The following is a 71,582-nucleotide window of genomic DNA, read 5'->3' on the forward strand; positions in this document are numbered from 1 at the left end:
AGAGCCCGAGTGCCCTGGAGGGACTTTCCCTGCCGGATACACGATGGACAGATGGCAGACGTGGAGGATCATGTGCCTGGCGGGACTGTCGATCGAGGACGCTGAAGATATCTACCTATTCGGAACCATGATAACAGGGTTCTTGCTGATCGGAGCTGGCTTGGCCCTGGCTTATCAGAGAATTAAGAAAGCGGAACCGGCTGTTCAAACCCCCCCAAGGCTGCCCGCTGGGATTGAAACGATGGGACGAGGCGCGACTTCTCAGAATGGGCTCACTGAGTGCAGCATGGTTAAGACCTTGGAGAAGCTTATGGCTGCCATGAATACTCAGAATAAGACCTTTGAGCGTACATTGAATTACATCAAGGAGAAGTTCACTCAGATTAACACCTCTGAGCGAAAGTTGGATCACATCTTGGAGCAGCTCACTGCAGTCGTGAGGTCTCAGAATCTGCTCTTTGAGCACAAGAATGACAACATCACGGAGCGTAAGTTTGATAACATCATGGAGAAACTCACAGCTATTAACGGGAGATTGAGAGACCAGTGTCGGAGTGTTAAGGAACAGCTTTGAAATTCTCATGAGTTGTTGCAAAAGAAAAATCACCATCATAATGCGGCTACCCCTTCGGCGCCAGCTGTGGGCTCAAGGCTGGAGCCGAACAAAAACTCCCTGATAACGACTGTGTTTAGACTGTTCTTCCCATTCCATGCAAGGCCACCTGGGTTGGCTGGAAGACTGTTTACTTAGCCTGGCAGGGCGAAGGACACTGTCTCAGCTGAACTATGGACACGCACACACATACATATACACTGATAAGCACTCACTCATCCCCCCTCCACATGCACACGCACGAAACATGTACACTGATATGCCCTCACTATCACCCTCCCCACCCCGGATCCAACTCCTCCTCCCATGCTTACCTCCCATCCGATCTGGACACCGGATCAGTTGGAGGCGCAATCGAAGATTGCAGCGGTCCCAGATCAGCTGTACACACTGGAATGCTCTCCCATGTTGCTTGTCTGTGTTTATTGTGCTATGGTGTGTCAATATCTGTGCATTCCTGTATTATTATCCTTTTGTGTTACACATTTCAATGTTTTTTTTCCCCCTTGCTACCTAGCCTGACCTGTCTCCCCAATGTAATGTTTGTGTATTGTATGTACGGTTGGCAAGGTCTGTCATCTCTGTTTTGGGCAACTGCAACTGACATATAAAGGCTATCTCATCTCATCTAAGAGATGTTGGTGTACTATAACTGAAGTAATGTTGTTAAGTCCTTAAAGTCATATTCTTTTATTGTCATGACTCTATTTGAAGCTATTTTTATTTTTGTATGACACCTGATTTATATGGAATATGGCTGAAGTAAACTAAAGCCTAAAATACTTAGTCAGTCATTTGTTTAATAGTAATTTAACATTATATAATTCACATATAAAACTATGAATTGTAATTTTAAATGGTTTAAAAGCATGTAGAATAGCATATGTAGGCAAGTATATTTCTATTTTATTTATGTATTTATTTAAATTTATTTATCTGTTTTTATCAAGGCAATCATAATGAAGCGCTTCGTTTTATTTTGTAGATTCGAGCTGCTCTTTGTATTTTTGGCCACCAGATGTCACCAGACAGGACTGTGTTTTAAAGCTTCGGGTAATGAACCATTTTTAGATACGAGGTTGAATGCTTCAGAAAGCTTCATTTGGCCATCACTATCAGACAAGAAGTGGTGACTGTGAGTCACCACTTCTTGTCATTAAAAAGAATCCAGGTGTGAGGCTTCAATTACAAGAACGGGATGGTACAGCCAACTTTTATCCTATGGCAGGAAATCAGTAGTGACAGTCAGAGTGTAAGAGCAGCAAACTGATGCCAGACTGATGTTTACAACTGCGTCACCTTCACTACCCCTGTATGTAAAATCCATAATAATAATAATCCAGTGTGGAGTCTATGCCAGTCTATGCCAGTCTTACAAGATATAAAATTATTATCAATAAATAAACAGCCACTGAAACTAATATGAAGAAAAGTACTGTTTACTGTACACTACTATTCTTAGTGTATATATTGTATATCGTATATCTTATTCATCTGTTCCTCTGTCTCTCCTGCTGCTTTGAGCATGTACATGACAAAATAATTTCCCCTCGGGATAAATAAAGTTGTTCTTATTCTTATTTACTCAAAAATGAATTAAACAGATAATCACTTTTAATATTTAAATACCCTGTAAGATAAATCAGTTACAAAATATATATTCATAGAAAATAAATGTTTCCATAATATCTGAAAGTACAACTACATATGTGACTAAGTGATGGTGTCCCACTGATTAATGCCCCTCTACATCAGTGACTCGTGAAAGCTTTGCATTGCAAAGGTTAATAATAATAATAATAATAATACTAATAATAATAATAATAATAATAATAATAATAATAATAAAGAAATAAATAAAATGTATTTTTGAGGAAGTTCATTACAACTCATGTCTCAGCTACACTTCCTCTGATCCTCATCACAACTCTCTGTCCACACAAACAAAGAAATAAAAGAGTTTGTGTTGACACTTGTGTTTGATGCATTTCTGCAGCTCATTCATGATTCAGGCTGTGAAAGTTTGGGCGATTATCAACAGGTTTATCTACTTAATGTCAGCACGTCATTGCTCGTTGCATCTTTGCCATCTTTCTGTTTATGTCTGTAAAAACTACAAACTCTTTTAGAAACATGCTTTCTTTAAGTCAGTGTCAAAGGTGCGAAAACTGACTGCTACTAAATGAATATGGAGAGAGCCAGAACTTTATTTTTATTGGTCACCTGAAACCTAAATACGTAGTCAACAACTTTTATGTGCTCTAATAAGCAGCTTGTCATGTGAAAATCCTCCAGGCACCTTCTGTACAGAGTGTAGAAATAAGTGTCAAAATGATCCGGAAACTATATTCTATGGAACGCCAGGACTGCCATAATGAATTAATTAAATACACCATTAAATAATTAAATAAATGTGGCAATAATTAATTAAAATTGGAATTAATTAATTAAATAAATAGTTATGACACATGTAATTAATTAATTATTGACACATTTAATTAATTATTTATGTATTTCACATTTTAATTCATTATTGACACATTTAATTAATTATTGACACATTTAATTAATTATTTAATGATATATTTATTTATTTCATTTTGGCAGTCCTGGCGCCTGGCTCTCATCATGAAATAATTTTATCTGTCAGCCTCACCCATCAAACTCAGGGGGCGGGGTTAACGCTGCCCATGCAGCTTCTCTAACATTTGATTGGTTGCCGTGCAAAGTAAGTCAAAACAGGTTGATCCTAGATAATCGATTGCTTGTGTAGACTTGGGGCAGCCAGTTATCCCAGAATGCAGATCAAATCACAGGCAGCAATGGTGGTGGTGTAGTTTTAAAATACCCCGTTTTTCTGTCACCAGCTACACTTTTAACAGTGTTTTAGCCGCGAATGTCGCGACGTATGTCTGGTCAGGTTGTCAACATAGAACATGTTTGCAAAAGTGCTCAGATGTTTTCAGAGATTTCACTAGCTCTGCTAACAATTAGCATGCAGAGTGCACCGAGGGGGTTACGTTAACCGGTTTGTTTACATATTCCACTCTCCGTGTTCCACATGTTGCATTCGCAGATTCTCATTTTCACCGAATGATCGTCTCTTTCCACCTGGTCTTGTGTCTCTGTGCTTCTGTAACATAAAGAATGAGCTGACATTTTTCTCACGAAACCAGCGATCAGCTCAGCAGACCCTCAGTTTACCTGCATGCATCCTCCTCCTCATCTGTCAGCTGTTTAACACCTGCTGCTAATTCAAGAAACACGCCTACGTTACCTGGTGATAGTCACAGTTTAACTGGGCAGCCGGTACTCGATATAAAGCAATGTCAGCGCATTTTTCTGCACAAGATAAGTAAATATAGTGTTTTCCCCGAGCGCAGAGCTGCTGGAGCTCGTTTCCTTACAGAGCACTTTATAGGCGAACAGCTTTATCAGCGGCTGATGTCCAATCACCGGCACACAGCTTTGAAACCTCAGCTGAGTTTTAGCTCTCAGTGGTTAAACTGGACTTCATTCACTCAGGTTCTGTCTGTCGGGTCACGTTTACTTCGCTGTTTTATTTACAACTGAGCAAATCGGTTTGGCTGAGGTTAAAGTTACGTTTCATAACTGCATAGTTTCACAGACGTTTAATGGTTCACTGGCACATGTGTTAGACTGAACTATCATCTAAATATCATCTGTTTTTTAATAGTTATTCAACTGTATTCTAAGCACCAGCTGTCTGTTAGAATGTGATTTTTTTTTCTCTGTCTGTTGGCAGAGGTATAAAAATGCGCTTTCGTGGATTCATTTGGTGATTTATTAAATGTATAACTGTTATTCTAATCTGCTGCTGAGTCTCTTACACTTTTCTTGATGCTGTATATTTTCACGTCTCTGGAATAGTTGGCAGTTAGATAGTCAGCTGGGAAACTTTGTGTTAACTCATGGAGCTGAGGATATCGTGGATATGCTGACCTCGCTGCGTGGTGTACAGAGCGAGGTCAGCATGATTAATATTCACAATAAAAATATTAGCCGAACATCATGAAGTCTGTATGTGTTTCATAGTGTCGAACAACCTTTGTACAGTTAAAGCCAGCAGTTACTACATGACGGAAACACCAACGTTATCTCTTTTATGTGTTTATACACAGGTCACGCTGATTACTGAACAAAAACCCAAAGATCAGATGTTAAACAGATTTATTTGCTCTCTCTCCTCCTTAAACATGTTTTTAATGTTAGTTATAATTCAGAATTGGCGACTGAAACACGTAGGACACATAAGAACATCAGGAAATAAAACACCGATAAATATAACCTCAGTAAAAGAAGTCAGCGGGGGTTACTACAGCTGTGTACCGAGGCCTGCGCTTTGTCGGTGGGATTGCTTGCGAGGCGAGCGGGTCTATCCCACGCTTTGCCGTGAGACTGGGACGACATCTCCGAAATCATCGAAACACTTTTGCAAAGAGGCTGTATCTTGACAAACCGACCAGACACATGAAGATTAAACCACTACATTCTCGGCTAAAAAAATATTAAAACGGTATTTGGTAACACACAGACAGGGTTTTTCAAAGCTCAGTTCTGTTAGCTTCCACATGCCGGTTGTTGTGTGCTAGAAACAATGGCCACCAGGCCAAAGCAATGGTTTTGACTCGATCAGCGTTAACCCCGCCCCCTGAGTTTGATGGGTGAGGCTGACAGATAAAATTATTTCAAGATGAGAGCCAGGCGTCAGGACTGCCAAAATGAAATAAATAAATATATCATTAAATAATTAATTAAATGTGTCAATAATTAATTAAAATGTGAAATACATAAATAATTAATTAAATGTGTCAATAATTAATTAAATGTGTCAATAATTAATTAAAATGTGAAATACACAAATAATTAATTAAATGTGTCAATAATTAATTAAAATGTGAAATACATAAATAATTAATTAAATGTGTCAATAATTAATTAATTACATGTGTCATAACTATTTATTTAATTAATTAATTCCAATTTTAATTAATTATTGCCACATTTAATTAATTATTTAATGGTGTATTTAATTAATTCATTATGGCAGTCCTGGCGTTCCATAATATTCAGAGTCAGAGAGACAATTACTCAGCAAAAAATAAAAACCATGAAACAGTTTCACAGTTAAAGGGTTTTCATGTGGAGATCACATTCATTCCTGCATTCCTGCACCTCCTTAAACTCACCAGCTTTCAAGCTTTCAGTCCTTAATATTTAATATCATCTTTCTTTAAAGATTAGGCCTTTCCAGATTACACATAAATTATTGTTTTCTCAGATATTCCACTTTATATTATGTACTTTAAAATAGCAAATTTCCACAGAGCACAGAGAATTGATTTTTGTTACTTTGATTTAAAGCCAGTATCATGTCACGCCATCATCAAATAGAGGGCACTCTAACATAAATAGATGTGGATCTTTGTGATTTTTCTTTTTCAGCTCCAACAACAATTCTTTAATCTGCACCTCCTTCATGAGCCTCATTGTACTCTTACTGTTTTTAGACATACAAGCTGCAAAGTTCCTTCATCTAACTTTTCATCTTACATATGTAAGAGTGAATGGTCTGGAAAAAAGAAAATATCCAGTTAGCGTGAACATGCCTTGTTGATGTCAGACGACAGAGGAGAATTGCCAGAATGCAAAAGGGACTCAAATAACCAGAAGACCACACGAGTTTCACTAAGAACAAAAGACGGGAAATACATGTCCTGGTCTAATGAGTCTGTGATAATGATTACTGCTGTGACCTTCATTGTGACATGAACTAGAGTAAGGAACAGTGGTGAACCAGCAACTAATGCACGCAGGGAGTGAAGGGTGGTCTGTGTGGTTCCATCGAACGGAAAATTGACTGTGGCTCAAACAACCAAAAAGGTTGATGCTGGTTCTGAAAGAAAGGTGTCAAAATGCATGGTGTATTGCAGTTCATGTGAGGAGGAGGCTAACAAATTTGAGATGTTGACTTGGCCTTTAAATTCCTCAGATCTCAGCACACCTTCAGAAGTCCAATGGAGTCTATACCTCAGTGGGTCAGGGCTGTTTGTCAGTAATAACCAAGGAGTTGAGATGTTGGAACACTGCACATAGTGTATTATGTGTATGTGGGCTCCACCCTGTGAAACACTAGAGACAAAACCTGAGCACAATAAACAACCATTTTGGATCTGACCTTTATATACAGTACAACCAGAAAAATCACAAGGACATTTGTTTTGTTTTTTTAATTACAAATTAAAAGATATTGGACAAAAACTTAAACAAATAAACAGTAAAGACTAAAAGTACAAGTTGTATGGGTGCATGTATGCTTATTGTATGTTTGTTGATTATGCTGTTTTATAATCACGTTCCTTTAAATGTTAAAAAAACCACAAATAACTGCTACAGCAGCAAAAATTAAACACAACTCCTTAATGTTAATGTCAAATAACAACTTAAAAATGCAAAATACATATAGGGTATACACTGTCTTTTGAATGGGTTTTTTCCTGTGCAGCCAGTTGTATTTAGTTTCAGGCAGTAACACGTTAGTGCTCCAGTTCTGCCCTCGTGCAGATTGTAACACGACTACTGTTGGAAATGTTTCAACAACCTGACTTACAGTGAGCTCAAACTGCACCCGTCTCACAGTCTGCGAGTTGAAGTAAAACATTGTTACACACAATTTCTGTGCCATTAGGAAATTCTGCAGAAGTAAATCAACACTGCCTAAAATAGATTATTATGAAGGTGTAATTTTACATTACATATTTTGAAATATTAGGTAATTGTTATTTTGTTTCATTATGTATTTGTTTTAATTAAAATTTACCCTCCAAAAATAAAGATATAATTTTTTTAGAGAATTGATTGCTGATGTACAAAGCTCCAAAATATTGCATCTTCATAGTTTTTAGTGCAAACCACTTTTGCTTAAAAACAAAAAACACAACAACATCATCAACAACAAAATAAAGCAACAAAGAGCAATAGCAGATACACACCTGCACCACTTGATTGTTCTGTTTTTACATTGTTACCCCAGTAACAAGCCAAGCGTTCAGACCGTGACCTCTGAGTCAGCTACAGAGCCACGTCCCCTGAATGCTGCCCATCCTCTTCTGTTCCCATTTGGAAGACACAGGTAGTTTGTTATTATTACCTGTTATTACTCCCAAGCCTGGATAATAGGAGGAAGCATACAACACTTTCAAAGCTGCTGAGGACATGACTGAAGGTCACATATATATTAGGGATGCAACGATACACAAAATTCACGGTTCGGTTCGGTTCGATACTTTGGTGTCATGGTTCGATATTTTTTTGATACAAAAAAAAATGTTCATGCCTTTTTAATTTGTCATTTATTAAAATTATAAATATATATTTTAACTCAAAAGTACAGTTTTTAAATTTAATGTTGCTTAAACAACAAAGTAATAAAAAAATAAATCTATCTCATCGAGAAAACATTCATCTTTGGAAAAGAGAGTTTATTACAGAGAAATGGCTCTTTCCAAACTAAAAGCTATACTATACGCTTCTTCTGGGCTATACTCTCAGCAGCATATTAAACATATCAGGTCCCCATAAGGAGAATCATGTGCTAACAGCTGTCTAAATGACTCGGGTAAAGTTTGTAGCATGCGTGCTTGTTGTTTTTGTGTGCTTCCACTTGTCTTTGCACTAGGATGATGTCGGAGTAAATGTGCAGTCATATTCGTTGTGTTCCCACTAGTGCTGTCAGCGTAAATCTGGTTGAAATGACGTTAACGCCACAACACGGCAAATCTCCGTTAACGAGCTACCGCGGATCGCCCGTGCGTGGGGCTGGACGGCGTCAACACGTTAACGAGCTAACTGCGCTAACACACTAGCTCCCACCCATGTAATTGAGCATTGCGTGGCACATCCAACATACTGTTTTCCTTTAGTCCATGACGCGCTTACCTTCAGGGTCATATGTCACATGAAGACCAAAATAGTTCCAAACACCAGATCTTAATGAGGGTGGAGGATGTTCAATTTGCCATGTTGCAAGGAGAGCTTAACTTCTGTCTGCTAGCTTGTCCTGCACTCAGTGAATCTGTGTTCGACTACTCCGCCTAGGCTGCACTGTCGAGCGCAGATCCACTGAGCGCTCAACACAGACAGCATCGTCAGAAGCAAGGTTGATAAAATAAATTAAAAATTTTGTATTGTTCGATACATATGCGTACCGAACCGAAAGCACTGTATCGAACGGTTCAATATCGATACGAATATCGTTGCACCCGTTAAATATATATATATATGTATATATATATATATATATATATATATATATATATATATATATATATATATATTCAGTGTTGGGGAGTAACGGAATACATGTACCGCCGTTACGTATTTAAAATACAAAATATGAGTAACTGTATTCCATTACAGTTACCGTTTAAAAAGGTGGTATTCAGAATACAGTTACTTTGTTGAAATAAATGGATTACACTGCGGTACTTTCCATGTTTCATATTGTCGCGGGTCAGGACTGTTTGGGTTTTGTTTGACAGCTACGTTCTGTTGTTCCAGGCGGCAGCGTTACGGTTGCCATGGTTACAGGGCGACGCTCTCTCTCTCTCTCTCTGCGACTGTGTGTTTCCTGGGTGAGAGAGCGCCTTTTCGTTGTTGTTGTTGTGCTAAGCTAACAGGCAGAATGCTACAAGCATAGCTCTAAAGAATGTAGCATCATGGGCAGTGTAGTCCGTGTTGCAGGGAGAATGGACTGCCATACACGTTATGTGTCTGTGAGCGCGAGGAGGGAGAGAGAACAGGGGGAGTGGAAAGGTACGAGTTGTCATCGAGGAAAAACGGGAGCTGGAAGCATGTAAATATAATAATAACCACTTCAGCCAAGAAGAGTGCCTGACGAGCCCAGTTGTAAGTAAGCTATTAAGACTCGACTGTACACCGTGTTCGTGTTTTCCTCCGAAAACAATAAGTTCCGTTGGAGCAGTCTTTCAAAGCCTCTCTCTGTCTCTCGCAAGAAAAGTTGACCCACTCAACAAAGTAAAGCTATTTTTCGGCTATGAGCCGACAGGGACCCCGCCGTATTAGTCAGAGGTCCCTTTACTACAGTTCGGAGTCGCGGACCTTCAGTAATAGTAATAAATCACACAGCAATAGCACATTCACGTTGTTGTAAAAAGCATGATAATATATTAAGTAATCCAAAGTATTCAGAATACGTTACTGTCATTGAGTAACGTAACGGAATACGTTGCAGAATACATTTTGGGGCATGTATTCTGTATTCTGTAATGGAATACATTTTAAAAGTAACCTTCCCAACACTGTATATATTACACATCGAGCAAACAGATCACCAACAAGTTAGAGAAATAATATCTTTTACAGACATTCACAGACATTTATTTTACTGCAGAAAAAGAAACTTCTGCTATTTTATTTTTGAATTTTTTTTGCAAAGGTCTGCCACAAGACATTTTTGTTGGATGTATCAAAAACAAACAAATAATATGTTTGTAATAATAAACAACATTGCATGATGTAGATAGTGGCCATTTGATTCCCAATTATAAAGAACAGAGGTTTCCAAGAGCCACTGCAGGGGTGCGTGGTATGAAAAGAAAAAAAAAAAAAGAATGCTTGGACACTGCTAGCATAACTGACAGGTTATTGATGGGGCGTCTTATAAAGTTTGTATCTGTCTTGTGTGAAACTTGTATGAAAAGCATACAAGAGTGAAAACAGATATAAGATCCCTTAAATTATATAAATGAAATGCAACTAAACGTAAGTACTCCTGAAATTTTGGAGATAATTTGTAATACTTTTGGAGATATAATAAGCCACATGGAAAAAAAGATATATAATGATATATTTAACCCTTTAAGACCTACCATAGAATCAAGTCCGCCAGAGCTTACTTTATATTTTTACATGCTGTGGAGCCATTTTTTGGAGCATTTCAAGTTGCTATACATCAATACAACCATTATAGCCCAAATTTTAATAATATGTCTGCATTAAGTGCATAGTACTTACATAAATTGCAAAAAAGTGCAATAAACTACAAAAAAATTTAAAATTGTTTCTGTTTTTTTAACATATATTTCTAGTTAGAGAAATTTAAGAGGCTTATCCCTCAAAACTGTAAATACAAAAAAGTTGTACAAACTACAGTGGGGCAAAAAAGTATTTAGTCAGCCACCGATTATGCAAGTTCCCCCACTTAAAATGATGACAGAGGTCAGTAATTTGCACCAGAGGTACACTTCAACTGTGAGAGACAGAATATGAAAAAAAAAAAAAATCCATGAATCCACATGGTAGAATTTGTAAAGAATTTATTCGTAAATCAGGGTGGAAAATAAGTATTTGGTCAATAACAAAAATACAACTCAATACTTTGCAACATAACCTTTGTTGGCAATAACAGAGGTCAAACGTTTACTATAGGTCTTTACCAGGTTTGCACACACAGTAGCTGGTATTTTGGCCCATTCCTCCATGCAGATCTTCTCGAGAGCAGTGATGTTTTGGGGCTGTCGCCGAGCAACACGGACTTTCAACTCCCGCCACAGATTTTCTATGGGGTTGAGGTCTGGAGACTGGCTAGGCCACTCCAGGACTTTCAGATGCTTCTTACGGAGCCACTCCTTTGTTGCCCGGGCGGTGTGTTTTGGATCCTTGTCATGTTGGAAGACCCAGCCTCGTTTCATCTTCAAAGTTCTCACTGATGGAAGGAGGTTTTGGCTCAAAATCTCACAATACATGGCCCCATTCATTCTGTCCTTAACACGGATCAGTCGTCCTGTCCCCTTGGCAGAAAAACAGCCCCATAGCATGATGTTTCCACCCCCATGCTTCACAGTAGGTATGGTGTTCTTGGGATGCAACTCAGTATTCTTCGTCCTCCAAACACGATAGTTGAGTTTATACCAAAAAGTTCTACTTTGGTTTCATCTGACCACATGACATTCTCCCAATCCTCTGCTGTATCATCCATGTGCTCTCTGGCAAACTTCAGACGGGCCTGGACATGCACTGGCTTCAGCAGCGGAACACATCTGGCACTGCGGGATTTGATTCCCTGCCGTTGTAGTGTGTTACTGATGGTGACCTTTGTTACTTTGGTCCCAGCTCTCTGCAGGTCATTCACCAGGTCCCCCCGTGTGGTTCTGGGATCTTTGCTCACCGTTCTCATGATCATTTTGACCCCACGGGATGAGATCTTGCGTGGAGCCCCAGATCGTGGGAGATTATCAGTGGTCTTGTATGTCTTCCATTTTCTGATGATTGCTCCCACAGTTGATTTTTTCACTCTTCCCAGTCTGGTGCATGTCTACAATACTTTTCCTGGTGTCCTTCGAAAGCTCTTTGATCTTGGCGATGGCGGAGTTTGGAGTCTGACTGTTTGAGGCTGTGGACAGGTGTCTTTCATACAGATGATGAGTTCAAACAGGTGCCATTCATACAGGTAACGAGTGGGGGACAGAAAAGCTTCTTACAGAAGACGTTACAGGTCTGTGAGAGCCACAGATTTTCCTTGTTTGAGGTGACCAAATACTTATTTTCCACCCTGATTTACGGATAAATTCTTTAAAATCCTACCATGTGAATTCATGGATTTTTTTTTCACATTCTGTCTCTCACAGTTGAAGTGTACCTCTGGTGCAAATTACTGACCTCTGTCATCATTTTAAGTGGGGGAACTTGCATAATCGGTGGCTCTTTTGCCCCACTGTAGTTTCCCACCAAAGGAAATTTATTTTAAGTGTCTTCATAGTTTTATTTTTGAGATACACCAATTTTCATATACTGCAGGAAAAACAAAAAAATATATTATAGTGCAAATTTGCAAAATAACAGCATATGCATCAAAATAAAAATATTTCCAGCAGTGCAATATGAGTCCTAAGCATCCCAGAAACGACACAGAAAGTCATAAAGTCAAAGATAACTTTTAAAAACACAAGTATAGTCTCATGAGGCCACGATGGTAAAAAACTACATTTCCGCAAAATGGCGTCACTTCCGGTTTCGGACAGGTCATGCCGGACATGTGATAGTTCACGCTGATGGACGTAGGAAGTGTTATGAACAGCTGATCGGATCGGCAAAGCGTGTTTCTGGAATATTATGTTTTTGTTGCTGCAAGTGCTTTTTATGCAGTTTTTGCAAAGCTATATGTGGAAGGAAACTGTGACCGAGGACAAGCTGATGGCATAAGATGTAAGTACAACTCCTCCGCTTTCATATGCAAAAAGAATTATTGCGCTAGCTTACGTGGTTGCAGCGCTACTGGGATTTAAAAATAGTTATGCAAAATGGAGCGTGTCCGCTCCGACCGGCTTTAAAGGGATAATAGATATACATATGTAACGTGAGGGTTCACTAGATGGTTGGGAATCTCTCTGAATAATTAGGTACAGCAAGACGGAGACGGATAACTTTTTAGCAGCCTCTTTACTTTTTAGCACACTGCAACAATAACCCACACTTCCTGTGTGCCGCCCTCATGAGTACTTCACTGGCCTCTCAGAAGCCAGGAAATCTTATACTCAGATCAAAACAGGGAAAACAACCAGGTAGATATAACACATACTTATTACTGGTTTGAACATGCATGTCTAAACATTCAAACATGTAAACATGTAAATATCAAAACACGTAACCACCAAATACATAACTAGTTTTATAACCTTTGTAAACACCTCTTTGTATATCAAAGTAGATTTAAATTTACTTCTACACTTTACATTTTCCTCCCCCCCTCACATAAGAAACGTCCCCGTTTCCCTACAGAAAAGGAAGAAAAAAAAACCCCAACATGCTGCGAGCAAAGGGGACAACAATAAAACAACAGCAAAACCAAAAACAAGTTCAGTTCAAAACATAGTCCTTGAGGTATCTGGGAGGCACAACTTGACGTCTCACACATCGCCGTGAAACACCAGATACACGATGAGGAGTTGAAGGGACAATGTCTGATTGGTGTATCACCACATGGCCAGAGGGGGAAGTCGTTACAGTCTCAGACCGAGGAGAAGGGGACAAAGGAGAGTGGGAATGGGGTCTTGACTGGTTTAGAGGTGGTGGCTGACAAACCTGAGGGTCTGATGAGGTTGCAGGGCTGCGGCACTGAACATTCCAGCTCCCTTCAGCTGCAGATTTTGAAGCTGTGAAGGGCAATGCACCTGATAATGCAGTCAACTGTGGAATCTGGGGCTGTACAGGTATGTCACCAGCAGGTGAGTTGGTTCCACCTTTAGGAACAGGTGCTTTGTACGGCCTGAGACGATTGTAGTGAACGATTTGAGTCTTGTCTGATTGGTCCAGGAGGTAGCGAATCCTGTACGTGACACCAGGGTTTTCTCCATCTGTTCCAAGGCACTCCAATATCTCAAAGGGGCCCTTCCAATGTGGAGCAAGTTTCTGCTTTGCTGTAGTGGGGTCATTTAACCACACCAAGTCACCCGGAACATAAGGAGTGTGTTTGATGCCCCTATCGTACAATTGTTTCTGCTGGTTGTGGGCACAATCTCTGTTCCATGCAGCAGTGCTGAAGGCAGACTGAAGTCTCTGAGTCAACTGGGTGACGTAGTCAGCAGGAGAAACAGAAGTAGATGATGCTGACATGTTGGTAGGCAACAGCATATTAGCAGGCATCCGTGCCTCATGTCCATGTGTGAGAAAAAATGGCGTAAATCCCGTGGTAGAGTGAGGACTGGTGTTGTAAGCCAAAGCAACTTGATTGAGGCAGTCATCCCATTCGCCAGGCTGCTGAAGGAGTAACTTAGCTAACTGGTCAATAAGTGTTTGATTGAACCTCTCGACCATCCCATCGCATTGAGGGTGATATGGGCTGGTCCGTGTCTTCTGGATGCCTAGCAGCTGACACAGATGTTTCACCAGGTCAGATTCAAACTGACATCCTTGGTCTGTGTGTAGCATTTCAGGGACGCCGTGCTGACAGATGAAGTTGTCAAACAGGCATTTTGCAACTGTTGTGGCACGTTGGTCTGCGATAGCATAGAGATTGACATATTTCGAGAAATAGTCTTGAACAACGAGCACGTACCTGTTGCCACGACTCGTAATGGGGAGTTCAAGTATGTCAGCTGCCACCTTTTGAAATGGCTCCGCAGCAACAATTGTTTTCATTGGAGCTCTGTGATGAGGTGTGGGATTCCGTCTGGCATCACATGGGGTGCATTGTGTGCACCATATTCTGATGTCACGTGACATGAATGGCCAGTAATATAGCTGCTGAGCACGTTTCAGGACCTTATCTGCTGATAGGTGACCGGACACTGGGTTGCCATGCAGCAGCTGTAGGACAGTGTCTTTTAAAGATTCAGGAACAACCAACTGATGCAACACTGACTTTTGGGACGGGTTGAAAGCTTTACGACAGAGTAAGCCATTGTGAAAGGTAAGTCTAGAGTACTCGTGCCATAGCACTTTTTCCTGAGGTGGGCATTTTTTCATACGCCAGTAGGGTGGTTTCTGACCCTTAGCTTTCCAGCCAATGACTTCTGACAGTACAGGATCTTTTTGTTGTTCACTTTTGAGATCATCTTCAGGCAGCTCAAGCACAAATGTGGATGAAACAGATAGCGCTGCACACTGCAGTCGTGGATCAGGAAGGTCATTGCATGGAATGTGTTTTTGGTCAGTACTGCAGGGACTATGGTTGGGCGGGCCTGCAGGACCCACGCACCTCTCTTCAGGTTTCAAGGTAGCAGAAGCAGTGCAGACTGTGTCCTGCTCTACAGTTTCACCAGTGACAGGGCGACGTGACAGTGCGTCCGCATTGAGGTGGCGGTGGCCATCTTTATGAATCACAGTCCACTCAAAAGGATCAAGTTCAAGAGCCCAGCGAGCACGGCGACCAGTTCTATCACTGTCAATGGGTATTTTCCGAAGACCCAGGAGGGGCTTGTGATCCGTGACAATAACAAATGGCTGCTTATAGAGGTAGTGCCGAAAATGTCTAACTGCCCAAACAATGGCCCAGAGTTCTCGATCATAAGTCGACCACTTTCTTTCTGCCTTTGTAAGCGCATGGCTAGCATAGGCAATGACTTTCTCTTGCTGTCCCTGTTTTTGAGCTAGTACACTGCCAATAGCTGTGCTAGAAGCATCAGTATACAGAGAAAATGGCAATGTGAAGTCAGGGAATGAAACCACTGGAGGGTTTGAGAGGGCATGTTTCAGATACATGAATGCATCCTGGCACTGAGAAGTCCATTGAAAAGGTGCATGCTTCTCAGTGAGAGCATGTAGGGGGACACTGTGGTGCGCAAAGTTTTGAATAAACTTGCGATAATATGAACAAAGTCCAAGGAATGATCTTACTTCTGTCGCTGTTTGTGGAATAGGCCAGGCTTGCACACTGTTCACATTTCTGGGGTCAGGCTGGATGCCATGTTTTGATACAATGTGGCCCAAAAATTGTACCTGATCTTTGGCAAAACAGCATTTTGAGGGGTTTAGCTTCAAGCCACTTGCCCGAAATCTGCCGAAAATTTCTTCCAGATGCTGGAGATGTTCTGCGAAAGAGCGGCTGTAAATGAGGACATCATCCTAAGCAGGTTTTCCAGGGAAGGCCACGAAGTACCATCTCCATTAACCGCTGACATGTGGCTGGAGCGTTTGTGAGTCCCATGGGCATAACAGTGAAGTGGTAAAGTCCACTGCCGGTTGTGAAAGCAGTTTTCTCACGATCCTTCTCTTCCAGTTCAACCTGCCAATAGCCATGTTGAAGGTCCATTGTGGAGAACCAGGCAGAACCTGACAGCGCATCCAGTGCATCATCAACCCTTGGAAGAGGATGAGAGTCTTTGATTGTCACTGCATTGAGTTTCCTATAGTCGAGACAGAAACGCCACGTACCATTTTTCTTTCGCACCAGAACCACTGGGGCGGCCCATGGGCTGTAGCTTTCTTCGATGACACCTGCCTTTAAAAGGTTGTCAACTTGAGTCTGTATTTCAGCTCTCTGTTCAGGTGTCACTCTATAGGCTCTTTGTTTAATCGGTGTAGCATCACCTGTGTGAATATGATGCTTAATTATGCCTGTGTGACCTCTGTCCTCTGAGTGCTTACTGAAGATTCCTGAATACTTCTGGAGAAGTGATTTCAGGGACTGAACCTGGGAGTGTGACAAGTTTGTTTCATCTATTTCTACCGGCAGAGTCGAATCATACACAGGTGAAGTAGCACAACATGTCTGCTCCAGTGGAATGATATCAACAGATGAGCCTGAATGAAACTCACCAAGATGCTGTCCAGGGTACAGTTCGATTTCATCACTGGAGGGATTAAGCATTCGAACCACTGTAGTACCATTCTGAACTTCACTGAGAGTGTGAGCCACAACAATGTCACATGTTGGATTAGGGACCAAGAAACCACAGTAGTCTGTTGGAACAGGAGAAGCCGGTGTGGCTGCTGACACACAGGCTGTGATCAGAGTTTCGCTCATAGCTGGAATTTTGGTTGGTGCTAACACGGAAACATTACAGCAGGCAGCCACCTCATGTCCTTTGGGCAACAGGGGAATTTTCATGTCCCACAGTTGCAGCACTTTGTTTTTGAGGTCGAGAAGAGCATGGTGCCTCTGCAGAAAATCCCAACCTAGAATGACTGGCTGGTAAGCACCTCTGAGGACTTCAAAGTCCTGCTGCCATACCTGAGTCCCAAGCCTAATACCAACGGTTAACTTGCCTAAGATTTCCAGACGTTCTCCATTGACCGAACGAGCTGGCACAGAGGATGCTACCATAGGCCGTTTTTTCAAAGCTGGATGAGCGTTTCGAAAATCTTCACTCACAAGGGAGACAAAGGAACCAGAGTCAATTAGAGCACACACTTCAATGCCCTCGACAATAGCCAAGACGTTAGAGGAGACTGAGCCATCAGATTCTGAGGGGAACTGGGGGATGTGGTTTTGGGGCCCTGATACTGTAGCTGATGTTTGCCCCTCAACAGCAGCTAATGAAAGTTTCCCTGTGGGCCGGAGGTGAAATGTGCAGGCCTTTCCGGGGACTGGAAACGAACACCGGTCCTACTGTAGGACGCAGGATCTCTAGCTCTACGTGGAGCAGGACTGGGACTGCGTCGGTATCTGTTATTGTCAGGGTAATTGTACCTGGAATACTGGGGGGGCTGTTGGGAAGGGTATGTGCGTTGATCGTGTTTCTCACATTTGTCCCACTCATTGAACCTCTGGGGAACAGGGGAAGAAGGACGTTCACGGTGAGACTCTGGATCACGATGATAACGCCTCTCAGGCGAGCAATAGTCTCTGGAATGTTGTCTGGCATGATAAGGCGACGGGGACGCACTGCTGGTGCTGTACTGAACATTGGAAGAGGAGGATCTATCACGACTGGAGTCCAAACGTTGGGCAAGGTAACTCTGTTTCTCCCGTAACTGCTGTATTTCATGTTTCAGGCCGGTTACAGTAAGCGTGAGCTCCTCAACCGCTTGAAGAAGTTTAGCATCAGTCTAAACATTCAAACATGTAAACATGTAAATATCAAAACACGTAACCACCAAATACATAACTAGTTTTATAACCTTTGTAAACACCTCTTTGTATATCAAAGTAGATTTAAATTTACTTCTACACTTTACACATATATAATTCCATAATTTGTTCCCCCTGTCCAAATCATGAACAAACAGTATCCCATAGTTGTTTATGTTTTTAAACCCATTTTTCAAGAAGATTTTTCTTGTAAAACAAAGTAAATGTGTGTGTGTGTGTGTGTGTGTGTGTGTGTGTGTGTGTGTGTGTGTGTGTGTGTGTGTGTGTGTGTGTGTGTGTGTGAGTGTTTTTTTTTTAGAAGACCTGGAAACGGAGACATTGGTTACACATTGCTATCCTTACCATGCTGTCCTCTGGGGCCTCCGTGTTAGATTTGAGTGGGATTCCTCCAGTGTCTCCAGAGTCATAAAGCTGCAATTTCTCTCTCTTTTTTAGACAGAAAAATGCAAGGACTAGGACTGCAACAAAAAGCAGGCATATTCAAAATCAGAGCTCACAGAGTGCTTTTATGTGTGGTATACCTACACTATTGTATGCAGCATTGTTCACTTCCTAATATGCAATGAGCAAACTACAAGAGAACCCCCATCTAACCCTTACAACTTAATCACAGTGGGAGACTCACAAAGCAGTAGGAGGAGGACCACAGGACACAGTATAGTCATAATTCCCAGTAGTCCGAAGGACACAGACCTGCAGGAAAAGGTGAATCAGTCATTTTTCCAAGTGTCCAAAAAGCAACCACACCCCATCTTACCCTGAATCCATATGTAACAAGTGTCACCTGGCAGTTTGTTGCTCTCTGCCAGGTGATTGGCTGAAGAGCTGTGAAAAGGTAGTGGGTGTGTGCGGTGAAGTCAGTGCTCTTCTGTGGAAAAAAAACAGAGGCGATTAATTCGCTTGGGTGTGAGTGGGTATACCAAGCCTATTCAAATGGCGGCCCAGAAGCAACCTGCGAGTGGCCCTGCCTGTGGTCCTGGCAGAAACACAGAGAAAACGCAAAAAATTAGTTAATTTAAAAAAAAATTAAAAATTCCTACAGCGTAGTGTAGACTGTGAATGCAACACTCCTAGTAGCCTAGCAATATTTAACCCACAATGCACCGTGATGTAAACATATTAAACAATCATCGTAATATATGATGCGACAACAGCATGTCTTTCTCACTCCAAAAGCGCAAAATTGACAATGAAAACTGTCGGTTTAACCCTGCCTGGACTGACACTTATTCATTTTACCGAGTTGAATAATCTTACAACCGGAGTTGTACTACCATGGTGAGGGTCCTGTACAGCCCAAGAGAGAGCGGCAGCATCTTCCCTTCGTGTTTGCTTCTTGGCGAAGAAGAAAAGGCCTTTCACAGATTCTGAAACAATGAAATACTGCATGCTGGCCGTGGTGGATGCGGTGAAAAGTGATGAAAAAATTAAAGTAAGTGTGACATCTGCTATTAAAAACGTACCCCTGTAGGACAGTTCAAATATTTGTAGAGTTGAAGTTCTGGCATCAGACGAGTTTGAAATGCTGTTAGATGACCTGAAGAAAACTGATGTAATGTCTATAGCAGGGGATCACTGACAGAACTGATAATGCACAGTTGTGTGTATATGTCCGTTTTTTGGATGGGAAATTGCTCGACTTGCTACCGTTAGAGGGACACACAGCTGGCGAAATGATGTTTGAGAAGATTTAAGCTCTTTTTGAGGAAAATGGTCTGGATATGAAGCGTGCCTGTATACTTGTGACGGATGGGGCTCCATCCATGGCAGGAAAAGTGAGTGGTCAGCGAAATATTTATTTTAATTTGAAAGGGAATTATCAAAATGTTTTTTTGTTATTATTATTATTATTTCAAATGTGCAAAAAATAGTTTAGTTATAGCTCCCTTTTTTAAAAATGGACCTTTTGGTGTGCATTTGTGAGAGGTCACCAGATTTACAGGGGAATAGGAATAAAAAAAAATACTTGTTTTTCAATACAGTTGTGTGGGTTTGAAATTGATCATGATCTGCTGCTTACTGGCTTCAAAAAAAAATATCTGGCCCAGATAAATTCCTCGGTTTGAAAAATCTGGCCAAACTAACTTCGTAGTTGAATAGGCATGGGGTATACTGTTGGTAAGAGTCTTTTGCCATTTTGTTTGGATCATTTGTTATTGTAGGGGCCCATTTTTAATGTGTGTCGTTGGACTTTTTTAGTGTTTTAAAAGAAGAATTGAATTTAATAGAAGAAACGGCCCTAGATCGACTGCGTGCAGGGAAACTGATCAATATTGTAGGTATATTGATTGTTTTTTTTTAGCTTTGTGATTTTGAATGGTTTGAAGTCCCGTCTCTCTTGTTTATCGCCCAATTTGCACCAGAACGGGGAAACCGGCAGATGTCACGCTAAACAACAGCAGCAGGTTTAAGCTTGATCAGCTGTTGTTAGAATTCATTTAATATTAATTTCTAGTATCAGCTGATATTTGCTGGAGCCAACAGCTGTAAAAGCTGCTGGTCATGATATCAGTTTGGTGAGAGGGAAACATGAAGATGAAACCAGGAGATGTCCTTACTGAATCATCAGAGCTGAACAGGTAATGAAGAAACAGGTTTACCTTTTAGGTGACATGAATGAGTTGAAAGGAAGTTATGAACTGTTTCTGAGAGACAAATAACATCAGGATCCTTTTCTAAGTAGCTGACAGCTGGTAACTGTGCAGGGGTGGATCTAGCAAAGTTTTGCCAGGGGGCCAGGTAGGGCATTAACAGGGAGAGGGGGGCACAAAGAAATACGTTTCTTTCTTATTTTCATTTAAAATGTCTGGCTGTTATTAAATAATTGTCTGAATCTTACAACCAAAGTTTTTATCTGATGTAACATGTATAGAAATCCTGCATATATACCAACAAGACTGTACATCACTGTCACAACAGCGTTTGTTTTCATTCACAGGCTCTATTGCTTTTCCTATAATACCTGGTGGGCGGGTCTCTGGTCAAAATTCCCGGGCTGATCTTTTGTCCCAGTCCAGCCCTGACTGCATCCACTTTTTCAACATTGACATTCACAGGGATGGACTGCCACGTGGCACTGCTGCCATTCAGTGATGCTACATTTTGTGCAGTGATCTGAAGCTGGACATCGTTGGTCTTCTCATAATCTAATGGCTGGAAAAAAGAAAGACATTTTAAAGTTTATAAATATAAATCAGTTGTATATAGGCTGACTTTGCATTAGATGTGATCCATGCAAAATGCTTCCACCAACATCACTAAATGATAATAATGAATTGAATAATAAGCCAGTCTCACCTTTGAGATGTACAAAAGCCCTTCGTTTGTTTGGGGGTCAGTAACTATCCTGAAATTTCCATTTTCGTTTCCTTTAGTAATAACAAACTTTGACATCCAGTTTGATGTGTTTATCAAATCTTTATCTTGAACAGGAATTCGAAGTAAAAGTTTTTCACTTTCATCTTCTTGCACAGTAACATTATACTACAAGAAAAAAAGCAGAGGGGGTTAATTGCTGTTTAATTATGTCAGTAAAAAGTATTTTGGTGAAATAAGTAGAAAAAGGACGCCAAAATCAATCGATATGATTTCAGTTATTCAGCCAAATTACAAACTGACACTTCTTTCAAACACTTACAGTTGATTTCATGAAGGTTGGTGGATTGTCATTAATATCACTCAGAGCAATTGTTGCTGTCGATGTGGCAAACAGACCATTTGGTGCACCATTCATATCCTGGATTTTTACAGTCACCACATGGTTGTCTTTTAACTTTAAAAGAAATGTTAGAAAAGTATTATAATAAAAATATGTTGTAAAGCACTTGCATCATCGATTTCAATGATGCAAGTTTTCAATTACATAAAGTTCACAGGTATCAGTGATGCAGAGGCAGTGCTCACCTCTCTGTCTAGGGTGTTGGTTGTTGTTGTGATGACACCTGTTTCTGGATGAATGGTAAACATGTCTGATCCAGATACGAGTGTATATTTAATCTTCACATGGTCTGTGCCAATTTGGTCTCTGTCAGTTGCACTCACCACTCCCACCACAGTCCCTGTATTGTAACCCATAATCATTTAGAGCAACTGCACTGAAAGTCAAATACCACAGAATCAACTATTACTGTATGTTGTCTTTCTCACCTGCACTACAGTGCTCAGGAACTGTAAAGTGTAAAGGACCTACGAACTCTGGAGCATTGTCATTGACATCATCTACAAACACTCTCAGGGGTATTTTCTCATCTAGCTCCGCATTAGTATGCTTGTCAAAAACAATCATCAAAATCTATAGAGGGAAAACAAACAAACGTTTGACTAGTTTGATGCACACAAATATAGAAAGCAGAGTCAGGAACATAACAAGACTCCATATGTGAACTGTGCCAGTTCCAGGTTTGAATGAAAAAATAAATAAACAAACATGCTCAGTAGAGGATTGATTACGCTGCAACTATTTGAATGATTAATAAATCACTCCTTAAAGATGACTGTGGAACATTATTGGAACTCTTTACAAATCTTCTAAACCAGCGTCATCTTCACACTCACATTATATGCTGGGAACTCCTCACGATCCACTGCTTTGAGCAAGAACAGATCCCCCGTGTCTCTGTCTATACTGAACACTCCAGTTGGATACGTATCGACTCCCTCTCCTTCAATAAAGTACCAATAACGTCTGTCTGAGGAATATGGCCCCACCTACAGCAGAAACCAAATAAAATGATACATATTAAGGAAAAGAAAAAAAAAAAGGATTCTGTTATTCATAAAGTCTTTACAATCTGATGTGTATTGACAATAAACATTTGTATACCACAGTGATCATAAATGATAAAAATTAAACATTCAATTCACCCTGTCAATTAGTTTTGGATAGCTCCCTTCATAATTCTCCACTATCGTTTGCGACGGGAAAACACGAAAACATCTTCTAGAGCGGTTCAGGGAGCCTTGGCCTCGTCGCTATGACATTCCAACAAGTTTGGACATGTTAGAAAAAAGATGCACTGTTCCTTCTGACCTGTATAAACGACTCACAATATGCAGTTGCCTTACATGTCTTTTCGGCATTGTACTGCGGACAAGGTGAACTTCCATCTTTCTTTCGAGTCCACTATTGTCCCGAGCAGACACAGAAAATGTCCGTCCTCCTTCTCCCACTGAGACAGACGTTAAAGCTACGACTGCTCCGTTACTTTTTATTGTTAAACTCGGGTCCTTCACAGTTAACTGCACTGATTTTGCATCACAGCCGACGGTTTCAACTGAAAAGCGAGAAAGTGAAAGTTAAAAAGAGACATAAAACACAAAACATTCGGCTTACAACACTTTTTCAAACAGAAGGAATAACACAAATACACAGAGCGGCACCTTTTGCTACTTGGTATCCAGGTGGAATTATTTCAGGTACAATTACGTAGAGAGATCTCAGCAGAAAGCACGACTCCACACAGGACAGGATCTGGAGGTGAAAGTGAGTTTCAAACTGACTTGTCATGTTTAAATGTTTTAATACTTCTTGGCATGACAAAAGTGACAGAAAGTAAACATGTATCAATCATGTAGGAGTGCTACATGACCAAACTAGAAGCACTTACCAGCATTAGGTAGGTGGAGGAAATCAAAATGTTCCCCATCTTAGAAAAAAAAAAGAGACTGACTTTGTCCTGCGTCAAAGTGTTGGGAGTCTGGTTAGTGTAAGTGTGTTAACTCAAGAGCTTTGTCACTTGTCTATTGCTTCACTTCTCTATCAATGTAAAAAGGCAGGCGTTTCTCAGACAGCACACCCCACTATCGCATGAGTGCTGCTGTTTGACTGAGGATAAATAAAGTAGTTGTGGTAAACCAATCACATGACTACTTCAAGATGACAAAGCAAAAAGATGATATATAACAGTTTTTCAGTTGTGTTGATAGGCCACGTAAAACCAGAGTCATGATAAACAATATATACGTGGCATCTTTTCCTCACCTGTAATGTCTAAGGACAGCTCTAGCAAGCACTCTCAGCTTATGAGCATAAAAAAAAGAAACAAAACAAAGAACATCTGTGTTGGTGGAAAAATGTAAAATGTTGACCAATCAAAAAATGTTATGGCAACATGACATTTGGATGTTTAGAAATAGGGGGGAATTTAAGGAGTGATGGTGAGAGAGAGACAGAGAGAGAGAGAGAGACAGAGAGAGTTTGTGAGAGATTTAGCGTGTTTGGAGTGTGTATATGCGGTTGTTACAGTAAAAAATGTACCTTTTTCTAATCAGAGTTTGTTTTTTGTCTGACTTTAGATCAGTTGTGCTAATACAGTATGTCAAAATGAAAACATAACTGTAAATTCAGACATGTGAGGTTGTGCTGAAAAGAATGACATAAGTGAAACCTAAAATAGGACTAAACTAAACAAACTATGACGACAATGACAGGCCTCTGAGTGTTTGCTTTCAGCAGTTCAGGTTCATGCTCATGTCATGTTTAAAGTACTTCACGTTCAAGGTTTTTCATTCACCTGTTCAGGTTTCATCTTATGTCTCGTGTCATTGTCTCCATAGTTTGTTTAGTTCAGTCCCAGATTAGGTTTCACTTTTGTTTGGTCTCGCCTTGTTTTTCTGTTTTGTTTTTTCTTTTTTTTATCAGCCGTAATAAAGGCTCACTCTTTGTTTGATCATCAGTTTATTTCTTCTATGCTTGCTTTTGGGTCCGCTCCACAAACACACCGGCCATGACGGCCGTGACAATTTTGTTTTTTCTGGGACTTCTTTTATACCACTGTGGTTGTGAATCTTACTTCACAGCACAGGTAGTCTAAATCTCAAAAAGCAACAAGCAAGGTTAGAGAGTGCATTAAAGGTGAAAGTGAGTTTCAAACTGACTTGTCACCTTTAAATGTTTTAATGCTTCCTGGCATGACAAAAGTGACAGAAAGTAAACATGTATCAATCATGTAGGAGTGCTATAAAACCAAACTAGGAGCACTTACCAGCATTAGGTAGGTGGTGGAAATCAAAAGTTTCCCCATTATTGGAAAAAAAGATTGACTTTGTCCTGCGTCTGGGAGTCTGGTTAGTGTAAGTGTGTTAACTCAAGAGCTTTGTCTCTTGTCTATTGCTTTACTTCTCTATCAATGTAAAAACACAGGCGTTTCTCAGACAGCACACCCAAGTGGAATTTTAAACAAGCGAAATAGCTTCGGGCTGTGCTCGCTGGTGTCTGCTGAGAAACCTCCCTGAAAGTTGCAGATATTCAAGTGTTTTTTCCCCACCAGCAGGGGCAACATGTCTATTTTACTGCAAGACATTAAACCGCGACTAAATGCTTTACTATTTCCCCATGTAGCATTATTTATATAAATCTGTGCATATGGAGTATAAACAATATTCTTATAACACTACAGCATGCTGCAGGTACACGTATTTGAAGAAATACTGGTCTGTCTGCTTTTTTTGTTAAGACTTGTCTGCAGTAATGAATTAGTCATTGCTCATCAGGACTAATACAGTTTCCTAATACAACACATCTACCAGGATTCACAGTTGTGGCCAACCAGCAAACCAACACTAGTATCAACACTAAGATTTTGCTTAAACCCCACCAAAAACTAACCTTAGACCGAACCAGTTGTCACAAACAATTTTTCTTGTTGCCACCTGGAAAAAGTAAAAGAAAGTCAATAATGATAAGACTATCTATGCACTTCCTAGGAAAATGTTTTAAATAAGTCAGTGTTTTATAGCTTTTCTCATTACCAATAAAGCCAGCATTTACAAAAAACCCCCCCAAAAAACTAATCTGTATGTTGTTAGGTGGGACATAAGCTGTGCTTGTTACTTGTGATACCACATATAACAACCCATTGTATAGGTGGCTGTGAAAAATATGCATATAGGCAAGGTAAGTTTATTTGTATAGCACAATTCAACAACAAGGTGATTCAAAGTGTTTTACAGAGACATTAAAAACAAAAACAAATAAAAAGCATGATTTAAAATTGATTAAAACAAGCAAACAAACAAACAAACTAATTAACAAACAAACAAAACAGTATATAAAATCAAAAATCAGAACAATAGATAAAATCAGTAGTTAAAATGTTAGTTTTGAAATTTAAGCTTAAATGTGTGGAATTGGTGTTTTATTCAAATGCAGCTGAGAACAGGTGAGGGCACAAAACATCAGGCCTGACATTAGAAAGTGATCATGGCTGCCATGACTGGATATAAATGTTGATAATATAGCACCAGGATATCAGACGATGGCAGACCTTCCACATGATCGCATCTCACCAGGTGAACCTATATTCTCTCAGGTTGGAGTAGATTGTTTCGGACCTTTTTAGGTTAAGTGTGGAAGGTGTGAAGTAAAGAGGTATGGAATTATCTTTACATTTGTGGCAGTGAGAGGTGTGCATTTAGAGGTGTTGTCATCTTTGAGCACAGAGTCCTTTATTAATGCTCTCCGACGATTTGTATCAAGGAGGGGTCAGGTATCGGATAATGGTACAAACTCTGTGGGTGGTGAACATGAGTTGAAAGAGGCAGTGGAAGGATGGAATCAGGCTCAGATTCATGAGATGCTGCTGCAAAAAGGCATAAAGTGGATTTTTAATCCTCCTGCTTTTTCCCATCATGGCGGGGTTTGGGAACGTCTCATAAGGTCTGTCAGGAAGGTGTTAAATTCCATTTTGAAAGTGCAGAATTTGGACGAAGAAGGCTTCGTTCTTTGGGGCGATCGTGGCTCAAAGAGTTGGGAGTTCGTCTTGTAATCGGAAGGTTGCCGGTTTGAGCCTGGGCTCGGACAGTCTCGGTCGTTGTGTCCTTGGGTAAGACATTTCACCTACCGCCTACTGGTGATGGCCAGAGGGGCCGATGGCGCGATATGGCAGCCTCGCTTCGGTCAGTCTGCACCAGGGCAGCTGTGGCTACAACTGTAGCTTGCCTCCACCAGTGTGTGAATGTGAGACTGAATGAATAGTGGAATTGTACAGCACTTGAGGGCCCCGAAAAGCGCTATATAAATGCAATTCATTATTATTATTATTTGTGAGGCAGAGGCTATTGTACATGGCTACAGTACATGTCTGACCTGTTCTGGAAGCGCTGAGTGAAGGAGTACCTGCCCCAGCTTCAAGAGTGTCAGAAGTAGCAGAAAATTGAACTAAACTTCATTCCTGGGGATGTGGTTATCGTGGTCGATGATTCTGCGCCTCGTAACTCTTGGGTGATTGGAAGGGTTGTGGAGGCAATTTCTGACGGTAAAGGACTTTTACGTCAGATTCGTATTAAAGCAAAGACTGGTTGTTTGGACAGGGCGATCACTAAAGTGTGTCTTCTACAGGAAGCAGAACAGTCATGAAGATTTTCAAATGTCTATTTGTATTAATGTGTATTTGTTTATTTTGAATTAAAATTGTATCCTTGAATGTTTGATAAAGGATTGATCGTGTTTATCAATATGTCTCCTACATGGTAAGTATGATGTAATTATTGCTCTAAAATAATTAGGGGCTGGTATGTAGGAGCCATATGAGTTGTTCCTTTTTTGGTTAAGTGGGTTGGTTTAAATGCACTGACTGTATTGGTGCATGGGTGTGGGGCATGACTCATGGTTGCGTTAGGTGATAAATGTGGTTGCACTCACTTGTTCACCGCCCCTGTTGTTGATGAGCAGAAAGGTGTGGTGAGGATGAGGGGAAACCTTTTGTTGAGCGCAACTTGATGTTAATTGATGACTTGATGCACTAAGTTATGCCATAGGCCAATGTTGTAGTTTGGCATAGTGATTGATATAATTCTTTGTGAGTTGCAATTATTTTGTTTGTGCAGTCTGTGCATTTGTTTAATGGTTTGATGCCATGTGCTGACTTGTATAGTGGACAGTACCATGTGGAATAAAAGGTACAAAAAGTACAGAAGTGTATTTCATGTGTTTATTGTTGCACTTCATCTGTGTCCTCATGTTTAGCCTGCCGCGGCCGTTGGTTGGAGGAGCTGCAATAAGCATGTTTTCAGTCTCTTGCCACATTAACACAGTAACACCATTTTTTTTTTAAAAAGCTTGTACTTCATTAAACTCATTAATCAATAACTATGGATTAAACTGTAGAACTGAAAAAATGTAAGAGAAGAACTTCAGATCCTGAGTGTGAGGAAAGAGAAGAATCAGCTTTATTTCAGTTTTGAGAAATAAACCTTATAGTTGAGTTTGTAATGGTTCTTTTCTCTTTGTGATTACAGGAGCTGTCCTCAGATTCACACCTCGGCACCAAACAGTGACAGTAGACAGATCATCCAACATGTTCAAATGTTAATTGCAAAATTAACTGATGAAAACAGTGCAAAGGTTAAATTACCACATGTGCTGCCAGTGAAAGCTGCAGCTGTTTTATTGATAAAGTTAAAGACAAAAAGTCAAAGAGATTAATCACCCCTGTAACTGTGTCACTATATATCTGTCATGAACTAGCTGTGTGCAGGGAGATGAGGACCCAAATGCAAAACTCACAGAGACAAAAGCTGAACTCAAAATCTCTGCTTTATTGCAGGCTTCGCAAAGAAACTGAACTAAACTGGGAAAGCTAAACTGAGGACCGAGAAAACACAGAGAAAGGTTCAGGGAAGAGACATTGACGACAAAACCTTGAACTGAGGGAGACGTGGGCTGTGTCCGAATTCAGGGGAAGGATGTTTAAAATGCCATATTTGGATGCAATGACGTCAAAGCGACGCGGCGAAGGCTGTCCGAATTCAAAGAGCACTCAAAATGTTGCGACAAATGCGTCCTACTTTGCCCTGAATTCTAAGGAAAAATCTGGTAGTACAAAAGTTAAATTGTTATAGCGGTTGTGTTGTTAAGCTTTGGGCATCTGCATAGACATGTTTCTTTTATTTAAAATAACCGTAAACCAGCTTGTTTCGCGGGTCCTGCGATTTTTCATGTATTGCCGCTTACATACAAATAATTTAGATTTTGTGGAATTGGTGATATGTTGTGGGGAACAAAGACCAAATGGCTTAATTTATTAAAACTGTCATGGTCCTGGGTCATTTTGACCCAGCGTTTTGTGTTTCCTTGAAGTTCATTTTTGTGCCTTGTGTTTATTCTGATTTTGTATTAGTTTAGGGTTGAACCTAAAGTTTGGTGTATATTCAGCCCTACCTGTGTCTGTCCTCGGTGCTCTGTTCATGTCCCCGTGTTGTGTTATAAATCAGTCTGTGTGTTCCTGCTTTACTTTGAAGGCTCGTGTTCTGGATTTCCTGTTCTATTCTGAAGGTCTGTGTCTGTTGTCATTGTGTTCAGCTTGTGTCCTCCAGTCATCATGTGTATTCAGATCAGCTGCTCTTCCCTCCTGTGTGCGATTACCCAATTACCTTGTGTGTGTATATATAGTGGGTATCGGTCTGTGAGTACGGTCCTATTAACCTTCATGCTATACAGCAGCGGTCCCCAACCTTTTTTGCGCCACAGACCGGTTTATGTCAGACACGGAGCGGCCTTTAAGGTATCGTGGATGAATACAACCACATAAAATGATCCGACCAAGACAAAAACTGTGGTATTTTGTAAATATAATAATAAACGTGAATGTACTGTGTGATTGTGTAACTTTATTAGCAGCGTCCTCTTGAAAATGCGCCAACATTGAGAGTAGCATCCTCCTCTCTGCCGCTTAATGCTCTCTGGTCGCTATGGTAACGTGTAAATATTTCTTTCAAAATAAGACACACAACTACAACAAGGGAAAGACCCAGGGAAACCGAGTTAACGATAACCCCTGAAAACCATAAATTTCACAGCAGAGCCTGAACTCTCGTGGCCCGGTACCAAACGACTCACGGACTGGTGGTGTTTTTATTTGCCTGCAATCATTTTTGATTTCCTCTGCCTTTAGGATTGCAAGTATCCAGGCTCAGGAGAGGGGGTCAGTGGGAAGCCCTCTGCTGCTACTTGGCCCTGGTTTGCCCTCATCCCTCATGGATGAGGTGATAGGACAGATGCCTTCCACTAAGCCTCCTGTCCCAATTTCCTCTCTCACTGAGGACACCCCAGGGCCAAGCACAGCAGTGGGTGACCAAAAGGACAGCGATGACGAAGCGGCTCAGCCACCTACGACAGGGAGAAAGAGGAAAAGAGTCAGGGATGATGAGCTGCTAGACCTCATCAGAGAGGACAAGAGGCAGCAAAGAGAGGCTGAGGAGAGGAGAGCAGGGGGAGGATGGACATACTGTTTTCACTTCTAGAAAGATTAGTTCCCAAATGAGTTATGTATTGAGAATTTTATTTATTTGAAAATATTTGTTACATTGTTATATGTGTTGCATTAGTTTAAAGGTTTTATGTTATTAACAAATTGATTCAAACAAACAGTAATTGTCACTGAACTCAATTTGTTTTACAGGCATTTTTAAAATGTTTGAACATAACACTAACTTTGAACAATATTACATGGATATTTATTTGATAGCAATAAAGTAAATAACAATAACAATTAAACAAGAATATTTCAAATACACAGTATGCAAAGATGGAAAAACAATATTTTCAGTTGTGACCTGTTCCTGGACCGTTTCTTTTACAACTGTAATAGATTACAGGAAGTCTCTGGCAGCTGAAGATCAGACATGGATGGGGTGCTGCAACTGAGACCTGCGGTTTGTCTTTTCTGGTCAGCAAGTGGAGAATCACACGGGTCTGCAAAGAGAGCTTAAGGATGCTTCCTCCCACTGTCCACTGCATCATCCATCCTAAATGCGTGTAGATTAAAGGAAATAATTTTACCTGGATATGATTGTCTCTGATGAGCCTATGGTACAAAACGTGCGGGCGACGACGGTAAGGTTTTTCTAGCTCCTCAAGAAATAAAATTGTCCACACAACGGAGCAACATTTGTTGCCCCTAATATAAAAATATTCACGCTGTGGCACACAGAGGTGCAGACGTGAGGGGAGAGAGAGCACCGAGGAAGAGCACAGACATAACGGGCAGGGGAAAACATGGAATAAAACACAAGGAGGGGAGACGAGGGCTCACAGATACACAGAGGGGCACACAGGGGGTAAAGTCACAAGGGGAAATCAAATAAGCAACATCTTAACAGAACAACCTAGGAACCATGGCATAAATAAAAACTAAGAATGCTAGAATGCAACATGACCCAGGATCATGACAATATCAGCATTAATTCCATACCTCAGTTTGCTGTTTCAGAAAGCTGCTGATCTCAGATCTACACAGCTTCCCTTTTAAACAATGGATGTACTCAGCTGCATGAAGAGCACAGCTGACTTTCTCTGGCACAATTAAATAAAACCTGATGAAGGTCAAAGGTCGTCATTTGTATGTTGAACTACAAACTTGTGATCTGGAATTCTTTCACAGTTTTTTGCAGATAGTGTATTATTATTTACCAAAAAGTAATCCAGAGTTATTCATACCAGAGTAACCAGAGAGGATCATGTATTTTTAAATATATAACTTTCTACAGGACTGAATATAATATCTTTATGTAAAAGTCCTTCTTCTTCGTTTGTTTCCACCAGTTTTATAGAAACGACCCCATCGTAAAACCCACATGGTGTGTCGTAAACTCTGTGTTTGTATGAGCGAGCACGTGAGTGCCGGTGTGTGCGCGTACCAGTGTGTGTGTAGGTGTGTGTGTGTGTGTGTGTGTGTGTGCGTGTGTGTGTGAGTGTGAGAGAGAGACTTCCTGTCGGTCATCAAAGTCCATCTCCCCACACCCAAGCGACACCGAATTCCTCTACAAAACATACAAAACATTTTACAGGGTTAGGGTTGACAAGCTGACCCCCAGTGTCCACAAATTCCTCTCCCTCTACACCATTACACACACTCTCAGGCCTACAGCTAAACCAAACTGAAACACACAGACAAATCCTTCCCTATTTCTCTGATCTACTGCTGGACCCCCTCATCTAAGCAAATTTAACGCATTATATTCTAATAATTGGTTTTTGTACTCACAGTAGTTTAGACACAAATGTGAGTTTATTTACAGACAGATTTGGTTTAAAATAAAGGTTATTCATTCTCATTTCTACAATAATAAAAATGTTGCTGTCATGGTTCTGGGTCTTTTGACCAAGTCTTTTTGTGTGTTTTCTGGCATTTTGTATTATATCTAAGTCACTTTAATTTTCTAAACGTTTATTCTATAGTGCCTGGGTTGTTCTGTTTAGTTTTGTTTATTGTCTAAGGAGCTTGGAAATAACTTCTGGATGTGATGGCCCAGGATGTGAGTGGGTGTTAAGGCGAAATGGGAATCTGGGAAGGGATCTCAAAACTGGATTATAGATGGCAGACAGTTGGTGTCGTAAACCACCGCCTCTGTTCAAAGATGGTCGCTCACAGTGGACGTAAATGGCCTCTTGTGAGCTCACCTGAGCTTCTTGGATGAGAGGGGAAACGACTTCAAGCAACTCAAAAGAAGTCCAGACGCTTTTCTTTCCAAGCTCCTTAGACTACGATGACCTGGATGACTGAGAACCTTCACAGACAGTTTTGTTTATATTTTTTTCCACTGTGTCTTTGCCCTTTGAGTCTTCCTCTGTGTGTTTGTGTTTATATAGTTGTGAGAGCCCTTGCGCCTTGTTTCCCCTGCTTTGTGTTTCATTCCATGTTTTCCGTCATGTCTGTGCTCTTCCTCGGGTTCCCTCACTCCCTCTTGTCTACCTCTCCTCCACTCCTGCATCATGTTTCCTATTTTATTATTGATGTCTTGTGTATCAGTGTTTGTTCTGTTCAATTTTGCTTCCCCTGTTTCGTTATGGTCATTCATGCCAGGTGTTTTTCTCGTGTGTACTCACTTCCTTTTAATCCCTCTGTGTATTTAGGTCAGCTTCTCCCTCAGTCCTTCGTCGCGTCCTCCCTCATAGCTGTTTGACTCTCCCTGTGTTTCCCAATGTGTGTTATCATTAGTATTTCCCAGTTTAGTTTTGTATCGCCTTTTCCATTCAGCAAGTAAAGCTGGTTTTCAGTTTACGTCCTGTTTCTGAGAGTTTGCATTTGGGTCCTTCTCCTGCTTGCACACGGCCGCTTTTGTGACAGTTGCAGCTACAAGAGCACAAAATAATAATTCATTACCAAAAGCTGGAGCATTTTCTACCGCTGTGAAATATTCATGCTTTAAAACACACTGGAGCTAAAACCCTGGTGTAAATAATCACAGACACCATGAACCCTGCAGAGAAAACAGGATTCACACACACCAGAGACAAACAGGATAAAAATCAATCAAACTAAACACAGATCCTGTCACGGCTCGGGTCAGTGGCCGTGTGAAGAGTGGAAAGGAGGACTCAAATGCAGCACTTATTCAAACGTGAGGGCGATTTATTAACAATACCAAACATAAAGTGGAGATGGCAAACAGAACTAAGGATGAACTAAACTGGGAGAAACTATACCAAGGAGTAGCAAACCTGAACATGAAGGGAGAACAGCAGGGAATTTCACAGGGTATGAACACAGACGACGCGACGAGGAACAGAGGCAAACACACACCATAAGTACACAGAGAGACACTGAGAAATCACACACAGGTGGGAGACACAGCTGGACCTGATTAACCTGACGAGACAGGGGAACACTAACACCAGGGACCAATAGAGGGAGCACAAACCCAGAACCCAGTATCTAAAATCCCAAAACACAAACCATCCCAAAACAGCCCATGAATAATAATGAGAATAATAACAATAAGGGACACAAACACAAAATCACTGAGTCATGGACGCAGGACCATGACAGTACCCCCCCCCCCCCCCCCCCAAGGGCTGGCCCCCGACAGCCACAGAAACATACCACCAGACCCGGGCGGGTGGCAGGGGGCCCAGGACGGAGGGACCAGGCCATGACCAAAACGAAGGCCCCAGAGTCCCAAACAAACGTTCACAAAACTCACAGGGGAGCAGAGTCTGAAACACAGTTCAGGCGGCCGGCCTGGGGCCCGACAGCACAGGAGGCCAGGATGGGACAGTTCAGGAGGCCGGCCACTAAGAAGGCCGTGGCGGCGCGCAAAAAGTTCAGGAGGCCGTCCACGAAGGAGGCCGTGGCGGCGACAACCTCGTTTAGGAGGGCGGCCACGATGGCGATGACGACCAGCCAGCAGCCTAGAATGCGGCCAATGAAGACGAGGTGCCAGACGCGGACCGGATGGTGGTGTGCCAACAGCGGAACCAGGCACAGATGAGGAGAAGGAAGAGGCAGGACCTGCTGAAGCCAAACCAGGCGGGGCTGGAGCTGATGCAGCAGGCGATGATGCGGATGCTGGACCAGACGAGGATGCAGACACGAAGGCGAGGCTGAAGCTGGACCAGGCGAGGCTGAAGCTGGACCTGGCGAGGATGAAGCTGGACCAGGACCAGGCAAGGATGAAGCTGCTGTTGCTGGCGGCTGGACGGGCTCCTCGGGCCCCCCAGCTGGCGAAGCAGGAGGCTGGACGGGCCCCTCGGGCCCCCCAGCTGGCGAAGGAGGAGGCTGGACGGGCTCCTTGGGCCCTCCAGCTGACGAGACAGGAAGCTGGGCGGGCTCCTCGGGCCCCCCAGCGAAAACAGTCTCAGGACCAGTGGGCACCGGGGCCCCCGGCACACGTGAAACAAAACCAGTCGGCACATGGGCCTCTGGCACACATGAAACAAAACCAGTAGGCACATTGGCCTCTGGCACACATGAAACAAAACCAGTAGGCACATGGGCCTCTGGCACACATGAAACAAAACCAGTAGGCACATGGGCATCTGGCACACAGAAAGAGGGCTGCAGCTGCGCAGAGCACTGACCCTGCTCAGGCAGCGACAGCCCGGTGCAGTTCACAGCTGGCATCTTGGCCTCCAGGGGTCCAGAGTAAGCTGAGGGCTGTAACCCAGCCTCTGGGGAAGCCCCGGAGCGAGTAACGGTCACTAATGTTGCCAGTTTTTGAGGAACAGGTCCATTGTGAAACAGTTTGTCTCCCTGCTCAGAAACAGCGGTGGAAAAACAGTGTGAAAATTGTGACTCAGCCATTAACTGAACTATGGGTTGTAGCGATGCTAGCGGTGGTGGTGGCTGAGTGGCTAACTGGAGCGGCGGCAGAACAGATAATTGTGTCCTTAGGGAGGCTAACGGTTGAGCTACAGACTGGGAAGCTTGTGGCTGGACACAGAACTGAGCCGGAGAATGGCGATAAAGTCCTGGCTCAGAAGGAGTGGCAGAGACACAGTCTGTCAGTTTTGCAGAGGGTTTGTAGACGCCCACTTGGGAAGGATCCGTTACCACGAAGGTAGGTAAGCAACCCACACAGTCTCCCATCCCGCTCTGAATAGCCCCAGAAAACAAAGTCCCGGAATCTGGGGAAGCCAAAGCGTCCCGCTCGCTCGCCGCATCGGGCTGCTCGAAAGGGAATGCAGACGGGGGGTGAAGTCCAAGATCCAAAAGGAGAAACTCCCGCTCCCACGGACATAGCGAGCCTAGAAGCCATGGGAGACCGGTCACTAGACGCTGTAGCCGCCTCTCTACAGCGCGCTGGGACCTGCTACCCGGGTTTTCCAACCACAGGTCGATGAGCTCCTGTGTGGCATCGATGAGATTCTCCCGTAGCTCCTTAGACGGATTAAGCGCTGCTGGGTCCATTTTGTGGTCGCGTCGTACTGTCACGGCTTGGGTCAGTGGCCGTGTGAAGAGTGGAAAGGAGGACTCAAATGCAGCACTTATTCAGACGTGAGGGCGATTTATTAACAATACCAAACATAAAGTGGAGATGGCAAACAGAACTAAGGATGAACTAAACTGGGAGAAACTATACCAAGGAATAGCGAACCTGAACATGAAGGGAGAACAGCAGGGAGAGCACGCAGGGAATTTCACAGAGTATGAACACAGACGACGCGACGAGGAACAGAGGCAAACACACACCATAAGTACACAGAGAGACACTGGGAAATCACACACAGGTGGGAGACACAGCTGGACCTGATTAACCTGACGAGACAGGGGAACACTAACACCAGGGACCAATAGAGGGAGCACAAACCCAGAACCCAGTATCTAAAATCCCAAAACACAAACCATCATAAAACAGCCCATGAATAATAATGAGAATAATAACAATAAAGAACACAAACACAAAATCACTGAGTCATGGACGCAGGACCATGACAGATCCACTGATGCACTTGTTTTTATACTTTAGCAATATGCTGACAATACTAAATATTTAAAATCTTTAGAATATTCTGTCTGACCGACAACTGCTGCAGGCTTCAGGTGGAGCCCAACCCTCCACCTCTCTCATTTCACGTAAAACAAAACTTACTGCATTATTTTCATTTTCTTCGTGAGATTTTATATATGTTTTTATTTTCAGATTCACTTATACATAAACTATGAAATCCCATGAAGTGCAGAAAGCTACATTAGAATTTGCTTTTTTATTTGTATGCTTTTTTAAATTATCTTGGCACTGAAGCAGCACACAATACAAAGAAGAGACTGCACATTTTACATGAGCACAAGCATCAAATTTGAAATTCAAATCATTTGTATTTTACTAAGATATATGGGACTGATTTGCCTAACTTCTCCTGACCGGACTCTCCTCTGCTCTCCATTTTGAGTCCCTGACTAGTTGTAGTCATAGTGTTTATTTGATTTCAGTTACTTTAACAGCAAAATCCGAATAAACACTTGAGAGGGATATTATACCCCTTAAGTCAAACCGAGTGATTTATGACCCAAATAAAATGATTTATGACCTATGGAGTAATAAAGGAAGTAATAAAACAAATGGTAGCCATAAAAATATATTTTTTAATAAAATTATTATATTCATAAAAGTATGATCAAAATTGTCACATTTTATAACTCATTAATTTTCTATAATTAGAAAATGATTTGATTATTAAAACATATTGGGTTTATTTTTTCCTATTTTTTAAGCCAAAAAAGTTTACTTTTTATGGCCAAAAAACGCTTTGTATATAGCACTATCCCTGCACTGTTTGTATATACACCTGGTGGAACTGTAATAAATACTGACTGTACCTCTGAGTCCTCAAGCGAACCGTGACAATTTCTCCTTCTTTCATGTTTATTCACCTCTTTATTTAATCATCATTTACTATTTATCTCTTACTCTCTTCCACACCATGTTTTTTTAATCTTCCCCACATCACCCCAACCAATCAGGCTGCCCCTCCCTGAACCTGATTCTGCTGGAGGTTTCTTCCTGTCAAAAGGGAGTTTTTCTTTTCCACTGTTACCAAACTGCTTGCTCATAAGGGGTCATAAGGCTGTTGGGATAGTCTCTGTTTTCTTTGTACTGTTGTACTTGAGGCAACTAACAACACACTATATATATTGTGTATATAAATAAAAATGAATTGAATTATGCATATTCCTGAGCTACAGCCACCCCTGTAGCTCAGGTGGCAGAGCAGGTCAGCCACTAATCAGAAGGTCGGTGGTTCGATCCCAGGCTACCTCCAGGCTGCATGCCAAATATCCTTGGGCAAGATACTAACCCCATGTTTGCCTACTGGTGGTTGTCAGAGGGCCCGGTGGCGCCTGTGTCCGGCAGCCTCGCCTCTGTCAGTGCGCCCCAGGGTAGCTGTGGCTACAATGTAGCTTGCATCACCAGTGTGGGAATGTGTGTGTGAATGGGTGAATGACTGAATGTAGTGTGAAGCGCTTTGGGGTCCTTAAGGACTAGAAAAGCGCTATACAAATGCAGGCCATTTACCATTTATAGAGAGACGAGAAGATGATGCTCCAGTTACAGCAGTGCAAGTAAACAAACAATAAATATAAGAAGAGTAAGAAAATAAATATACACTTTAGGACCAGGGGTAAAGGGATCAATAACAATTTAAAATTTACAGTTTGATGATTTAAAGTCTCACACACAACCCATCGAAAGGGGAGGGACCGGCTGCTTCCGAATAGAGCACATTTCATTTATAATTTTGTAAATCCAAGCCCATTATGTATTCATGATTTGAATCCTGGGTTGTGCGAAATCCCAGAAATACACCCTAGACAAAGTGAATCTGTGAACTAAGGTTTAAGTTTATTAGCTTATGTTGTGGTGATCCTCGGGTTGAGGGATGGGTGTTCATACCGGAGTGCAAAATTAGGTCCTCAGTTTAGAAAAAAGAGAAAAGAAGAGGAGGAGAAACAAGCAAAAGATCCAGGTAAGCAGATGTGTGATTGGATAATGGCAGGTCATCCTGAAACCATCAGAATCAGAATACTTTATTAATCACTAAGGAAATTATGTGCATTACAGTTGCTCCAAGAAGAAATTGTAAAAATAGTAACAGTAACAGACTAAACTCCAAGCAATGCATTATGTTACAGTTTTTAATATTAATTAGTCATTATCAGTTGCTGATTTGTCCTGTTCTCATTGTATGACGAATTATGATGGCTGTTTGGTAGCCGTTTGCACACTATGCATACTCTCTCTCTCCTCATATGTGTGTGTGTGTGTGTGTGTGTGTGTGTACAACAGCTTTATGTTAATGTACAATCCTTAATATGTTTTGTCTGTGTGTATGTGTGTGTGTGTGTGTGTGTGTGTGTGGGGGGGGGGGGGGGGGGGGGCAGAGGGAGTGCTCACCAAGGGCGCAAAACAGGCAAGGACCGCCACTGTGTAGAAATGACGGTGTATCATAAAAGATTGATATCCAACTGATCACTTGACCCATATTACGTTACTTGCTCTTTTCAGTCAGGGTGCTTTTAGAGCATCCACATTAGCTCACGAAATAAAAGTATGTTCAGTAAGTGTACTTTAACATTTGAGGTTCCAATAGAGTCTTACTTAGATAATGTGAACCAGCTCATGGACCTCTTTTTTTTCTATTATGCATCAAACTTATGCAGATCACTTGTAATTTATTTGAACAAATGTAGGAACAAGCAACTCCTTTTGGGCTCTGTTATGCATTTACCTCTCACACCTTAAACTAAATGTTAGTGTTCTCAGAGTTAACATATCTCATGTTAAAATCTTGGATTTCTAATACCCAGCCTCAGTGTTCGCCCTGTAGACCCTCAGATGGAAACACCAATGATCTAGATATTCACAAAATTCATCAGGACATTTTTAAGGTCTTACATTTTTGTTGTTTTTATGTTTTACACAAAAAACTTCACATTTTATATTTCCAAATGAAAGCATGTGTCATGGAAAGATAAATTTCTTTAATGATGTTGCTGCCACAATCTCAAATACTAATTATTCTGGGACTTTATGGTCAAACTATGTGATTTTCCAAATGTGCGTGGAGTAAAATGATCCTTTCTTATGTAATTGTTGTGACCAAGAATCATTCAGGATTAACAACAAACTTTTTCGATAGCAGAAATAGTCTGTCTTATAGTTCTCATATGTTACCGCTAGTTTTACAAACACATTCTTCTTTATGTCTGTTTACGTGTTTTTTATGAAACTGATTTTCAATAGTACAAGTACCTTTGCTCTCCAGTATAATGCAATCACCTCTAAACAATGCAAATATTTTATGGCTTTTTATCAGCTGCAACACCATGTAGTACTAGGATGTTAGATTCCCTTTACCAGACAGTGTTGTTAGCCCCCAACCCCCCAGGCTCCAGGTTTCTGAGCTCTAACCCTGGCTGCCAAATGTGCCCCCTAGGCCCTTGTGCCTTTTACCACCAGACTAAGTTTGTAGTCCTATCTACTAATATTATTTTATTATAGCACAAGGTTCAGCTAGGTTACTACTTTACTTTGAGCACATTTTGTAACCTGATACTTTATCAAACTTTTACTCGAGTATTTTTGACACTAGCAGCTGTACTTCTACGTGAGTAAAAATGCACTTTTGCCACCTCACTTGCCACTTTTCTTGAGTTTGTACAATTTTTACATTGACACTTTCAACGTTTTACATGTTATCCTTGATCACAGTTCTAAACAAGCTAACTTTCTTGACATCAAAGTAACCCAAAAAAAGCAAATATATGTCCAGTTCTCTTTACTCCAAACTTGCGGATCGGAAAATGTATGTAATTACTATGCACTTAATGCATACATATTATTAAAATTTGGGCTATAATGGTTGTATTGATGTATAGCAACTTGAAATGCTCCCAGAAATGGCACTACAGCATGTAAAAATATAAAGTAAGCTCTGGCAGACTTGGTTCTATGGTAGGTTTTAAAGGGTTAAGTAATGCAGGACAGGATCACTCTCTGTGTCTCTAAAATCCAACAATCTGGCAATCACCTCTAAATAATGGGAATAGTTTATGGCTGTTTATAACATGCAACACCATGTAACACCTGGATGCTAGACTCTTTTACCTGGCAGTCTTCCTAGCCCCCAACGCCCACCCTTTACTTCCAAACATTGTGTCATGCTGGAAGTTTTTATCCTGCCCACCTCCAAAAGCAGTTTACCTGTAAGCCAAAATATTAGAGTTAAACAAATTTGTGAAATCCCTGAACAATACGGGTTGTGCAGTAGCAGTAGTACTAGGCAAGGCAAGGCAAGGCAAGTTTATTTGTATAGCACAATTCAACAACAAGGTGATTCAAAGTGCTTTACAGAGACATTAGAAACAAGAACAAATAAAAAGCATGATTTAAAATTGATTAAAACAAGCAAATAAACTAACTAACTAATTAACAAACAAACAAACAAACAAACAAACAAACAAACAAACAACAGTATATAAAATCAAAACAGATAAAATCAGAACAGTAGATAAAATCAGTAGTTAAATGTAAGTTTTGAAATTTAAGCTTAAAGTGTGGGTTTGGTGCTTTATTCAAATGCAGCTGAGAACAGGTGAGTCTTCAACCTGGATTTAAATAAACTGAGTGTTTCAGCTGATCTGAGGCTTTCTGGGAGTTTGTTCCAGATATAAGGAGCATAAAAGCTGAATGCAGCTTCTCCGTGTCTGGTTCTGACTCTGGGAACTGATAAAAGACCGGATCCAGATGACCTGAGGGATCTGGAAGGTTCATACTGGGTCAGGAGGTCATTGATGTATTTTGGTCCTAAACCATTCAGAGCTTTATAGGCCAGCATCAGAACTTTAAAGTCTATCCTCTGACGGACAGGCAGCCAGTGTAAGGACCTCAGAGCTGGACTGATGTGGTCCACTTTTTTGGTCTTAGTGAGGACTCGAGCAGCAGAGTTCTGAATGAGCTGTAGTTGTCTGACTGATTTTTTAGATAGACCTGTAAAGATGCTGTTACAGTAATCAAGCCTACTAAAGATGAATGCATGGACTAGTTTTTCCAGGTCCTGTTGAGACATCAGATCTTTTATCCTTGATATATTCTTGAGGTGATAGTAAGCTGACTTTGTTATTGTCTTAATGTGTTTTTCTAAGTTTAGGTCTGCATCCATCACTACACCCAAATTTCTCGCCTGGTTTGTGGTTTTTAGATTTATAGATTGAAGTTCTCTGGTGACCTGTAATCGTTTTTCTTTGGCGCCAAAGACTATTACCTCAGTTTTGTTTTTGTTTAGCTGGAGAAAATTGTGGCACAACCAGTCATTGATTTCCTCAATGCATTTACCAAGAGCCTGTACAGGGCCTCGGTCTCCTGGTGACATTGTGATATATATTTGTGTGTCATCTGCATAGCTGTGATAGTTTATTTTGTTGTTGTTTATAATCTGTGCCAGTGGGAGCATGTAGATGTTAAACAGAAGGGGTCCCAAGATGGAACCTTGGGGAACTCCACATGTGATACTTGTCTGCTCAGATGTGAAGTTACCTATTGATACAAAGTATTTCCTGTTTTCTAAGTATGTTTTGAACCAGTTTAGTACAGTTCCTGAAAGACCTGTCCAGTTCTCCAGTCGTTTGAGTAATATGTTGTGGTCAACTGTATCAAATGCTGCACTGAGATCCAGTAAAACTAGGACTGACATTTTTCCACTGTCTGTATTCAGACATATGTCATTAAACACTTTGGTCAGAGCGGTTTCAGTGCTGTGGTTCTGTCTAAAACCTGACTGGAAGGCATCGTAGCAATTATTCTGTTTTAAGAAGTAACTGAGCTGTTGAGAAACTGCTTTTTCAATGATCTTACTTAAAAACGGGAGATTTGAGATCGGCCTGTAGTTGTTCATTTGTGTCTTGTCAAGATTGTCCTTTTTCAGTATAGGTTTGATTACAGCAGTTTTTAGTGATTCTGGAAACACACCTGATAATAAAGAAAAGTTGACGATCTGTAACAGGTCTGACTCTAAAGTCTTTGAGACCTTTTTGAAAAAACTTGTTGGCAGGACATCTAAACAGCAGGAGGAGGAGTTCAGTTTACCTAAGATGTCCTCCAGGTCTTTGCTGTTAATAGGTTGAAACTGTTTCATGGTGTTTAAACAGTTTTTTGGTGGACACAGTACATATCCTGGATCTGCTGTTGATGTACCAATTGCTTGTCTAATTTTTTGGATTTTTTCAGTGAAAAATTTGGCAAAGTCATTGCAGGCCATGGTCGAATGAAGTTCAGCTGCCACTGACACAGGAGGGTTTGTTAGCCTGTCAACTGTAGAAAATAAGACCCGAGCATTATGGCTGTTTTTAGTGATGATGTCAGAGAAGTAGGACCTCCTTGCATTCCTCAGTTGTAAATTATAATTGTGAAGTTTCTCTTTATAAATGTCATAATGAACCTGGAGGTTTGTTTTTCTCCATCTGCGCTCAGCTTTCCTACACTCTCTTTTTTCATTTTTCACCAGTGTGGAGTTTCTCCATGGAGACTTTTTCCTTCCAGAGATAACCTTCACCTTAATGGGAGCAATAGTGTCCATTACATTTAACATTTTTGCATTAAAGCTATTGACGAGCTCATTGACTGACCCTCTGGACAGGTCAGGTGTTAATGGGAAGACCTGGTTAAAAATTGCACTACTGTGTTCAGTTATACACCGTTTTGTGATCACTGTTGTTGATATATTTGTGTGAGCTGAGATTTTACTTTCAAAGAAAACACAGTAATGATCAGACAGGCCCACATCAGACACAGTAATGTTTGAAATGCTCAGGCTCTTGGAGATCAGTAGGTCAAGAGTGTGTCCTCTATTATGTGTGGCCTCTGTTACATGCTGAGTCAGCCCAAAGTTGCCCAGAGTGTTACTCAGGTCTTTAGTCCCTTTGTCCTGAGGGTTGTCCACATGAATGTTAAAATCCCCAGCAATAATTACACAGTCAAAATCAACACAGATCACAGACAGCAGTTCACTGAGGTCATTAAAAAAGTCTGTGCAGTATTTGGGAGGCCTGTAAACATTAAGAAACACAACTTTGGATGGGGCCTTCAGCTGTAAAGCCACATATTCAAAAGACTGAAAACTTCCAGGAGATAGCTGCTTACATTGAAATGATTCATTAAATAAGACAGCAACCCCTCCTCCTCTCCTGCTCGCCCTGACCTCACTGATAAAACTGTAGTTAGGAGGGGTCGTCTCGATGAGAACAGCTCCACTGTTACTTTGGTCCAACCAAGTTTCAGTTAAAAACATAAAATCAAGGCTGTGCTCAGTGATTAAATCATTAATTAAAAATGTTTTCCCAGCTAGAGATCTAATGTTTAATAAAGCCAACTTAAGTGTTTTAGAGGTATTACTTGTCCCCTCGTGTTTGGGAGCAGTCTGTGGCACACAAGGTATGTTTACTATGTTTAAAGATCTTTTAGAGTGCAGCTCTCTGTGTTTTGACCAGGCCACATGTCTCCTGTCACCTAAAAGTACAGAAATTTTAAAACCTTCTAGTAAACGGGGTCCCAGCTTCTCCTGGGAAAAGTCATCACTGCCATAGTCCTCACAGCCCGGACCCTTCACACATCACGCATCAGACTGCGGAGACAGGGCATGAAGAGGAACTAAGGGGGGCGAGGCTGGGCAATGTGACTTCGATTGCTCTGTTGAGGGTGGGGCTCGATGGCGAACCTTTGGCCGCTCTGGTGGGGGGTTTATGGGGGACAAAAAGGGATTGGGACGGGGGGTAGATCTGAGCCCAGCATTGACCCGCTCCATCATCTCCTCAGTGAATTTCAGGTGTGGGGAGGAGGGAGAAAGGGAGGGGGAGGAGGGTGATGGCCTGTCAGGGGTTTGGGGGACTGGGGAAGGTCGTGGTCCCTTGTCCTGGTCGTTGGTGTTGTTGAGAGAGTTGGAGGCAAATAGGGACCCCTCTTCTTGCCTTAGATGTCTCTCCTTTCTGATGCTCTTCCCGGGTGGGGGCAAATGGAGCTCCTCCTCAAGGTTTCTGCTGGGCTTTGTCTGTTCTTGGAGTACTGTTTGTTCCTCTTTATGAGATAACTCCTCGTTTATCTCAGCCTTGGCACCAAGCACGGATGGATGACGTATGGAATAAAACAAGTTGGAGGTGAAAAGTTTCACCCCTGACTTGTTAAAATTAAATCCATTTGCTTTGAACAGATGCCTGCGTTCCCAAAAAATATTAAAGTTGTCGATAAAGTGCACTGAGTGGTCAGCACATGCTGATATAAGCCATCTGTTCAGTGTAAATAACCTGCTGAATCTCTCATCTCCTCCTCTGACCGGCGGTACAGGCCCACTGATGAATACAGCTGCATTCAGAGAGTTTACAGTGTTTAATAATCCAGTAAAGTCCCGTTTCAGAACCTCCGACTGTTGTTTGGACACATCGTTTGACCCTGTATGCAGAACAATGTTTGTCACAGTTGGATATTCATCTGCAATTTGAAGAATTCTCTCCTTCAGGTTGTTGACCATATCGTTAGGAAAGCAGAGGATTTTAGTGTTCTTACCGCACATCCTTTGTACATCCTTTACGGCAGAGTCACCCACAATCAGAGTTTCAGGCCTAGCCTTTAGCTTTCCCTGTGGCCTTTCACTTTTCAACAGATTTTCAGACCTTATTTCTTACCTTACCTTACTAGAACTAGTACTACAGGGTGGGCCATTTATATGGATACACCGTAATGACATGGGAATGGTTGGTGATATTAAAGTCCTGTTTGTGGCACATTAGTATATGTGAGGGGGCAAACTCCTCAAGATAGGTGGTGACCATGGTGGCGATTTAGAAGTCGGCCATCTTGGAATCAACTTTTGTTTTTTCAATAAGAAGAGGGCCATGTGACACATCAAACTTATTGGCAATGTCATAAGAAAAACAATGGTGTGCTTGTTTCAACATAACTTTATTCTTATATATTCTTAATCATCCATAACAGTCATAAAAACACAAACAAAACCGCAAAACACTGGGTCAAATGACCCAGAACCATGATAGTCTCTCTGTCCCTGTCTGTGGTTCCTCTGTTATCCAGAGCACTGTTACAATCATGTACAAGTACACCAAGTACCTGTTTCTCTGTAGGAGCGTCACACATATATCTGTTCCCAGGATAATAGTGGAAGAATTGCACAGACTCTGTGTCTCACTTCATAAGAGAGGTTTTCTAACAGGGACCTGGGAAAGAGGGAAATGGATGAATATTCTCAGATTTGTTTTAATATTATCCATCAGTTTGCACTGAGCAGATACAAAGTCTTCACACAGATCCAAAATAACCAAACCACTTTTACACATCATAACTGCCCCTCAGCTGAAGTCTGAATGCTTTGTTTTAATAAAAGAATCTAACAAAAGGTTCTTTTTTATTAATTTAAGGTTTCTGAAATGTTATGTTTGATATTTTGTCTTCTTCTTGTCTTTACATCAAATTCCATTAGTAATAAACCAAAGAGTAAATCTGAGTCCACAGTAATCAGAATCTATGTAAAACATGGAAATCGTAAAGTGTTTACACTCAATATGTTCATTTGTTCCTTTATGTAAAAATCACTCAGTTCATCAAATAAAATCAGTCGTTGATTGGTTGATTGACAGGGCAGATAATCAGAGGTGCAGAGTTGTTACCACCATGATTCAGACTGGGACCGAAGTATGGGTGGAGTTTGTGAGTGAAGGAGCAGCCAGTAAAGGAGTAGATCAAAGCTGCAGCATCTACATCATAAAAGGAGACCAGACCCTCCTCATAATCCACAAACACCCCCACCTTCTCAGGACCAGGCTGAAGACAGAGACGGACTGGAGGGGCAGCACACGCTTTGTACTCATTTCCATTTCTCAGCAGGACAGTCCAGAAACCATTCTGAGGACTCAGTATAATATTTGACCTCCTGTCGATCGACTCTCTGGCCACTCCTAAATCCCACTCAGTCTTTCCTTTAACCTCAACCTCAAAGTAAAATCTGCCTGAAGAGAAACTCTGCTCTCCTAAAACACAAACACACTGAGAAAATCTCTCTGAGTTGTCTGGAAGTTTCTTCTTCACATCACTATGATACACTTGTTTTCTATCATCACACAGAATGAGAGCAGGATTTGCTGTATCAGGATCCAGAGTCACATCCACTGCATACTGCTGGACCCTCTTCAGCTCAGCCTTAAACAGCTTCTTCTTCATGGGTTTCCAGAATGTCTCCTCCAGCTGAGCCACAGCTCTCACCACAGTCCCCTCATATGATGGTGGACGGACTCTGACCTCTGTCCGGTCCTTGGTGAGTGGAGCAGCTTTCAGGGAGGAGAAGCTGTGGAGGAGGTGGAGATGGTCTTCAGATTGTGAGAGCTGCTCCACCTCAGAGCTTCTCTTCATCAGCTCAGATATTTCCTGTTCCAGATCTTTGATGAGACCTTCAGCCTGTTTCTCTGTCGTTTCCTGTTTGTCTTCGATCTCCTTCATGAGATCCTTCAGCCGTCTCTCAACAGACTCCTTCAGAGCAGTGAGGACCTGAACACCCACTCTTTTCTGTAAATCTGCACGATCTTTACTCATCTTCACTGACTCTTTGATCTCCTGAATCTTCAGTCGTCTCATCTGGATCTTCTGCTGAATCTCAGCCTCTGTCTTCTCCAGCTCTGCCTTCTTTCCTTCATATTCTTCTTTCAGAGGAACAAACTCGTGGCTCTTGTGGTCTAAAACAGGGCAGAGCATGCAGACACATGTCTGGTCGGTTTTACAGAACAGCTCGAGAAGTTTATCATGCTTTGTACACACCCTGCCTTCAAGGTTCTCCACAGCATCAATCAGCTGATGTCTTTTCAGACCTTTGACTCTCAGATGAGGCTCCAGGTGAGTCTGACAGTAGGAGGTCTGACACACCAGGCATGACTTCAGGGCCTTCAGTGTGGTTCCAGTGCAGACATCACAGGGAACTTCTCCTGGTTTGGCAGCTTGTTGCTCTGAGCTGCTGGCGTTCTGCAGAGCTTCACGTCTGCACTGAGCAACCATCTCAGAGAACAAAGTGTTGATGTCTAGTTCAGGTCGTCTCTTGAACACCTTATTACAAATAGGACATATATATCTTCGATTAGTTTTCCAGTGCTGACTGATGCAGTTTTTGCAGAAGTTGTGTCCACATGGTGTGCTGACTGGATCAGTGAACACATTCAGACAGATGGAGCACGTAATCTGATCTTCAGATTGCAGATTACCGGCAGCAGACATGTCTGCACTGTGAAGGAGAAAGAAAACATTTTTTTTAAATTCCATTTTGTTTCATTTTTTAAAAAGAAAGTGTCAGTATTTTACTCTTTACATGTGTCCATCAACAATTTTGAGTTATTGCTGCTCTGCTGTGACGGTATGTATACTGTGATGAGCAGATGAAGCACTTTAACCCTCTAAATGAGCAAACCTCCAGGTGAAAAAGTGTGAAAATCACCAGAATGATGCCACTTGTCACAGCCACAACAGATGTCATTGGCAGAGTTTCCACTTTCTGATGGTTCGTGGACCATAAAGTTCTTAGGCAAATTAAAGCAGCAGAAAATGTTATAAAAAGGTACCTGGTGTTGAAAACAAAATATTAGTTAAATTTAGTTAAAATTTAATTTAGTTAAAATTAGAGTAGAATTTGGAAACTCCACAGTTTTGATCTACTGGTCTGAGTCAGTGACCCAATGTTTTGTGTTCTGGTTCAGTTTTCATTATTTGATATTATTCGTGGTTCTGTTTCCTTGCTCTTCCTCATTTAATCTTTTGTGTTTCCTGTTCTCTTAGTTAGTTTATTCCTCTTTAGGTTCTTGTTACTGTGCCTCACCTGTGTGTCATGTTTAGTCTTAGTCTATGCTGTTTTGTCTGGATTTCTCTCGCTCTCTCTCTCCCTCCATGTTCCTCTCTCTCTGTGTCGCTCGCTCTCTCGCTCCATGCCTTAGTCATGTCTGTATCTGCCTTAGCTGTTCCCATGTTTGCCTCCTTGTGGTTCATCCATTGCCTCCCCAGTCTGTCATGTGCTTCCCTGTCTGATAAGATAAGATTTGCTGATGGTATTGCACCACCATTTATTTAACTTCCTGTTCCTGTTTTTATTATTCATGATGAAAATGGTGGCATGTGAGACAGCACTACTGACAAAACTCCCCTCACTCTGTGACAAACAGAGTATTTCCTCTCAATGCTTCATAATAAAGGCCTGCCTTCACTTTGCTTTTAATGTGAAAGAGCTAACTGAAACAAAAGCACTAATAAAAAGAGGAAATGTGGAGTCAGACAGAAGTCAAAAAGACAGAAGGTGCGTTCCAAAACAACCCCCACATTTTTCCAAAAAAACCCCCAAAAACACAGCAATCTGCAAAGAACAACACAAATTATTGGCTCAAAAATCCCAACGAGGGAGTGTGAGAGAGAGTGCCGCAGGCCTGCTGACCACAACCGTCGAGTGTGCGCTCAGGTGCAAGCGTTTCTCTGTGAAAACTGCCGTCCCAGTTACTATGTTACTGTGACACGTGCATGTATGCTCGTATTGCTTCTTAGCTCTAGCAGCATTCTCCACAACAGGTTTTGTGGATTTGGCAGTAAATTGTGTGTCATAAACTTTCTATGTTACATTTGCATGACTCATTGAAATGTCTTCCTGAAAGTAAAACTCTTACAAACACTTATTCCTTAAGGCCAGCTGCAAAATGGTTTATATGCCATTCATAAAACATTAGCGTATTAGAAGACCTCTTCTAACTCCAGAGAAGCCTGATAGACCCGTTTAAGTAAGATCAGCGTTTTCTAATCTTTTGCCATTCTCAGCACACAGCTCTTCTCTTTTCCTAAGTCCTTATCATATCTCCTACCAACTTTTCCTTGACCTCAGTGACGTCTTCATTAAGGTCAAGGAAAGCAGGTTAGGAATATAAGATAGGAGGTACTTTTGGACACCTCGAGGTTCATTCCAAAGTCCTGAGCAGTGCCTCAGTGAGACTCTTTCAAACAGCAGCTCAGTGTTTCTACAGTGGATCTGTGGCTATATGAGCACATTTCTATTGAACCAATGTGACTGTGATGAACAAAGTAATCAGCTGCACTCACCACTGTTGCTGAGAGAAACCTGATGGACAGCTGAATCTTCTTTCAGAGACAAACAGGACTCAACTGCAGCTCTGCTCTCTCACACGTTTACTTTCGCTTCTGGAAAATGATGTTAAATTTCTTGCTCCGCCTCTGGCTGTACATATTTGCATTTCCTGCTTCTCCCATTAGGATCACCTGGTTTGTAGCAGCTAACTGGTGTAGCAGGTGAAAGGAGTGGATCCTGAATTTACACAGTAATGATGGTGTTAGGTGAAACTCAGATGTTTCCTCTGAGCTGAATTTATGCTTTAAATTTAAGATGTTAAAAATTCATTTTTGAAACCTCTGAATATCCCTCCTTTCAGGCTGCTGCAGGTACAGATGACATCAGGTTAAAAAAATATGTTCATTTACATTTCTGTGTTTTTTATTACTTAAAAAATGTAAATATATGTTTATATTTATATACATTCATATTTTTAATTAGTGCTCTTAAATGACTACAACAATAATAATAATAGTTATTTTTGATTTGACTAACCAACTAGTCTGGCTCTGGTCGACTGTGAGGGGAAGTAAGGTGGCCAGCAGGCTGACACGCTCTGGTAGAGCTGCAGTCATGGAGGGGGTCACTGACTTTTTGACGTAGAGTGTATCCTCAGTAAGCAGCCCAGGAAGGTAAGCTCGGGACTGGTGGCGCATGTAGTTTTTCAGCAGGTATACACTATACACACATCTAAGGGGGTGCCACTCCTCTCAACAGAAAGTCTTTCAGGTTTATGAGCTGCTGCGTGGCAGTTTGAAGCTTCAGTTCCCTTTACAGATTTTCTATAGGGCTGAGATCAGATCTGGAGACTCTTTGCTTTGATCAGTGTATCCTATCAGTGTATACGTATTAGAGTGATTTATTTTACTACTCATTATATTACTTTCATGTTATTCTGTAAAATGTCCTGAAATACACTATAGATTTATACTTTTCACTGGTTAGGGAGAAACAAAATGGACTCGCCCTCTCCCGTGATGCACCACTGTCCAGCCCTCAGAGTCCATCTAGGACTTGAATTTTTAAATATTTCTCTTGTAGTAACCACTAAACTCAACATTGATGTTTTTTGTCTCAGCCATTTAATCTCAAATTTATTCTGAATGTTACAAGGACAGATATGGACAGTTTCAATACGAAGCACAATGCAGTGTACATGAATAACGAGTAGGAATTCCTCCTCCTCTATACTTACACTCAATGAGCTCCTCCCTGACAAATACCAAGTTATCATCTCCATACTGTTTGTGTGTGTGTGTGTGTATTCATCACACTTTTTGAGTTTCATCGCTAAATCGGTGTACTTAAGTGCATAAGATGGAAAAGAATTTATTCTGAAAAAAATACAGCCCTATCGACAGCATAGATCTTTTTTTTAACCTCTCACCAGGTCCCCGGTGACGGTCTAGCCACGTCAGATGCCAGTCATTTGAGGGACTAATATTTTTTGGGAATTTAAATTGTGCTAACTCACTTTGTTCAACACATTCCACAGTAACATTAAAAATAAAACATTAGAACGAATTTTGTTAGACACAAGAACAACCCAAGCATCTTTTTCGGGAGCCGAACTAGGGATTACAAATTTTGCCGTGCCCATGGGGCCAGTGCAAGGTTGTGCAGCAGATCCTGGCATGGAAGCTGAGGGTCCAGCCAGCCCCAGCACCCCCATAGTGCAGACTTTGCTACCTGCACAGAGCGTTTCTGGTGTTGTTGTTCTTGTGAAAAAGAATTGCAAAAATACAGGTGTTTCTCTGCTCCAAGATTCCCTTTCACACTGTAAGCATGTCTGTTGTATCCTGTGCTTCATAAATGTCTGTTTGATTATTAAAACAGTGTTTAAAATGTGACTCATCTGTTATCCAAAAACATTTTCTCTAGATATGCAATGTTACTGTTTTGAAATATATGTATCTTTTCAAGTTTTCAGCTCGATGTCAAACATATGACTGACTCTTGAGCATATTTAACTAGCAAAAATCCACAATGGTATAACCATGTTAAATAAAAGATGCCCATGTGTGCACCTTAATGCATGTCTTTGAACTGTATGTTAATATGTACATGTAGTGTACCTCTACCTCTGTATGTACTCACTCAAATACTGCCAAGATGGCGGCGCGCACAGACGCAGCGGCCCGGAGCTCCTACACTTTTGCACTTTTGGTGGTACTGTGTATTATTTCACACAGTCTGGGGTTACTTCAATACAACAGAGATGATCTACTACAACTAAGCCGTGGAGATCTTCAACTAACATCCGAGTATCTCATCCCCCCGGAGATCGTTAAGCAACCCCCGGGGCTACCCGCAACAGCAAGCCGCAGGAGGAGACGTTGCGAGCGGAGGCAGAAGAGAGGCAAGCGGGGAGGCCTGTGGGCACAGCTAAAGACTAGTCCGTTTAAACCACCACTCCCGATCATATTCCTCTCCAACGCCCGTTCAATCCGTTACAAACTGGATGAAATACGACTGCAGATCGCCACTCGACGGACTTTTAATAACTGTTCGTGCATGATTTTCACTGAAACCTGGCTGGACAGCGCCATTCCCGATGCGGCTATCGATCTAGCAGGCCGCACCGCCTATCGAGCCGACAGGTCTGCGGACTCGGGTAAGAAGACTGGCGGGGGGCTGTGCATCTATATTAACAACCTTTGGTGCACGAACGTCACGGTAACGGAAAAACTGTGCAGTACAGAGGTAGAACTGTTGGTGTTAAAGTGCCGTCCATTCTATCTCCCTCGGGAATTTTCTGCCGTTTACATCTGCGCTGTTTACATTCCACCAGATGCTAATGCTAAGCTAGCGTTAGCACAATTGAGCAGCAGCATCAATAACAGCCTGGTAGCACACCCGGACAGTGTCTTTATTGCGGCTGGGGATTTTAACCACGCGGACCTGAAATCTGTACTTCACAATTTCCACCGCAATGTGAAGTGTGCTACCAGAGGAGATAGAACGTTGGACCAGGTGTACACCAACATGGCGAATGCGTACAGAGCCCAGGCTTATCCCCACCTGGGTCTGTCAGACCATCTCTCCCTTCTGCTACACCCAATATACACACAAAAGATCAAGAGCACTGGGATTACAACCAAAATCGTGAGAACATGGCCGCAGGATGCTATTCCGATGCTTCAGGACTGTTTCCACTGCACAGACTGGGATGTATTCAAGGTGCAGGACACTGACAATCGTGTCGCATTGGACAGTTACACCTCCACTGTGTGGAACTACATCTGTTTCTGTGTGGACAATGTAACAACTTGGAAACGATTCCGTGTGTTCCCTAATAATCCACCCTGGATGACACACGGAGTTCAACAACTTATTCGAACAAGGAACAACGCTTTCAAATCCGGGGACCAGGAGGCATACAGTGCTGCCAGGTCCAACCTGAGAAGAGGCATCAAGACTGCCAAGCAGCAGCACAGGAGGCGTATCGAGGCCAGGTTTGAGAACAACACAAACCCAAGGCAGGTCTGGGAGGGCATCAGGGCTATCACGGACTACAAAAGAAGAACACCATCACCCTCAGCCGACAGTTCTACTCTGGCTGAGGATCTAAATCTCTTTTATGCCCGTTTTGATAGGGAGAACACCGACCCTGTCCTGTCCCCTCTCCCCTCAACCGACCCTGCTCCGGTCCTGAGCACTCATGAGCTGAGGCGTGTGTTCCGGAGCATTAACACCAGGAAGGCGGCCGGGCCGGATGGAGTGCTGGGCCGGGTGCTAAAAGACTGTGCTGCGGACCTGGCGGACGTCTTCACCTCTATATATAACACCTCGTTGTCCTGTTCACTGGTACCATCCTGTTTCAAAGCAGCAACCATCGTTCCCATCCCAAAACAGTCAAATGTCACATGTCTGAACGATTTCAGACCTGTGGCACTCACCCCCATTCCCGCCAAATGCCTGGAGAGACTGGTCATTAAACACATCAGAGCTGCTTTTCCACCATCCCTGGACTCGCACCAGTTTGCATACAGGGAGAACCGGTCAACCGAGGATGCGATCGCCACAGTGCTGCACACATTACTGAAGCACTTGGAACACAGGAACACCTATGCACGGCTCCTCTTTGTAGACTACAGCTCGGCTTTTAATACCATCCGGCCATACAAACTCCGTCCCAAACTCCACCAACTGGGACTTAACTCCTCTCTGTGCAACTGGATTGTGGACTTCCTCACTAACCGTAGACAGAGTGTCAGAGTGGGTAAGAACACCTCTTCCACCCTTGTGGTCAACACCGGTGCCCCTCAGGGGTGTGTTCTGAGCCCTCTGCTATACACTCTCTTCACCCATGACTGTATTTCCTCCTGCGCGTCCAATCTCATTGTTAAGTTTGCAGATGACACTACAGTGCTCGGACTTATATCCAACAATGATGAGACAAACTATAGGACAGAGGTGCAACAACTAGAGTCATGGTGCCACGACAATAACTTGGTCTTAAACACCAAAAAGACCAAGGAGATCATTGTAGATTTCCGGAAGAGGGGTCATAACAACCATCTGCCTCTCTTCATTGGCAGTGAGGCGGTGGAGAGGGTGAGCAGTTTTAAATTCTTGGGGGTAACTGTGACCGAGGACCTGTCCTGGGGCAACCATATCACCTCAGTTGTACGGAAGGCCCAACAGCGCCTCTACTACCTGAGGAGACTGCGGAGCGCACACATTCCCAGATCTCTGATGTTGAACTTCTACAACTGTGCCATCAGCAGCGTTCTGACGTATGGATTTCTAGTGTGGTTCCCCAGCTGCACCAAGGCTGATCAGCAAGCACTCCAGCGGGTGGTGAAAGAAGCTGGCAGGATTATTGGAACAAGTCTGCCAGAGATCAGTAATATCTTCCCCACTCGCTGTCTGAGGAGGGTGCACAGTATCCTGCGGGACCAACATCACCCTGCGCGCCACCTTTTCCATCTGCTGCCCTCAGGGAGAAGGTACAGGTCTATACAGGCCAGAACATCCAGACTGGCCAACAGCCTGTATCCACAGGCTGTGAGGCTCCTGAACTCTCTGCCCCCCTCTCACGGACAATAACCATATCCAACTTCTTAATAGCAATGAACTGGTCTGCATTGGTGCATCATATCTTTATTCTCTTCCCCCTCCTGCCCCCCCCCCCCTCTTTCTTAAATAGATAACTATCATATCTGATATCATATCTCACAGTACAATAATATTGAATGGGTTGCATTGTTGTATTTTGTCATGTTTCTCAGGTCTTTGTCTGAATTTCTACGAACATTATTGCTAAGGATTGTCTTATTGCATTGGAGTCACACTGGGTTAAATATGTACACTTGGGTTTTAAGGGGTATTTATTATTTTCTTCTTTTTTTTGGGTTGTATGGAAGCCCCAAACGCAATTTCATTGTTCTTGACAATGACAATAAATAAATAAATACTAAATACTAAATACTCACTTTTTATTATTATTTGTAAATATGTATACAAATGGTTGGGGTTTTTTTGTACTGTTTTTATCAATAAATCTCAGCAACAAAGGAAATACACCCATGTGTGTTGATTTCTCCCTAAGATGGCAAACTGAAACACTCCAAGTTGATGACTTTTGGAGATTTATTTCCCTGGATGATTGAGAATGCATCAAGACGAACACAAAAGGAAGTTCACAGCTTTTAGCAGCTCCCCCACCCCCACACACAAACAAAGAGGCAGTTGGCAGTTAGAAATCAGCAATCATTCACACACCCCCACTCCCCCACTTCTCAGGTAACGACCTAATTTACATATGAATGACTAGCCAATTTAGCTTCCACTTGGCTGAAGCTAAAGCCTAGCTAAAAGCCTGCCAGCCATTTGGCTGGAAGGCGGGTTTTAAAGGTAGAAAGCCAAATGGCTGCTCTCTGGGACTCTAAGTGTTGCAGAGCTTTCTATGACAATATCTACAAAAAATACACTTGTTGTTTGACATGCAACTGCATAGGTTAAATTGATACTGTAAAACATGAAGAAAAAGCTTTGTAGGTGTATACTGACCCATGAAACTACAACACATCACACTGACGCAGACATCTTTGTCTCTGTGGTAAAAGCTGCCCTTGACCAAGCACTTACATCCACACAGATGCCACCAGACCTCATGATGCCTTCACAGACATAAACAAACTTAATATGAAATATGAAAATAATTATTTGGGAAGTAATGTGTAAACGAGGCCGATACTGTTTATTTTTCTTTATAAGAACATGCTTTGGTTTATAAATCTCACCTGCAGAGACAAATGTGAAGGCGCCGACAAACAGCAAAGTCGAGCAGAGTGACGCAGTTACAGGAGACATTTCCATGTTGTCCAGGTCTGCTGCTGTTATAAATGTGTGAGCCTGTTGGTATTTTCTATGACATACGAGAAATGTGTGGATTTCCATGTCTCTGTATCCTGGACAAACTGGCTCAGCAGTGACTAATAATAATAATAATAAATTGTATTTATAGGTGCCTTTAAAGACACTGAAGGTCACCTTAAATTAGTAGAACAAAATAAAAACATGTAAAAAAAAAACAAAAAAAAAAAACAAGTATGAAAGTATAAAAGCTAACCAAGGTAAAAAATAGACTATGACTGAATCATGAAGCAGGGTATGCAATTTTTAAAACATGGGTTTTAAGACGTGATTTAAAAGTGGAGAAAGAGTTTGTAGTCTGGAGATCTGGTGGACGTGGACTGCATTCTAAAAACAATCCGCCAAACAAAACTTGAACCAGCTTTTTTAAAATATGAAGTGCAACAGCATGGTTGGCTCATGTTTCATTGGCTATTTTGGCAAAGAGCCGGGAAACACATGTCACCAAGGTATCTCCCAGGTTTCAACTGAGTTGAAACTCTGATAACAGACAACACACTGTGCAAAAAAACAGAATCCAATCTATATTTGGTGGGTGATGAAGTCTTAAAAGTATATTATATTTCTGAAAACAACTTTATAAACTTTATAATACAATAGTAGTGACACAGCATGATACCCAATGACACAACATAAATAACATGTAAACACTAAAGTACCACAGGTGATTTTTCTCCTTGGGAATTTTAACTAAACATATAAAATAGCTGCTTAATAATTTAGTTGAACAATTACTGAAGTAATTTAACTTTTTACTTGTCAGTAACTGCAAGACTGAAAAAAATATTTTTCTACTTATCTTGTACCTGGAGTCTTTAATTAGCCACGTGAACACAGCTTTTCCCACCATGTAACTGCATCATCAATTTCCATCCACGGTTTTGTTCTGTCATATGATGTGAGAACAAATACTCCAGTGATGCTTGTTGGGCTTGTCAGCAGCTGCTAGTATCTCCTCTGTAGCCTGTTGTACTGGAATGCTGTGTTTTTACCTCTAGTTTGTAAAACAAATCTATTGTTTCCACATTTACAGAGAGACATTTTTACAGATGGACATGATAATGATAATGTTGAACTAGTTTCAGGCTTGATGGCAGACTAGGTTCAGATCTTATTTTGAACTAGACTGAGATTTTATGTCAGATAAATTTTGAATGTAAAATTACTTCCAGATTTGATGTTTAGTTGGTTTCAGACTTGTTGTCTATTGTGGAAATCGTGTGCATTAAATAGAGGTAGTCACATTGCTAGTGTTTTCTCAAGTGTTTATTCTTGTGAGAAGAATTGTGAATATCTCTAAAATATCGATAGTCTGCGTTCTACTAAAGAATTCACCAGAAGAGAGGAAACTGACCCTATTACCACAATGTCTTCCTTGCATGCTTATTGCCATATTGCCAAGGAGAAAACCAGCAGCCTACAAAGGTTAGACACAGTTCAAAAGGCTATAAGTAGCAGACAGGTTAAATAAGAACAGGGGCAGGAAGTAGGATACTGCCTCAGTTAAGGAATAATGCTGGGGTAAAGGGGTTAGACGTAATTTAGATACAAGAGAAAGAAAGCTGTATGTAACAAAATGATCTTCTACATGTTGAAATAGTTTTCAGATTTGATGTCAAAGTTTCAGATTCAAAGTGAAAGTAGTTTTAAATGCCAAACTAGCTTTAGATTTGATGTTGAACTAGTTTAAATTTATGTGGAAGTGCTAATACAGTTATATCATACACAAGTGATTTAGAAACGATAGGTACACTATTATCACTATTACACAACTGTAACATGACTAATTCAATACATATCAAATCAACCACATTGATTTATTAACTATTATGGTTATTTTATCATGAGATGTTTGTGCATAAATAAGACAAAAAAAATTGTTGTCTTTTTGTACACCGTCTCCATGAAACAGGACAATAAAAACACTTGTAATTATCTGAGATGATCTTTTTGCAGTCCAGTCTGGACTTTGGACTTCATGTCAACACCATCTAGCATCACATTATTTCCTTATTAATTCTCATTTACGTCTTCAATTTACCCCATTTTTACCTTTCATCTGGCTGTAAAGGTTGATAAGGTATAGTCGTCACCCTGCTGGGCAGATGTGGGTGGTGCTAGCACCCAAGTTTCTAAATGATGAGATAGGATTTGGAAATTCATGCTCTAGCTGCACCGAAAAATTTCAAGTATATATCTAAGTTACTTTAATGTCAATGTCTAAGTCACAGGTCATATTTTCTAAAACTTTTGTGAAGTTAGTTACTGTCAGTTACTTCAAGGTTCAAGGTTCTTTATTTGTCACATGCATAGTTATACAAGTATAACACACAGTGAAATGTAGCCTGACACGCTCCTCGACATGTGCAAAAAAATTTGGGGGGGGGGGGTGTAGAGGAAAAACATTATATATATATATATATATATATATATATATATATATATATATATATATATATATATATATACACACACATATAGTATATACATTGGGTGAATGTGCAGTAGTAGCAGCAAGCAGGTGAATTCTGTACATTAATATGAATAGACATCTGACTATTTTACAGGATAGACAATATAAACATATTTAAAATTAAAGGAATTGAAATGTACATTGTGCCTTGGTTTAGTGTCTGGAAGAGTCCTGACTCAGTCAATTATAGATGATGTGAGAGGGCGGGTGTGTGTGTTTAGGGCACGGATGGCTTGGGGATAGAAGCTCCTCTTGAGTCTCTCTGTCCTTGCCCGGAAGATGCGGAACCTTCTAGAGGGAACCTTCTACTTCAAGAGGAAAGTCACCTAGGACTGTCAAATGTACATGCATCTGATGGAGGCTGAGGGAATATTGCTGGCAACCACCAATATTTGTGTAATTTCCCAATGATTTCATGGGGGGATGAAACCAACAGACATGCTGGGTCTCCAACTGCTGCATTTGTAACAAAACAGACTAGAACAACAAACTGCAACTGAAAGACAAAACACAGGGGGATACACAAACAAACATGAAGTTTTGCTGTTTGTTTCTATGTGTGTCTGTGTAGGTGTGAGTGTGAGAGAGAAAAAGCAAAAGAAATAATGTGAGTTTGTCATGAAACATACTCGAAAATGAGAGTGAGTGTGGTGGATTTTTGGATGACATGTATACAGGTGTACCTGTATACCTGACTCCTGGTGTTCGTGGCATGTCCCACCAGGAGGACGCTCCGGGGCAGACCCAGGACATGCTGGAGAGATTATATCTCGCCTTGGTATTAGTTGGTGTTGACACTTTGATGCATTTCTGCAGCTCATTCATGATTCAGGCTGTGAAAGTTTGGGCGATTATCAACAGGTTTATCTACTTAATGTCTGCACGTCATTGCTCGTTGCATCTTTGCCATCTTTCTGTTTATGTCTGTAAAAACTACAAACTCTTTTAGAAACATGCTTTCTTTAAGTCAGTGTCAAAGGTGCGAAAACTGACTGCTACTAGATGAATATGGAGAGAGCCAGAACTTTATTTTTATTGGTCACCTGAAACCTAAATACGTAGTCAACAACTTTTATGTGCTCTAATAAGCAGCTTGTCATGTGAAAATCCTCCAGACACCTTCTGTACAGAGTGTAAAAATAAGTGTCAAAATGATCCGGAAACTATATTCAGAGTCAGAGAGACAATTATTCAGCAAAAAATAAAAACCATGAAACAGTTTCACAGTTAAAGGGTTTTCATGTGGAGATCACATTCATTACTGCATTCCTGCACCTCCTTAAACTCAGCAGATTTCAAGCTTTCACTCCTTAATATTTAATATCATCTTTCTTTAAATATTAGGCCTTTCCAGATTACACCTAAATTATTGTTTTCTCAGATATTCCACTTTATATTATGTACTTTAAAATAACAAATTTCCACAGAGCACAGAGAATTGATTTTTGTTACTTTGATTTAAAGCCAGTATCATGTCACGCCATCATCAAATAGAGGGCGCTCTAACATAAATAGATGTGGATCTTTGTGTTTTCTTTTTCAGCTCCAACAACAATTCTTTAATCTGCACCTCTTTCATGAGCCTCATTGTACTCTTACTGTTTTTATACATACAAGCTGCAAAGTTCCTTCATCTATCTTTTCATCTTACATGTGTAAGAGTGAATGGTCTGGAAAAAAGAAAATATCCAGTTAGCGTGAACATGCCTTGTTGATGTCAGACGACAGAGGAGAATTGCCAGAATGCAAAAGGGACTCAAATAACCAGAAGACCACACGAGTTTCACTAAGAACAAAAGACGGGAAATACATGTCCTGGTCTAATGAGTCTGTGATAATGATTACTGCTGTGACCTTCATTGTGACATGAACTAGAGTAAGGAACAGTGGTGAACCAGCAACTAATGCACGCAGGGAGTGAAGGGTGGTCTGTGTGGTTCCATCGAACGGAAAATTGACTGTGGCTCAAACAACCAAAAAGGTTGATGCTGGTTCTGAAAGAAAGGTGTCAAAATGCATGGTGTATTGTAGTTCATGTGAGGAGGAGGCTAACAAATTTGAGATGTTGACTTGGCCTTTAAATTCCTCAGATCTCAGCACACCTTCAGAAGTCCAGTGGGGTCTATACCTCAGTGGGTCAGGGCTGTTTGTCAGTAATAACATCAGTGCACCAATTAGATCTGCAGAGGACTGAAGTAATTATAAGCCAAGGAGTTGAGATGTTGGAACACTGCACATAGTGTATTATGTGTATGTGGGCTCCACCCTGTGAAACACTAGAGACAAAACCTGAACACAATAAACAACCATTTTGGATCTGACCTTTATATACAGTACAACCGGAAAAATCACAAGGACATTTGTTTTGTTTGTTTAATTACAAATTAACAGATATTGGACAAAAACTTAAACAAATAAACAGTAAAGACTAAAAGTACAAGTTGTATGGGTGCATGTATGCTTATTGTATGTTTGTTGATTATGCTGTTTTATAATCACGTTCCTTTAAATGTTAAAAACAAACCACAAATAACTGCTACAGCAGCAAAAATTAAACACAACTCCTTAATGTTAATGTCAAATAACAACTTAAAAACGCAAAATACATATAGGGTATACACTGTCTTTTAAATGGGTTTTTTTCCTGTGCAGCCAGTTGTATTTAGTTTCAGGCAGTAACACGTTAGTGCTCCAGTTCTGCCCTCGTGCAGATTGTAACACGACTACTGTTGGAAATGTTTCAACAACCTGACTTACAGTGAGCTCAAACTGCACCCGTCTCACAGTTTGCGAGTTGAAGTAAAACATGGTTACACACAATTTCTGTGCCTTTAGGAAATTCTGCAGAAGTAAATCAACACTGCTTAAAATAGATTATTATGAAGGTGTAATTTTACATTACATATTTTGAAATATTAGGTAATTGTTATTTTGTTTCATTACGCATTTGTTTTAATTAAAACTTACCCTCCAAAAATAAAGATATAATTTTTTTAGAGAATTGATTGCTGACGTACAAAGCTCCAAAATATTGCATCTACATAGTTTTTAGTGCAAACCACTTTTGCTTAAAAAACCCCCCAAAAAACACAACAACATCAACAACAACAAAATAAAGCAACAAAGAGCAATAGCAGATACACACCTGCACCACTTGATTGTTCTGTTTTTACATTGTTACCCCAGTAACAAGCCAAGCGTTCAGACCGTGACCTCTGAGTCAGCTACAGAGCCACGTCCCCTGAATGCTGCCCATCCTCTTCTGTTCCCATTTGGAAGACACAGGTAGTTTGTTATTATTACCTGTTAATACTCCCAAGCCTGGATAATAGGAGGAAGCATACAACACTTTCAAAGCTGCTGAGGACATGACTGAAGGTCACATATATATTAGGGATGCAACGATACACAAAATTCACGGTTCGGTTCGATACTTTGGTGTCATGGTTCGATATTTTTTTGATACAAAAAAAAAATGTTCATGCCTTTTTAATTTGTCATTTATTAAAATTATAAATATATATTTTAACTCAAAAGTACAGTTTTTAAATTTAATGTTGCTTAAACAACAAAGTAATACAAAAATAAATCTATCTCATCGAGAAAACATTCATCTTTGGAAAAGAGAGTTTATTACAGAGAAATGGCTCTTTCCAAACTAAAAGCTATACTATACGCTTCTTCTGGGCTATATTCTCATCAGCATATTAAACATGTCAGGTCCCCATAAGGAGAATCATGTGCTAACGGCTGTCTAAATGACTCGGGTAAAGTTTGTAGCATGTGTGCTTGTTGTTTTTGTCTGCTTCCACTTGTCTTTGCACTAGGATGATGTCGGAGTAAATGTGCAGTCATATTCGTTGTGTTCCCACTAGTGCTGTCAGCGTTAATCTGAAATGACGTTAACGCCACAACACGGCAAATCTCCGTTAACGAGCTACCGATCGCCCCGTGTCTGAGGCTGGATGGCCAACACGTTAACGAGCTAACTGCGCTAACACACTAGCTCCCACCCATGTAATTGAGCATTGCGTGGCACATCCAACATACTGTTTTACTTTAGTCCATGACGCGCTTACCTTCAGGGTCATATGTCACATGAAGACCAAAATAGTTCCAAACGCCACATCTGAATGAGGGTGGGGGAGGTTCAATTTGCCATGTTGCAAGGAGAGCTTAACTTCTGTCTCGCTAGCTTGCCCTGCACTCAGTGAATCTGCGTTCGACTACTCCGCCTAGGCTGCACTGTCGAGCGCAGATCCACTGAGCGCTCAACACAGACAGCATCGTCAGAAGGAAGGTTGATAAAATAAATTAAAAATCTTGTATTGTTCGATACATATGCGTACCGAACCGAAAGCACTGTATCGAACGGTTCAATATCGATATGAGTATCGTTGCACCCCTAATATATATATATATATATATATATATATATATATATATATATATTACACATCGAGCAAACAGATCACCAACAAGTTAGAGAAATAATATCTTTTACAGACATTCACAGACATTTATTTTACTGCAGAAAAAGAAACTTCTGCTTTTTTTATTTTTGAATTTTTTTTGCAAAGGTCTGCCACAAGACATTTTTGTTGGATGTATCAAAAACAAACAAATAATATGTTTGTAATAATAAACAACATTGCATGATGGAGATAGTGGCCATTTGATTCCCAATTATAAAGAACAGAGGTTCCCAAGAGCCACTGCAGGGGTGCGTGGTATGAAAAGAAAAAAAAAAAAAAAGAATGCTTGGACACTGCTAGCATAACTGACAGGTTATTGACGGGGCTTCTTATAAAGTTTGTATCTGTCTTGTGTGAAACTTGTATGAAAAGCATACAAGAGTGAAAACAGATATAAGATCCCTTAAAAAAATTATATAAATGAAATGCAACTAAACGTAAGCACTCCTGAAATTTTGGAGATAATTTGTAATACTTTTGGAGATATATAATGATATATTTAACCCTTTAAGACCTACCATAGAACCAAGTCCGCCAGAGCTTATATTATATTTTTACATGCTGTGGAGCCATTTTTTGGAGCATTTCAAGTTGCTATACATCAATACAACCATTATAGCCCAAATTTTAATAATATGTCTGCATTAAGTGCATAGTAATTACATAAATTGCAAAAAAGTGCAATAAACTACAAAAAATTTAAAATCGTTTTTGTTTTTTTAACATATATTTGTAGTTAGAGAAATTTAAGAGGCTTATCCCTCAAAACTGTAAATACAAAAAAAGTTGCACAACCTAGTTTCCCACCAAAGGAAATTTATTTTAAGTGTCTTCATAGTTTTATTTTTGAGATACACTAATTTTCATATACTGCAGGAAAAACGAAAATAAATATTATAGTGCAAATTTGCAAAATAACAGCATATGCATCAAAATAAAAATATTTCCAGCAGTGCAATATGAGTCCTAAGCATCCCAGAAACGACACAGAAAGTCATAAAGTCAAAGATGACTTTTAAAAACACAAGTATAGGCTCATAAGGCCACGATGGTAAAAAAAACTACATTTCCGCAAAATGACGTCACTTCCGGTTTTGGGCAGGTCATGCCGGACATGTGATAGTTCACGCTGATGGACTAGGAAGTGTTACGAACAGCTGATCGGATTGGCAAAGCGTGTTTCTGGAATATTATGTTTTTGTTGCTGCAAGTGCTTTTTATGCAGTTTTTGCAAAGCTGTATGTGGATGGAAACTGTGACCGAGGACAAGCTGATGGCATAAGATGTAAGTACAACTCCTCCGGTTTCATATGCAAAAAAAAGTATTGCGCTAGCTTACGTGGTTGCAGAGCTACCGGGATTTAAAAATAGTTATGCAAAATGGAGCGTGTCCGCTCCGACCGGCTTTAAAGGGATAATAGATATACATATATAATTCCGTAATTTGTTCCCCCTGTCCAAATCATGAACAAACAGTATCTCATAGTTGTTTATGTTTTTAAACCCATTTTTCAAGAAGATTTTTCTTGTAAAACAAAGTAAATGTGTGTGTGTGTGTGTGTGTGTGTGTGTGTGTGTGTGTGTGTGTGTGTGTGTGTTTTTTAGAAGACCTGGAAACGGAGACATTGGTTACACATTACTATCCTTACCGTGCTGTCCTCTGGGGCCTCCGTGTTAGCTTTGAGTGGGATTCCTCCAGTGTCTCCAGAGTCATAAAGCTGCAATTTCTCTCTCTTTTTTAGACAGAAAAATGCAAGGACTAGGACTGCAACAAAAAGCAGGCATATTCAAGATCAGAGCTCACAGAGTGCTTTTATGTGTGGTATACCTACACTATTGTATGCAGCATTGTTCGCTTCCTAATATGCAATGAGCAAACTACAAGAGAACCCCCATCTAACCCTTACAACTTAATCACAGTGGGAGACTCACAAAGCAGTAGGAGGAGGACCACAGGACACAGTACAGTCATAATTCCCAGTAGTCCGAAGGACACAGACCTGCAGGAAAAGGTGAATCAGTCATTTTTCCAAGTGTCCAAAAAGCAACCACACCCCATCTTACCCTGAATCCATATGTAACAAGTGTCACCTGGCAGTTTGTTGCTCTCTGCCAGGTGATTGGCTGAAGAGCTGTGAAAAGGTAGTGGGTGTGTGCGGTGAAGTCAGTGCTCTTCTGTGGAAAAAAACCAGAGGCGATTAATTCGCTTGGGTGTGAGTGGGTATACTGTTGGTAAGAGTCTTTTGCCATTTTGTTTGGATCATTTGTTATTGTAGGTGCCCATTTTTAATGTGTGTCGTTTGACTTTTTTAGTGTTTTAATAGAAGAATTGAATTTAATAGAAGAAACAGCCCTAGATCGACTGCGTGCAGGGAAACTGATCAATATTGTAGGTATATTGATTGTTTTTTTTTAGCTTTGTGATTTTGAATGGTTTGAAGTCCCGTCTCTCTTGTTTATCGCCCAATTTGCACCAGAACGGGGAAACCGGCAGATGTCACGCTAAACAACAGCAGCAGGTTTAAGCTTGATGAGCTGTTGTTAGAATTTATTTAATATTGATTTCTAGTATCAGCTGATATTTGCTGGAGCCAACAGCTGTAAAAGCTGCTGGTCATGATATCAGTTTGGTGAGAGGGAAACATGAAGATGAAACCAGGAGATGTCCTTACTGAATCATCAGAGCTGAACAGGTGATGAAGAAACAGGTTTACCTTTTAGGTGACATGAATGAGTTGAAAGGAAGTTATGAACTGTTTCTGAGAGACAAATAACATCAGGATGCTTTTCTAAGTAGCTGACAGCTGGTAACTGTGCAGGGGTGGATCTAGCAAAGTTTTGCCAGGGGGCCAGGTAGGGCATTAACAGGGAGAGGGGGGCACAAAGAAATACGTTTCTTTCTTATTTTCATTTAAAATGTCTGGCTGTTATTAAATAAATGTCTGAATCTTACAACCAAAGTTTTTATCTGATGTAAAATGTATAGAAATCATATATATACCAACAAGACTGTACATCACTGTCACAACAGCGTTTGTTTTCATTCAAAGGCTTTATGATTTTTCCTATAATACCTGGTGGGCGGGTCTCTGGTCAAAATGCTCGGGCCGATCTGTTGTCCCAGTCCAGCCCTGACTGCATCCACTTTTTCAACATTGACATTCACAGGGATGGACTGCCACGTGGCACTGCTGCCATTCAGTGATGCTACATTTTGTGCAGTGATCTGAAGCTGGACATCATTGGTCTTCTCATAATCTAATGGCTGGAAAAAAGAAAGACATTTTAAAGTTTATAAATATAACTCAGTTGTATATAGGCTGACTTTGCATTAGATGTGATCCATGCAAAATGCTTCCACCAACATCACTAAATGATAATAATGAATTGAATAATAAGCCAGTCTCACCTTTGAGATGTACAAAAGCCCTTCGTTTGTTTGCGGGTCAGTAACTATCCTGAAATTTCCATTTTCGTTTCCTTTAGTAATAACAAACTTTGACATCCAGTTTGATGTGTTTATCAAATCTTTATCTTGAACAGGAATTCGAAGTAAAAGTTTTTCACTTTCATCTTCTTGCACAGTAACATTATACTACAAGAAAAAAAGCAGAGGGGGTTAATTGCTGTTTACTTATGTTAGTAAAAAGTATTTTGGTGAAATAAGTAGAAAAAGGACGCCAAAATCAATCGATATGATTTCAGTTATTCAGCCAAATTACAAACTGACACTTCTTTCAAACACTTACAGATGATTTCATGAAGGCTGGTGGATTGTCATTAATATCACTCAGAGCAATTGTTGCTGTCGATGTGGCAAACAGACCATTTGGTGCACCATTCATATCCTGGATTTTTACAGTCACCACATGGTTGTCTTTTAACTTTAAAAGAAATGTTACAAAGTATTATAATAAAAATATGTTGTAAAGCACTTGCATCATCGATTTTAATGATGCAAGTTTTCAATTACATAAAGTTCACAGGTATCAGTGATGCAGAGGCAGTGCTCACCTCTCTGTCTAGGGTGTTGGTTGTTGTTGTGATGACACCTGTTTCTGGATGAATGGTAAACATGTCTGATCCAGATACGAGTGTATATTTAATCTTCACATGGTCTGTGCCAATTTGGTCTCTGTCAGTTGCACTCACCACTCCCACCACAGTCCCTGTATTGTAACCCATAATCATTTAGAGCAACTGCACTGAAAGTCAAATACCACAGAATCAACTATTACTGTATGTTGTCTTTCTCACCTGCACTACAGTGCTCAGGAACTGTAAAGTGTAAAGGACCTACGAACTCTGGAGCATTGTCATTGACATCATCTACAATCACTCTCAGGGGGGCTTTCTCATCTAGCTCCGCATTGGTATGCCTGTCAAAAACATCATCAAAATCTATAGAGGGAAAACAAACAAACGTTTGACTAGTTTGATGCACACAAATATAGAAAGCAGAGTCAGGAACATCACAAGACTCCATATGTGAACTGTGCCAGTTCCAGGTTTGAATGAAAAAATAAATAAACAAACATGCTCAGTAGAGGAACAAATATTGTGTAACTATTTGAATGATTGATAAATCACTCCTTAAAGATGACTGTGGAACATTATTGGAACTCTTTACAAATCTTCTAAACCAGCGTCATCTTCACACTCACATTATATGCTGGGAACTCCTCACGATCCACTGCTTTGAGCAAGAACAGAGCCCCCGTGTCTGTGTCCATACTGAACACTCCAGTTGGATACGTATCGACTCCCTCTCCTTCAATAAAGTACCAATAACGGCTGTCTGGGGAATATGACCCCTGCCACAGCAGAAACCAAATAAAATGATACATATTAAGGAAAAGAAAAAAAAGGTTCTGTTATTCATAAAGTCTTTACAATCTGATGTGTATTGACAATAAACATTTGTATACCACAGTGATCATAAATGATGAAAATTAAACATTCAATTCACCCTGTCAATTAGTTTTGGATAGCTCCCTTCATCATTCTCCACTACATGCCACGGGGGAATAAGAAAACATGCCCGTCTTCTAGAGCGGTTCAGGGAGCCTTGGCCTCGTCGCTGTGACATTCCAACAAGTTCAGACATGTTAGAAAAAAGATGCACTGTTCCTTCTGACCTGTATAAACGACTCACAATATGCAGTTGCCTTACATGTCTTTTCAAGATGGTACTGTGGACAAGGTGAACTTCCATCTTATTTTCCAGTCCACTATTGTCCCGAGCAGACACAGAAAATATCCGTCCTCTTTCTCCCACTGAGACAGACTTTAAAGCTACGACTGCTCCGTTACTTTTTATTGTGAAACTCGGGTCCTTCACAGTTAACTGCACTGATTTTAAATCACAGCCGACGGTTTCAACTGAAAAGCGAGAAAGTGAAAGTTAAAAAGAGACATAAAACACAAAACATTAGGCTTACAACACTTTTTCAAACTGAAGGAATAACACAAATACACAGAGCGGCACCTTTTGCTACTTGGTATCCAGGTGGAATTATTTCAGGTACAATTACGTAGAGAGATCTCAGCAGAAAGCACGACTCCACACAGGACAGGATCTGGAGGTGAAAGTGAGTTTCAAACTGACTTGTCACGTTTAATGTTTTAATACTTCCTGGCATGACAAAAGTGAGAGAAAGTAAACATGTATCAATCATGTAGGCGTGCTCTAAAAACAAACTAGAAGCACTTACCAGCATTAGGTAGGTGGAGGAAATCAAAAGTTTCCCCATTATTGGAAAAAAAAAAAAGAGACTGACTTTGTCCTGCGTCAAAGTGTTGGGAGTCTGGTTAGTGTAAGTGTGTTAACTCAAGAGCTTTGTCTCTGGTCTATTGCTTCACTTCTCTATCAATGTAAAAACGTAGGCGTTTCTCAGACGGCACACCCCACTATCGCATGAGTGCTGCTGTTTGACTGAGGATAAATAAAGTAGTCGTGTTAAACCAATCACATGACTACTTCAAGATGACAAAGCAAAAAGATGATATATAACAGTTTTTCAGTTGTGTTGATAGGCCACGTAAAACCAGAGTCATGATAAACAATATATACGTGGCATCTTTTCCTCACCTGTAATGTCTAAGGACAGCTCTAGCAAGCATTCTCAGCTTATGAGCATAAAAAAAAGAAACAAAACAAAGAACACCTGTGTTGGTGGAAAAATGTAAAATGTTGACCAATCAAAAAATGTTCTGGCAACATGACATTTGGATGTTTAGAAAGAGGGGGGAATTTAAGGAGTGATGGTGAGAGAGAGACAGAGAGAGTTTGTGAGAGATTTAGCGTGTTTGGAGTGTGTATATGCGGTTGTTACAGTAAAAAATGTACCTTTTTCTAATCAGAGTTTGTTTTTTGTCTGACTTTAGATCAGTTGTGCTAATACAGTATGTCAAAATGAAAACATAACTGTAAATTCAGACATGTGAGGTTGTGCTGAAAAGAATGACATAAGTGAAACCTAAAATGGGACTAAATTAAACAAACTATGACGACAATGACACTAAGCCAGGCCACTGAGTGTTTGCTTTCAACAGTTCAGGTTCATGCTCATGTCATGTTTAAAGTACTTCACGTTCAAGGTTTTTCATTCACCTGTTCAGGTTTCATCTTATGTCTCGTGTCATTGTCTCCATAGTTTGTTTAGTTCAGTCCCAGATTAGGTTTCACTTTTGTTTGGTCTCGCCTTGTTTTTCTGATTTGTTTTTTCTTTTTTTTATCAGCCGTAATAAAGGCTCACTTTTTGTTTGATCATCAGTTTATTTCTTCTATGCTTGCTTTTAGGTCCGCTCCACAAACACACCGGCCATGACGGCCGTGACAATTTTGTTTTTTCTGGGACTTTTTGTTATACCACTGTGGTTGTGAATCTTACTTCACAGCACAGGTAGTCTAAATCTCAAATAGCAACAAGCAAGGTTAGAGAGTGCATTAAAGGTGAAAGTGAGTTTCAAACTGACTTGTCACCTTTAAATGTTTTAATGCTTCCTGGCATGACAAAAGTGACAGAAAGTAAACATGTATCAATCATGTAGGAGTGCTATAAAACCAAACTAGAAGCACTTACCAGCATTAGGTAGGTGGTGGAAATCAAAAGTTTCCCCATTATTGGAAAAAAAGACTGACTTTGTCCTGCGTCAAAGTGTGTTGGGAGTCTGGTTAGTGTAAGTGTGTTAACTCAAGAGCTTTGTCTCTGGTCTATTGCTTCACTTCTTTATCAATGTAAAAACACAAGTGTTTCTCAGACGGCACACCCAAGTGGAATTTTAAACAAGCGAAATAGCTTCGGGCTGTGCTCGCTGGTGTCTGCTGAGAAACCTCCCTGAAAGTTGCAGATATTCAAGTGTTTTTTCCCCACCAGCAGGGGCAACATGTCTATTTTACTGCAAGACATTAAACCGCAACTAAATGCTTTACTATTTCCCCATGTAGCATTATTTATATAAATCTGTGCATATAGAGTACAAACAATATTCTTATAACACTACAGCATGCTGCAGGTACACGTATTTGAAGAAATACTGGTCTGTCAGCTTTTTTTGTCAAGACTTGTCTGCAGTAATGAATTAGTCATTGCTCATCAGGACTAATACAGTTTCCTAATACAACACATCTACCAGGATTCACAGTTGTGGCCAACCAGCAAACCAACAGTAGTATCAACACTAAGATTTTGCTTAAACCCCACCAAAAACTAACCTTAGACCGAACCAGTTGTCACAAACAATTTTTCTTGTTGCCACCTGGAAAAAGTAAAAGAAAGTCAATAATGATAACACTATCTATGCACTTCCTAGGAAAATGTTTTAAATAAGTCAGTGTTTTATAGCTTTTCTCATTACCAATAAAGCCAGCATTTACAAAAAAAAACCCCAAAAAACTAATCTGTATGTTGTGAGGTGGGACATAAGCTGTGCTTGTTACTTGTGATACCACATATAACAACCCATTGTATAGGTGGCTGTGAAAAATATGCATATAGGCAAGGTAAGTTTATTTGTATAGCACAATTCAACAACAAGGTGATTCAAAGTGCTTTACAGAGACATTAAAAACAAAAACAAATAAAAAGCATGATTTAAAATTGATTAAAACAAGCAAACAAACAAACAAACTAATTAACAAACAAACAAACAAAACAGTATATAAAATCAAAAATCAGAACAATAGATAAAATCAGTAGTTAAAATGTTAGTTTTGAAATTTAAGCTTAAATGGGTGGAATTGGTGTTTTATTCAAATGCAGCTGAGAACAGGTGAGGGCACAAAACATCAGGCCTGACATTAGAAAGTGATCATGGCTGTCATGACTGGATATAAATGTTGATAATATAATAGACTCAGGTGGCTCAAGCCATATACATTTATTATTTTTTGGAATTTTTGTTTGTGACCAGGCGTTTTGAGTTAATTTTTTTTATTTTTGATTTCCTTATGTTAGATTGAGATTATATTAAATTCTTGTGTTATAATTCAGTTAGGGAGTAATTGAGTTTCATTCTAGTTTTTGTTTCATCTATGTCTCCTGATATGAGTCTTTTCCTCTCCTCTATGTAGTCTGTTTTGTCCTCAGTGTTTTTACTTTCAGTTATCTCAGTGCGTTATTCTCTCCCTGTGTTACATTTTCTAAGCTTGTGTTGTCAAGTCTCCATTATGTTTCCTGTTGTATTTTGCAAGTGGTTTTTGT

General features: G+C 40.8%; 4 protein-coding genes across 10 annotated transcripts in view; all 4 read right to left on the reverse strand.

Annotated features, from left to right (window-relative positions):
- Nucleotides 1-6,849: 6,849 nt before the first annotated feature.
- Nucleotides 6,850-25,485, reverse strand: LOC106675849 (desmocollin 2-like protein). 3 transcript variants are annotated; one of them, XM_076880996.1, is made up of 15 exons: nt 25,169-25,448; nt 23,792-23,860; nt 23,565-23,655; nt 23,250-23,458; nt 23,049-23,156; nt 22,740-22,892; nt 22,332-22,476; nt 22,089-22,243; nt 21,823-21,957; nt 21,483-21,668; nt 21,148-21,338; nt 18,970-19,053; nt 18,811-18,878; nt 18,528-18,643; nt 6,850-7,802 (listed from the first exon to the last, which is right to left on the reverse strand). In XM_076880996.1, the coding sequence occupies exons 1-15, from the start codon at nt 25,205-25,207 to the stop codon at nt 7,791-7,793; spliced, it is 1,761 nt and encodes a 586-aa protein (XP_076737111.1). In that variant the 5' UTR covers nt 25,208-25,448; the 3' UTR covers nt 6,850-7,790. The 3 variants fall into 3 exon arrangements, with proteins under 3 accessions (XP_076737111.1, XP_076737109.1, XP_076737110.1); XM_076880994.1 differs by lacking the exon at nt 6,850-7,802 and adding an exon at nt 13,075-18,142 and having other exon boundaries at nt 25,169-25,485; XM_076880995.1 differs by lacking the exons at nt 6,850-7,802; nt 23,792-23,860 and adding an exon at nt 13,075-18,142 and having other exon boundaries at nt 25,169-25,469.
- Nucleotides 25,486-45,400: 19,915 nt separating this feature from the next.
- LOC101484685 (E3 ubiquitin-protein ligase TRIM21-like) lies at nt 45,401-54,871 on the reverse strand. Of its 3 annotated transcripts, XM_076881061.1 has the most exons (3): nt 54,612-54,871; nt 47,440-47,635; nt 45,401-47,409 (listed from the first exon to the last, which is right to left on the reverse strand). In XM_076881061.1, exons 1-3 carry the CDS (start codon nt 54,637-54,639, stop codon nt 46,020-46,022), a joined length of 1,614 nt encoding a protein of 537 aa, XP_076737176.1. In that variant the 5' UTR covers nt 54,640-54,871; the 3' UTR covers nt 45,401-46,019. The 3 variants fall into 3 exon arrangements, with proteins under 3 accessions (XP_076737176.1, XP_076737175.1, XP_004574056.3); XM_076881060.1 differs by lacking the exon at nt 54,612-54,871 and having other exon boundaries at nt 45,401-47,401; nt 47,432-47,666; XM_004573999.5 differs by lacking the exon at nt 54,612-54,871 and having other exon boundaries at nt 45,401-47,666.
- A 5,836-nt stretch (nt 54,872-60,707) lies between these two features.
- Nucleotides 60,708-70,072, reverse strand: LOC112430849 (desmocollin 2-like protein). 2 transcript variants are annotated; one of them, XM_076880971.1, is made up of 14 exons: nt 69,963-70,072; nt 68,366-68,456; nt 68,051-68,259; nt 67,847-67,957; nt 67,542-67,691; nt 67,135-67,256; nt 66,892-67,046; nt 66,627-66,761; nt 66,287-66,472; nt 65,952-66,142; nt 64,969-65,052; nt 64,810-64,877; nt 64,527-64,642; nt 60,708-61,723 (listed from the first exon to the last, which is right to left on the reverse strand). In XM_076880971.1, coding segments are annotated over exons 5-14 (1,074 nt in total). In that variant the 5' UTR covers nt 67,544-67,691; nt 67,847-67,957; nt 68,051-68,259; nt 68,366-68,456; nt 69,963-70,072; the 3' UTR covers nt 60,708-61,708. The 2 variants fall into 2 exon arrangements, with proteins under 2 accessions (XP_076737086.1, XP_076737087.1); XM_076880972.1 differs by lacking the exon at nt 69,963-70,072 and adding an exon at nt 68,592-68,720.
- Nucleotides 70,073-70,872: 800 nt separating this feature from the next.
- The window catches only part of LOC105940471 (desmocollin 2-like protein), a 7,822-nt gene continuing 7,112 nt past the window's right edge, over nt 70,873-71,582 (reverse strand). For both annotated transcript variants that reach the window (XM_076880969.1, XM_076880970.1), the window contains exon 13: nt 70,873-71,582. This exon is cut by the window's right edge and continues 3,306 nt beyond it. The gene's annotated coding sequence lies outside the window, so the exon portion shown is untranslated.

Source organism: Maylandia zebra, unplaced genomic scaffold (assembly GCF_041146795.1).
Source record: "Maylandia zebra isolate NMK-2024a unplaced genomic scaffold, Mzebra_GT3a scaffold02, whole genome shotgun sequence".
NCBI classification, from domain to species: Eukaryota; Metazoa; Chordata; class Actinopteri; order Cichliformes; family Cichlidae; genus Maylandia; species Maylandia zebra.

Bases quoted from the DNA above. Each gene is read 5' to 3' on its own strand.
- LOC106675849 (XM_076880994.1), bottom strand. From the start codon at position 25,207: ATGGGGAAACTTTTGATTTCCACCACCTACCTAATGCTG. The intron at 22,893-23,048 runs GTGAATTGAATG...TTTCTGCTGTAG, and splicing joins ATCCAAAACTAATTGACAGG to GTGGGGCCATATTCCTCAGA. The intron at 18,143-18,527 runs GTAAGGATAGCA...TTGAATGTTTAG, and splicing joins AGGCCCCAGAGGACAGCATG to ACTGATGCTAAACTTCTTCA.
- LOC112430849 (XM_076880971.1), bottom strand. The intron at 67,047-67,134 runs GTGAGAAAGACA...GTTACAATACAG, and splicing joins TCCTGAGCACTGTAGTGCAG to GGACTGTGGTGGGAGTGGTG. The intron at 64,643-64,809 runs GTGAGTCTCCCA...TTTTTGTTGCAG, and splicing joins GGTCCTCCTCCTACTGCTTT to TCCTAGTCCTTGCATTTTTC.
- LOC101484685 (XM_004573999.5), bottom strand. From the start codon at position 47,666: ATGTCTGCTGCCGGTAATCTGCAATCTGAAGATCAGATTACGTGCTCC.